Source organism: Gymnoscopelus microlampas (genome assembly GCF_963454915.1).
Source record: "Gymnoscopelus microlampas genome assembly, chromosome: 7".
Classification (NCBI taxonomy): Eukaryota; Metazoa; Chordata; class Actinopteri; order Myctophiformes; family Myctophidae; genus Gymnoscopelus; species Gymnoscopelus microlampas.
In genome coordinates, this window is record NC_139944.1 from 45,283,670 (window position 1) to 45,354,772 (window position 71,103).

Below are 71,103 nucleotides of genomic sequence, written 5' to 3' on the forward strand. Positions count from 1 at the left end.
TAGCCAAAACCATGCTGCCAACAGAGAAGCCCACGGTGAGACCCAAGCTGTGGTTTCTTGCCTGGGAAGGCCCACACTGCCTGGGCCCGATTAGGTTTGGTGAGAGCTGGCCCTATAGCCCACAGTGCCAACAAAAACATGGGCCCTGCAGGGCCGTGTTAACAAGGACCCCCTGATAGTTTACCTTTAATGGAGTATTATGTGCTTCTGGAACTGGTAGTGATTCGCACCGAGCTGAGATCGAACCCCAGTCTCCCACTCGGCAAACGGACGCACAACCTACCGGGCCAATAGAGCTGAGCCCGATTTGCAGACTTGTTGCGGCCGGGTCTTGTCTGGGCACTAAATATAGGCCTAGTGGCTCAATACCTTGCTCCAGGGCATACAATGTATCTTGACTCATTATATCAGCTGTTAGCTCAAGTCATCGACACAGTTGATTCATTTGAACACAATTGAATTTAGATAACATCATGACAAGCTAACAAAAGCACAATTGAGATATTGTTCACTGATAATTTAACAGTGGAAATCAACAAGCTGGGTACTGTAGGTACAGGTGTACCCCATTGTTGTGTCGGTTCTTTTTTTCTGTCACTAGATCTCTTCACTCCTTTCACCTCAAGGATAAAGAGCTTCACAAAAACTATTAGTCTGATAGTCCAGGCGTTTCGGGCCAGAATCGTGCACTTTACGATACAAGCATGAAATTTGGCACACAGTTAGAGCATGCCATAAGGAACATTTTTGGCTATAGGGCCATCGCAGATTTGTCCTGTGGTAACCATGGCAGCCATTTTCCCAAATGGCCTCCATCTGCTGTTATTTTACCAATAACTCAGGTGCTAGACCACCTAGGATCTTGATTCTGGTGACTAATCCTACATTTTCAAGGAATACAGCGGTACTATTTACAACATTCTACTACCTAACTGCATATATCTGGCATTCAGTTAATTAAATAATAATAAACCCATCAAAATATGTAATGATGTAGTACAGTAGATGTTTTCAAACTGACACGTGAGAGTCAAGAATGCAGTACTTCACTGTTTCTTTTATTAGTAGTAGTATTGCATAATTATTTTCAATGGACTATAAGACACAACAAAGGCAGAGTACTCATGAGTCATAGCCTAATGGCATATAGACCAATTATTTGTTTACCAACATTGAGACTGGACGCACAGGTGATTGTTTCACGCAATCAATTCTCAACCTGTTGTTTTGGGGTGCGCTGATTTCAGCACACCCCAACCCCCTCTTGTGTGTTGGCTAGTGAGGCGCGTCCTAGCGAGACCTGATAGAATGGGTTTCATTGCGCGCATACTGGTTCCGCGCAGACTGGTTCTTATCAGTGTGACGTCGTCTGTTAAGGGGTCTATTCAATAAAGCCAGATAATCTACACAATGTTAGTTGCACAGTCCACCACAGTAGCAAAGGGCAGTACACTGAAGTGCTGCCTTAACACATCTGCATTGTCCACTGCATCCCTTTTTGCAACCACAGCGGAGGAGTTCCCGAAAGGCCAGGCTCGCTTCTGTGTGGTCCAGTGCACTTCCCATCCTCCTGTCAAAATTAGAATCAGCTTTATTGTCAGATCACAGGTTTACAAGTGTAAAGAAGTGGATTAAATTATTTGTATTCACCTGTCTCCTTCCTCTTCCACCCCCATTCACCTGGGGATGGGAGTTCAGGGGCTGCAACCATTGCCTGTCCCCAACAATGGCCAGCTTGGTAGGCTGCCCTCTTTGTATGTTGAATCAGTGCAGCTCGTGTTGGGGGGAGTCCATTGTTCTGCCCTTCTGGGTGAATAGCTGCTTCCGTGCCTGAATCACTGATGCCTGGCCGCTAGTGCGGTCATAGAGCAATACCACAAAACGCTCCAGAGGCTCCATCCAGTCATCTATTTTGTCTGGGATGGCAGCTAAGGAACTGAAGGCACGTGTGACGTCACCATAGGTTTTCCAGGTCTCCCATGCCGTCTTCTTGCCTCTGCCTCCAAAAGATGACACTGTGTCACATCCAGTAAAGGCATCGAACATGGGTAAGGCTAAGCATCGATCTGGCCCTTGCCATCTCATGAGCTGCTAAGTTACGGAAACTTTTCCCAGTTCCAAAAGCAACCCACAGCTCAGTCAAGTGGAGGCGTTGGGCTGACGTTACTGCCAGGACTAGCACATCCGTGTCTACTGTGCGTATTGTCACCTTGCTATACCCTTTCTTCACAGCATCTTCTAGGTGTAATATGACACGAGTATCAGCCTCCTCATGTACTGTAGTTAGTTAGGTAGTTACTAGCATGTTGTGAATAGTACCACTGTATTCCTCATCCTTGAAAATGTAGGATTAGTCACCAGAATCAAGATCCTAGGTGGTCTAGCACCTGAGTCATTGGTAAAATGACAGCAGGTGGTGGCCATTTTGAAAGATGGCTGCCATGGTTACCACAAGACAATTCTAAATAGTACCACTGTATTCCTCATCCTTGAAAATGTAGGATTAGTCACCAGAATCAAGATCCTAGGTGGTCTAGCACCTGAGTTATTGGTAAAATAACAGCAGATGGAGGCCATTTTGGAAAATGGCTGCCATGGTTACCACAGGACAAATCTGCGATGGCCCTATAGCCAAAAATGTTCCTTATGGCATGCTCTAACTGTGTGCCAAATTTCATGCTTGTATCGTAAAGTGCACGATTCCATCAAAATATGGCCCGAAACGCTTGGACTATGAGCAGGGTCAAACAGCACAAGCACATAATCCTCAATTGTATTTTAAACTGTGTGGGTTCCAGATTCCAGATGGATGTGGTTTCTCTGAACAAAGCACATATCTAATCTACTTTTAGATAACATAACTCACTGAGTTGCTCAAGTTGTGACATGCCCCACTATCTGGTAAACCAAGCTGAATATGAATACTATTTGCTCAAGCCTGGCCTCCATTTACAAACCTCAGAAAATAATAATTATATAATTGTCATACGATTTACCTGAATAATTGTCAAGGAAAGTACTCAATTTTGCTGAACTGCTCTTCAGGGAACATACTATACAGCAGGGGTCTGGGACCCCTAGGGTGTCATCAGTTACTACAGGGGGGTGCCAAATCTTTCTGTGATGCAATTTATTTATTTTTTACCACTGAACCCTAGAATCCCTATTCTGAGGGGAACGTACCACTGTACTATTTGCAAAAACTGTTAATAAAGTATTCAATCATAAAATATAGTGAGAAAGCGAGAGCAACATTTTTCATATTGGATGGCAATATTTTAATCTCATCTAAACTCATCGAATCGAATGTTTGTTTTATTTTGTGCATAATATGTGTGTTTTTGTGCTCATTTTGACACTTGCATTGTACATGTATATGCCTTTGCTCTGATTGTTTTGCAGTGGTGGGAGGTAACTAGGTACAATTACTCAAGTACTGTACTTAAGTAAAATAAGTACTTTTACTATACTGGAGTATTTCCAATTTTCAATATTTTTTTACCATACTCCACTACATCTCAGAGGCAAATATTGTACTTGTACTCCACTACAATTATTTTGAGTTACTAGTTACAATTAAAAAACCCATTTCAAAAGATTTTGAAATGGGTTGTTCTGCATAATTAGTACTTTCTACTTTTGGTACTCTAAGTACATTTTGATGCCAATACATTTGTACTTTTACGCAAATATATTTTAAATTCTGGACTTTTACTTCTACATTGCAGTATTGATACTTTTACTTAAGAAAGAAATGTGAGTACTTTTTACACCACTGTTGTTTTTGATTTGATTTGACAACGTTATACTGTATTGGTCCAGTAGGTGGCAGTAAAGGTTAGAGCGTGAGTGAGACGTAGCGTGTGGTTCCGGTGTGTTGTTGGTTGTTCCGCTCATGCTTCCGCCCCGCACCTCCTGTGTTGCTAATGCTAAATAACAAAACGCGCTGTTTTATCCTTTTATCTACCTGTTTATGAGACTATTATTATAGTCTAGTGATGTCAGGAATACCCCAAGATTCGTGGCAACCGCCCACAGTTACTTTGGAGACAACGTAAGTATTAAATGCAGCTATCCTACTTATTTCTGTTCAAATGAATGAACGCAAAGTAGCTAGTTAGCTTGGCTTGGAACCATAACTTATGTAAAAGAAAAAAACACATGGACCAACAAACAGCCAAGTATTGGTGATGATGTGTGTCTGTCTAGGGCAGTGATTCTCAAACTTTTAAATGATAGGCAGTATACAAATGGAACCAAATGAACCCCCATTTGTATACTGTCAAGAGTCACACTTGTATGGGTCTATTTAGAAGAATACCACCCAACTCACCCCCAATCCAACTCACCCCAAATCAAGCCCAACTCACCCCAGACATCTCACCCCACAGCAGAGCCCATCTCACCCCACAGCAGAACCCATCTCACCCCACAGCAGAGCCCATCTCACCCCACAGCAGAGCCCATCTCACCCCACAGCATTAAGTACAATATTGATGAATTTGTTACTTGAGGAATTTAACCCCCTTAACCCAGAGAGTCCCCTGGACCCCACTATGATAAGTGGTCTAGGGAATGGACTAACATTTAAAAATGTTCAGGTTCACCTATCCGGATCTTTTATTTAGCATTTTAACATGTATCATAGATAGATAGATACAGGAAGAGTGGGCAGACTGGGCACTTAAACATTGTGGGCACATCTATGGCTATTGTTTCCTAAATGTAAAAAGATTTTGGGAAATTAATGGTCAGAAATAATTTAAAGTGAGTATACTTGATAAAAAAAAAACTTAACATTGAGGTGTCTACAATGTTAAGATGCTCTTATACCTTGGGCAGCATCACTAATTTAAGTTAATGCTATGGATGGAGGAGGATACCGTTACACGTAACCATAAAGTGTGAAACAAAATGTTCATCATGTTTTACAGTATGGGGTCGGTTGTGCTGGAACTTTACTGGAGACATGCCCCTAAGACCTGCAAAAACTTTGCTGAGTTGGCAAGAAGGGGATACTACAACAACACCAAGTTCCATCGAATAATCAAAGACTTCATGGTACAAGGTGGAGACCCTACAGGAACAGGTGGGTTGATCACACACGCCCAGACAGTGCCTTATTATGCTGTGTTGAAGCTACTGTACTGAAGTTTGCTTCAAAATTAGCTTTACTGTCAGTGTCAAGCAATAATTCCTAGCCTGGCCTATCCTATTGCTGGAACAAGATACCAGCAAAATGCACAGCAAGTAGGATATTAATTTGTTAGGAAAGCATAGGGCTGGATATATCCATAGATATTATTATATTGATGTTGTGATATGTGACTGGATATCTTGATCATAATGCGGCATGTTGTGAGCTTGTAGATGTTTTTGAACATTTTTGAAAGATTTGTAAGAAAATGTATGTCACAAACGATATCGTCAAAATTATTTGTCAAAAACATTGTGCAATTTGATTTTGTCCATATCGGCCAGCCATATAGGTCCACAAAATAAAGGCTTCTTCGACGTGTAATATTAAAACTCTGTTTATGTTGTCTCATTCTGCAGGTCGAGGTGGAGCGTCCATATTTGGTAAACAGTTTGAAGACGAGTTGCATCATGAACTAAAATTCACAGGTAACTAAAAATAAATAAGACACGTGACCTGCCATGGATTAAAGTTCTCAGTCACCACGACTGATTTCAGTCATTTGGATTCCACAGAAGCCAGACGCGTTGAGAGCTTGTAGATGGGCTATCTTCGGTTATTATTCAAAGATTGGAGCATTTGAAGTGGTCACTAGCAATTATGTTCAGATGCATCTTCCATTAAACCCTAATGGTCTCATATATTTCATATAAAAGCAAAGGTTAAAGCCTCACTCTGTGATTTATTCACCTGGTTGGCAGAACGTATTTAGAACAGCAGGAACAATATTACTAAAACATCATAATTCTACATATTGTGTTACCAGTGCTAGTGTAGGGCCTCCTTTCACACTGTTTCACAAATCACACATTAGGACTTGTTGGCCATACAAACATTTCATGTCGTGTGATTTTATTTTTGCTTTAATCCATGCACCTGGCGTGACGTTTTAAATTGTGGCCGCTGTCTTTACCATGGAATTGTGCTTTTTCTTTGCGCCTAAATGGTCTTTGTTTCATTTGTGTGCCTTAAGGTGCAGGTATTCTGGCGATGGCCAATTCAGGACCGGACACCAACGGAAGCCAGTTCTTCCTCACCCTAGGATCCACTCAGTGGTTGGATGGAAAGCACAGTATTTTTGGAAGAGTTGCCCAAGGAATGTCAGTGTTGAATCGCATTGGAATGGTGGAGACCAACACTCAAGATCGGCCAGCCGATGATATCAAAATTCTTAGGACAAATGTGGCCAGTTAAACAAATCTTGATGCTTTTTTTGTACTGACACGGCTGACATATGATTAAGCACTTGATGCTTTTTTTTCCTTTTTCATTTCTTTTTTAAAAATAAATAAAATGGCTTTTGTTTTAAGTCTGCTTAATGAGTTGAAGTAAATCTTCTTTCATTATGTTAAATATGGCCAGGAAGAATGAATATCAAACCTCTTTGCTGAAAATAGCTGGTCGACAAGCTCACAACGCCTCGCAGCGTGAGGCGTTGTGAGCTTGTGAGCTTGTAGATCTGCTATTTTAAAATGATTATACAATGATGCTAAAAGGATAACACAAAGTATCAGGCAGTATATGAAAATATAGATATTATTATTATAGTTATTATAACTAGAGGTGAAAGTTGCTCTGTCAAATATCTACTTCAAAGTGCTGGAGTAGGCTACCAGTAGGCCTACTTGCTTTTCGAAATACTTTATATTCAAAAGTACATGCTTTTAAAAAAGATACTTAAAGGAGGAGTTCACCCAAAAAATGACTTATTTTCTATCAATTGCACACCCCATGAAGCCTTCAATTCAGGGATTTATTTTTGTTTTTGTCGCATTCCTAAGCTAATAATTTGATTCCCGTCTCCTACCGGCTAATGTATCCGGTAGGAGACACAAAGTAGATTATTTGTGTCTCCTACCGGAAATACACACAAATTATTGGCTTAGGAATGCGACAAAAATAAATCCCTGAATTGAAGGCTTCATGGGGTGTGCAATTGATAGAAAATAAGTCATTTTTTGGGTGAACCCCTCATTAAGTATTCAAAAGTAGGCTACATATTACAAGGGTGAGAGAAGGGTAAGAAAATAATGTTCTCATGCATCTGCATGCAGACCTGTTTCTGAAACAAAGAGAAAGCAGACAGAAGAGAAATAGAGAGAGAGACAGAGATCAAGGAAGCGGCTCTCATACTGGTGTCTTTGTTCATTTTTCCTCACACAAGTCTCAAGTGTCAGCAGAATGATATGCTCCACAGACTGAATACAAATCTGATTCCTGAGAATTCCAGATTCTCATGTTGTAGAAAGTTGTTCCTTCTGCAAATGTTCTTTGCAGAATGACCAGAATACATGAGCAACTGAGAAGCTATAAAGCAGGGGTCTTCAACAGGGGGTCCGGGAACGCTATGGGGTCCTCAGAGTTACTACAGGGGGGCCAGCAAATTTACACCATTTACACGAATCCAACATGATAGTGCTGCCAAACAAGTCTATGAAGCTATCTATGAAATCTATGAACAAAATCTGCAAAACAATTTTATACACGTAGTGGGGGTCCCTACCCGCTTCACCTTTCTCTCAGCTAGGGGGGTCCTTGGCCTGAAAAAAACCCTGATGTACAGTACATTATCTTTATCAACGTCTCACTGTTTACTTTCGTCTGCTTCCATATGTCTGCTGACATTTCTGAACAAAAGTTGCTTTCATGGATGTCATCTATAATTTGTGCTTCACACTGATTCATCTGATTGTATAATGTGCCCTCAGGGAACATAAGTTCACACGACAGTGTTAGGACACCTACAGTGCATAATGTACTGTACAACCCAGCATGGACAGGTAAGATGTCCTCAGAGAGCCCTCTGGACTCTGCCCTCAATGCCCTCATACCTGACTAACTACCTCACCAAAGTGAGCGACACCAACCCACAGCCACAATACTATAGATAGAGGGAGCGACAACAACGATCTGGTAACCCCCCACCTATAGAACAAACATGGGTAAATTCTCTTTCTACTGCACTGCCACCAAAGTGTGGAATACCCTGACACCATCCCTTAAAAAATGTTGAACTGGCTACCTTCAAAACAGGCCTGAAAATCCATCTTTCAGGAGACCAAAAAAGTAGTATAGCCTACCATGCCTTTGTGCAAGTGACCAACCTCCAGTGTCTGCTGAGCACCATCTGTTGTTGAACAAGGGGTATTTCTTCGTTACCAGTTTGATGTTAAAATGTTTTTTGCATTTGTTTAAATAATATATATTATCATTGACACACTGCCTTAATACAATGCAAGACACTTAGTTAATTATGAAAAGTCAAAAGGGTAGGCTACTGAATGAGTGAAAGTCTTGACTGAACTGAACACTGAGAGGTGTTTGGGGTTTATTGGGAAATCAAACATCAACTTATTATTTAGCCAGTAAAGACCAAATGAACAATGTAAATATGTGAGTAAGACATTAAAAGGATTGTATTGTAAGGCATACAGTAACACCCTGATTGCTTTTCACAGAAATAACTTTTGAATCTCATGCAGGCTAAATCTCACTATTCTTGCATACCCTTATGACAGAAGCACAAACTAAATTGTGATATTAAGTTATTTTCTGATGTTATTATAATGCATTTCAGATATAGTAACATGTTTTCTGCCCAATGTGTGAGTATTCTCATAAAGGCCATGAATTATATATTTTTCTACTTTTAATTACACATAGTTTTCTTCCGTAAATACGACAACATTATTTTCTGTACAGAAGAGATAAAAATAAGCTACATAATAAAAAGTATACATAAATCTATAGAATTTGTCTGCTATATCAGGACACATACACGCTAGCACGCAGTGTGTGCACATTGTTCTGTAGAGCAGGGGTGAACACTTTGATGATGGAGAGGGCCACATTGCGTACCTGCACTCTCACCAGTACATATACTCACTGTAAGTAGTAAGTAGGTCAGAGAGGCTTATTGTCTGTATACTGTAAACCACTCAAATAGCCCATAATAGACAAATTTAATAATAAAGGTGGGATATTAACAATTAATATAATAATAATAATAATAATATAATATAATACTTAATTAGTAACTAGTAACTTTATTAACTTAAATACTCTATCAGAATACAGAGCTACTTAACACTTATTTTAACCAAAGACAATCACTTAACCCTACCTCTAATGGATTTCTTTCCCCCATTTGTTTTATTTGGTTCCTGAAGCACCCGTGGAACCCCCTCAAGGACCCCTGGCTGGATCCCAGTGAGAACCAGTGCTCAAGAGATGAAGAGTTTTTGGCAGCTAATCTCGTGATCTGTTCCACTCCTGTCGCGAGAAAAAGACAAGAGAAATCCTTCTTCTCTGCGCCCACAGGCCACACCCAACCATTGCAACACGCCATTATAATCTATATCCCATAACCCGGAGGGTTGGTCGCGCAGACTTGCGCTGTAATTGGCTATTTGGTTGTCAGGCAACCGCTGCGGTGTGTAAAATGAGACTTTCATCAAACTACAGTTAATTTTCTAGTCAAATAATTACCACTTAAATGATCTCACAGAGAAGAAAACATAGTATATTGTCTCAAACAGGTTACCTATCATGTGTCAGTGTAGAACATTTGAACTATGTTATATCCTATCCCAACCGGTAACAGGATAGGTGGGCAGTCTGGGCACCAAGGAGGAGTGGGCACCTCGGTGTTATTGGCTATTTTTTCCAAAATAATATTAAAATAAATATATTTGGATGCTTTTTTTAAATAAAGTTAAGTAAAGTATATATGATTAGAACATGCTTAAACATTCGACAATTAAGGTCTAATATTTCTACAATTGCTACAAATTGCTACAAAACCTGTTTATCCAGTTATTTTGGGGCATAAACAAGAAGTTGAAGGATAAAATTAAGTCTGATAATCATGTACCGTGCATGTCCACATCATGTATACTTTAAATTACTAAGACCATTGTTCAAATATTTTAGTTTTTTAACATTTTGGACAAAATAGGCAAATTTACAACGAGGTGCCCAGATGTCCCTATAAGTGCCCACCTAACCTGTATCCATGGCAACCAATGAGCCAATCACAGCGCGACCATCCCTTCCAGTAATGCTCTTGACAGCGTTGAGGAGGTTGACAGTGGGTCGGTGCTTCAGAAGAACATCTCCGCAGTTCCTGTCACTTTGTAAACCGCACAGCAGCAGCTCATCTGGTAAGTGGTTCTTTAAACGATGTCAAGTACCGATTCTTCTGCGTGTTTGCTTTGCTATTTGGTTTAGGGTCGGATGTGTGGATAACTTTTTAACTTCTAAATTTCATTCATGTTACAAACGAACCGGATGCTAGCTAATAATGTAAAGTGCTCACCTGACTGTGGGGTGACTGAATAAAGGTCAGAGAAGTTCATGTTCAAGTTCATTTTTTTTAACCAATTGTACAAATTATAAAACACATGACAGTCACTCACAGTAGCCTACAATTGTCAAATAATGCTAACATCCCAGTCATTTATATTTTCAAAATGATTGAAGTTAACCACTTAAACCCCATGATGTGGGGGACCTAGTCCATCAGGGCTCAATACTAGTGTATTTCCTGTTTCGGGTTATTGTGGGCAAAGCTTTCGCTGACAACGCGTGGCATTGTGAGCTTGTCAGTCTGCTATTTTCAGTGAAAGCTTTCCCCACAATATGGATGCTGGGGTTTAAGTGGTTAGGAGTATCAATAGTTAGTATTAACTTTATTCATTGTTATCCAGGTAACACGTAGGCCTATGTTATGTGTGTTTAAATTAAAATATAAGGGGGGATCGGTGGACACTTTTGAAGTGTTGTAGGGCAAATATACAGTAGGCTATGACGTTCATAGTGTAGCGAATAAATATATTATTCAAATAATAGTTAACAGTGAAGGATGCATGTGTGGGTAGCATCCTCTTTTCTTGACAATTCCTGGAGTCATTGAGTTATACGTGACTCAGCAAAATGGCAATGACACCGCACACATCTCAGATTTCATCTCAGACAATGGTGCTACAGAGTAAAAGAGGAATGCAGATACAGTCTGTTATGACATCATTTATTTCTCTAGTTAAATACAGCCTAATCATAATCTCAGGTATTATAGTTAAACTAAACCCTGAACATTTAAACTGTTGGTGGGCCTTTTTCGTGGATGACAAAATGTGGATGAACGGCTCAAAGCATTAATTCATTAAAACATGAATTCAGTTCTGCCTGTACTTGTCAGGAGATGTCAGTGCTGGTATGCAGACAACACAGCACCTAAATGGAACAAACGCACTCGTTACAGTACCCATCCTAGATCCATTGAGTGAACTTTAATCTTTACATTGAACATGTATTTGATTGATTTCTTTTCCCCTGAATTTCTTTAATTTACCTCTGACCACATAGGTTAGCTTCTCCAAGGCGAGGCACCACATCATTCAAAATGGATGTTATTTTTTAATTTGAGAGGTTTGGAATGATATCTAAAAATGTGCTTTTTCACCAAAACGGGGATCAGAGAAAAAAATAAAATAAACCTAAAAAGATATGATGATATGAAGGTGAACGTTCTTTTCTTCTTCTTTTTTTTTGTACCACTTTAACCCTGGTGTCCTTATTTTGAGCATGTCAAGAGCACAATTCTTCCAATTTCTAGGGCTTATTAAAGTGGTAAAACAATGCTTTAGCTGTGCTTGTTGTTTCTTTCGAGACATACTTTTGACCTTCGTATGTCATACAGAAAGTGCTTGGAAATGTTTTAGGGAAGAAAATTAAGTTAAATTGCCCTTCAAAATCTTGGGTTGGATCCTCGCTGTGAAGGTCCATGACCACACATGTCCCTTCCCTTGCTGGGCCAATTACATTTTTTTTTCTCATGAAAATAGCAAATCTAAGTATTAAGAATGCCGGAGTGACGTAGTCTAGCCCCGTTGCGCAGTGCGTTAGACCACTGGGAGATGTATTGCTGAGGTGGAGCGCAACACCTACCAGCGCCATATACTTACCGCACGACTTGCCACACCCAAGCCGTGATACTCATTCGCTGAGTCGGTGGTGCCCGGGATCGAACCCATGACCTTGTGGTCAAGAGGCGGTAGAGTGCTCTACCGACTGAGCTACCCGGTATAGCCGATCTACAAGCTCATAACACTTCACAATGTGACACGTTGTGAGCTTGTAGATCTGCCAATTAAACCTGGCCTATAATGACATGCCTCTGAAATAGGGACACCAAGGTTGATATGGTCAAGGCCAAGAGTATTTACAAACGTGGAAATATCAAGTGGATCATGTGAGAGCAGTGTATTGGCAGACATTATACAGTATATGGCTGCATGGTACAGACCGAGGCTTCAGATTTGAATATTGAGTAGCATAGACGGATGCATCCTGCAATGGGAAATGTAATCCGTTTTGACAGTTAGTAGGTGTTGCAACTCAATTGTCATGTGATTAATCAGATGAGGACGTTCTAATCCAATTAGGCTGCTGCTAGCTAACATGTTAGCAGTTCTGCTAAGCTTACATATACTAGGTCAGAGTCAGACTCAGGACATTCAAGTGAGTAAGCCATAAGGAGAAAGCAGTGTAAACAAGGTAGGCCTACCATTATTTACGCCAAAGCCAATGGTATGGGGGTTTTGATCACTTTACATGATCTGATTCAGAGTGGATATAGATTATACCTCTTGGTTTCTGGTTTAAGGGGGGTTTCCAGGTAATGGTAAAATAATCAAATGTCTTTTCTCTCCTCAGGATTCTGCACCATGTCTATCATCAAGATCCATGCCAGGGAGATCTTCGATTCCCGTGGAAACCCCACGGTAGAAGTTGATCTTTACACCGAAAAAGGTTAATTTGGGTTTCCTACAACATAATAGAATGTGTACTACAGAGGTTGGCATCGAATCAGATTCTTTGCACAATACTGACTAAAGCGCCCCATGTATTGCAATTTCCTTTTTTTCCCCCGCCCATGTTGCAATTCCAAACATGTATTATTTGACAGGCTATATTAATAAAAACAGAAGATCCGGGCACTCCGAAAGTTAAAAGAGGAGAACAGGCTTTATTAATTAATAAAGCCTTTTAACTTTCCGACTGCCCGGATCTTCATTAATTAATAAAGCCCGTTCTCCTCTTTTAACTTTCGGAGTGCCTGGATCTTCTCCAGGAATGCCACCGACACTTTTATATAACTTGTTTTCTCCGTGAGCACCTGGTCATTCTGCTTTTATCGTATATTAATGTATTAATTGACACTCGAATAGTGTACTGTGCTCCAGTGTTGCACGATCATTGTAATTGTTGCAAAAATATTAAATATTTTAATAATGTTTCTTAATCTCTACACTGCGGCCGACATCTTGCAGGTCTGTTCAGGGCAGCTGTACCAAGCGGTGCATCCACCGGAATCTATGAGGCCCTGGAGCTTAGGGATAATGACAAGTCTCGCTACCTCGGGAAAGGTTTGTATAATATGTGGGCTCTTGGGTGAATGTGGATGAAGGATTTAAATGTACTGTGTGAAATCGGTTGTCCTTCATTAATTATAATTGATTGTCCATGATTATTTGCCTCCTTAATTTCAACTTTTTGTTTTTAGGCAAGGTGCTTTATACTATTATTCCCTGCTGTCCTAATGCCTAATTTATACTCAGTCGTATGATGGTGTCTACTGAAAATAGCAGATCTACAAGCTCACAATGCGTCACGGTGTGACGCATTGTGAGCTTGTAGATCTGCTATTTTCAGCACAGGAGACTGTCATACGACAAAGTATTAATCAGGGATTAACCCTTCCACCATCTCTTTTTCCAGATGTGAAAAGGTTTAAGTAAGTTAGTGAGTTTTCATCACTCTGCTTGAGATTAACCAGCACTCAGTCTAGCAGTCTATAGTGATCGTAACATTAAAGTTTGTTCGTGACTGCTGTCTGACAAATCTGATATGATTCATAAATTCTGCCATTTCAGCATGTGGGTTGCACAATTTAGTCTGTGTGATTGATTTAATATGATATGTGAATGTTGATTGTTGTATGATATGTGAATGTCGATCGTTGTTATTTCATATTTGTATGCTGCTAAAATGGGAAAAAAAAGATTTGATGGGCTGTTTTAGCTGCCTCAATAATCTGCATGTCTTGTTTTCAAACATTTGTAACAAATGTTGCATGGTTCCTATGCAACGTATGTAGGTCATGTGTGAGGTTTGCACTTCTACTCTTTACTGTATACAGTACTTTCTTTGAAACGACAGTAACATGTTAATTCTCCTCGCCACAGGGGTCTCGAAGGCTGTGGAAAACATTAATTCAACGCTTGCACCTGCTCTTGTTGGCCAGGTAAGACTGTGCAATTCTTTGTGTTGGGCAGATATCAATATTGCATAATATAAACTTTTATTAGTTTCATTTAAATAAAGCTAAACTAACCTTTCCATGCTTTTTTCCTCCAATCAGGATGTATCTGTAATTGAGCAAGAGAAAATTGACCAGATAATGCTGGACTTGGATGGCACAGAGAACAAGTGTAAGTTATGATAAGCATACTTTGCTAACTGGCCTAACTAGAAGCATGAGCCTCATTTATACTCGCTTGTCTCTTGTTGAAAATAAATGCTTTTTTTCAGCAGCTGATGAGCAACAGCATTGTGCAACAGAGTATAAATTAGGCTTAACCGCGTAAACCCCACCATCCATATTCTGGGGTAACATTAGCCAAAAATTAGCAGATCTACAAGCTCACAATGCATTGTAGATTGGCTATTTTTAGCAAAGAGATTTCTTGTAGAGGGGAAAAAAGCGGTCCATGTACAGAGCCAACTCGGGTTCAAGATCATAATGTTCAATTTACTAAGACTATAGGGTTTAAGTGGTTAACTCCAAATAATATAATGCCAAATAAAGCATGCGGTTTTGCTAGTATGGATATGTTCCCAACCAGCTTCTTTTTTTATTTCTTTCATGACACAGCCAAATTTGGAGCAAATGCTATTTTGGGCGTATCACTGGCTGTTTGCAAAGCCGGTGCTGCAGAGAAAGGAGTCCCCCTTTATCGTCATATTGCTGACCTTGCAGGCAACCCAGAGGTCATCTTGCCTGTGCCGGTGAGTGTTCTCTTTTAACACATTAACCACTTAAGCCCTATATGTCATTGTATGACAAATGGCAAAAATAACCTAGCTTGTAGATTGGTTATTTTTGCCATTTGTCATGTTTTGAAAACTTGCCCAAAATAGGGTTAATGTGGTTAAAACCAGCATTAGGAAAGCTTCCTCATATTTTACATTGTTACATTTGATAAACTCCTGTAAATTCAATACGGTTCACCATTCTTGTTCTCCTTACAGGCCTTCAATGTTATCAACGGTGGATCTCATGCAGGGAACAAACTTGCCATGCAGGAATTCATGATCCTGCCTGTTGGCGCTAGTTCCTTTAAGGAAGCTATGCGCATGGGAGCTGAGGTCTACCACAATCTCAAGAACGTCATTAAGAAGAAGTATGGCCAGGATGCCACCAACGTGGGTGATGAAGGTGGCTTTGCCCCAAACATCCTCGAGAACCAGGAAGGTACAGTAAGAAGGAATCACAGCTTGATTACCAGTGTTCAATCCCACCTGTCAAGTGTAGTCTAAAATGCTTACAATCAGTGCCTTTACGATAAACGGGCATTCAGGCCAAATGTATCACTACAAACAAAAACAACACCCAACAAACTGCTCAGAGTTTTGTCTTTTCTGAAGCTTGAAAAAATTAAATTCACAATTCGAGGATCCTCTGACAAATTCTATACCCATTGGCAACCATTAATATCATATGTAAGCGGATTACAATCACTATCACCTGACTGACAACACATGGTACTGGGGTGCTTTGGTGGTGCGGATCTCTATTCGGTGCAAGATGCATGACTTAAGGTAATAAGGAGGTGATTTCATGTGAAGGTCATGGAATGAGCTAATTCGGCTCATTACTTATATACTTGAGACTACAGTTTTATTTTTATTAATCATTATTATTATTTTTGTATTTATATATTTCACTTGTTTTATTTTTTCATATACATCACTGCTATTATCATTGTTAATGTTTTGTGTTTTGTGTTTTTTTTTTTTTGTCCTGTCTCTTAACTTTGTATCCTACTGTATTTATTTCAGATCTTGTACATGTACATGTATTATTGTTTGTATGTCCGGCCTTATGGGGAAAAATGTTGGGTGGTTGGGGAGGACTGGGGTGGGGTGGATGGGAGTTGTTGGGAGAAAATATAAAACCGAAGAGTTGTTTCAATTTTTGCAAATGTGAATACAATGTCATGTCTACTGCTCAGAACTAGGATATGTAGAGCAAACACTACAGCATTTACTTTCACATTGAACATGGACATGTATACTTCATGCCTCTTCTTTCTGGATGTTTCCCTGTAGCCCTGGAGCTGATAAAGGAGGCCGTTTCCAAAGCAGGATACACAGATGAGATTGTGATAGGAATGGACGTGGCAGCGTCTGAATTTTACAGGGATGGGAAATATGATCTGGACTTCAAGTCGCCTGATGACCCAAGCCGCTACATCTCACCTGATGAGCTGTCTGACCTCTACAAGAGCTTTGTTAAGGATTATCCAGGTAACCTAATAGTAATCGATGCTGAAAGAGCTGTGTTTATATGCAATCCATTTTCTTTTTTTCTGAAGTCAAAGCTAAATAAAATGCCAAATTGTAGTTTGCAGCAGGGCAAGGATCTGGAATATTTCCTTATGAAGTGTTGAACAAATGCTTAACATTTACAAATTTGATTGAATACTTTATTAGTCAGAAATGTAAATGTAAAAGACATTAAAGCTAAAAGGATAACACAACAAGTCCTGGGGACTTGTTTTAACTGTGGTCTTATGTGAGGTCTTACGTAAATGCACAAAAAAACTGAACCTGTAATCTGTTTGTCATTCAAAGAGAAGTTTCTGTATTTTAGAACCATACTTTCTCGTCCACAGTGGTGTCCATCGAGGACCCCTTTGACCAGGATGACTGGGCAGCCTGGAGCAACCTCACAGGAAGTACAGACATCCAGATTGTTGGAGATGACCTTACAGTGACCAATCCCACACGCATCACTAAGGCTGTGGATGAGAAGGCCTGCAACTGCCTCCTTCTGAAAGTCAATCAGATTGGCTCCGTTACCGAGTCCTTGAAAGCGTAAGTCATCACTTCATTGAAACCTATTATATGTAGATTGTTAAAATATTACAGGTTTTATACTATATAAAAACCCTGCGCTACTTAAGAGTTTGACAAACCTATTTTAGTAAATGTCATCCTCCATCATCTTGTAATGCAGGTGTAAGATGGCTCAGTCCAGTGGCTGGGGGGTGATGGTCAGCCATCGGTCTGGAGAAACCGAGGATACCTTCATTGCTGATTTGGTGGTCGGCTTATGCACTGGACAGGTGAGTCTCCTATAACAAATTTTGATTGTTATGAGTGTGTGTTTTCAGAATAGAAAAGGGATCATGAGGGCTCTCGCACACTAAAGGATGGAAAAACACTATTTCTTCTTTAAATATTTAATACTGTTGCATGGAGGCACATAAAAAAATACCTTTCGGTCTCAAGCCAACAATGTTAATCATGTCAGGTGATAAAATATTTGGAAAGAGGTATCCAGTTTCATATAGGGAAATTATGTGCTTTTATAAAATGTCAGGTCTACAAAGATGCCGTGCCATAATTTGAAATGCATAATTTAGGAGGCATATTTTAAAAATTGTACTAATAAAACTGCTATGGAAATGTGATGTCAAGATCAAGACAGTTTGATATCTGAAAGAGGAGGTACATATCAATAATATATCACAAAATTATAATGTCTCCATTAAAGTGAATCTGCATGATCGCTATCCAATATATTTATCGTCAGATAAATTGTTGATTGTATCTTTAAATAATCACCAACCTTTGATACCAGTAGTGAGTGCATTGGAGCCTATACATGGTATATTTAAAAAAAAGTAGGCTGCAAACCATTTATGGAGTCCTGCTGCACCCACTGTATAGGCTAGCGTTTCCCGAGATTATAATTGTTCCACTTTTTGATTACATTCATGTGCCATATTGCAGTGGTTCTCAACCTTTTCAGGCTGCGACCCCCCCCAAAATAATCATATCTGAACTGGGGACCCCCCCACCCCCCCACCCTGACAAGCACCTAGAAATGTAGGAGTTGAGGTATTACATTTTGTTTAATTCTGTTCTGTGTTTTCAGAATAGAAAAGAGATCATGAGGGCTCTCGCACAGTGCACAGCACATTAAAGGATGGAAAAACACTATTGCTTCTTTAAATATTTAATATTGTTGTATGGAGGCACATAAAAAAAGTACCTTTCGGTGTCAAGCCAACATTAATAATCATGTCAGGTGATAAAATATTTGGAAAGAGGTATCCATTTTCATATAGGGAAATGATGTGCTTTTATACATTTTCAGGTCTACAAAGATGCCGTGCCATAATTTGAAATGCCTTATAATGCCATAATTTGCACAAAGACTGAAAACATGGAATTAGCCTTTTGCTTTAATTAATGTATACCTTTTTGTTTTGAAGAGATGTTAACATGACATTGATTAGAGATATTAACATTTGACCCCTACAGATCAAGACCGGTGCACCCTGTCGTTCTGAGCGTTTGGCCAAGTACAACCAGATTCTCAGGTACATTTCATAATCTATTTATTTCTGATTCAACATATTGTCAATGTTAAGGAATCATTGTTCCATCTTTTTTCCCCCTAATCATGTACAAGTCTTAGTTCTGGCTCTGTCTTTTGGCATTATCGATATTCTATTCTGATATACTGTACATGCTATCTTGTGAACTCGTATTACAATTAACATGTCTTAATATGAAGTATGAGTACTTTTACATTATGAAGTGCATTAAAATTAAGCTAGGGCAAACTTAGCAAAGACATTTATTGTACTATTTTGCACTTTTTAGAATTGAAGAGGAGCTTGGAGACGCGGCTCGTTTTGCTGGGAAGAGTTTCAGAAACCCATTGATATAGTGAATTATTAACTGTGTGTATACCAGCAGGTAGATTCACAATGCAAATCCATGCTATTGCACAGTAAAAATACATGCTATTGCACAGTACAAATGTTAACAGCTATTCCTAAACTACACATTAACAAATGTAAAAAAAGAGTGTTGCTACTGAAATGTTGACAGTTAGTTTGCTGTTAAGTTCCTCTTAATTGTGTTTCAATGTGGATACATTTCTAGGTATAATATGTACGAAGTGTGATCACAGAGGCTGGGCTTAGGACCACAGTAAATAAACTATTTTGCTTAGCAACAAAATGCAGTGTAATTATTTTGTATTAACTCCTGTGTGGGTGTGTGTATATATATAGTGTGTGTGTGAGTGTACACGGGACAAATACTTAAATCATAATTACAGGTCCATTTGGTTCCATTTGTACACTCAGAGTTACAGGCCTGTAACTGTAACTCAGTCCCTTTGAACCCCTTCAAGGAACCCTGAGGGTCCCTGGGCCCCACTTTGAGAACCACTGGGCTAGAGCTCAGAAATCATTCATATATGTATAATACTTAATTTGATCCCAAGTTAAGGGCTCTGTCTTGGACAACCAGGATGTCATATTTGTTCCCTTTTGATTTTAATGAATCTTACCGTCCATGGCAGCCTGCCCAGTGCAATAAATATTGCTAGCATAATGTGTTGCCCAAATGTGCAGTATCAAAATGTCATACTGCATACAGGGATGATTAATGAGTCTAGATATTAACAGAGTGAAGGGAACTTTTAGTTATTGAATAGGTTGTTGATGTCTGTTAACATAATTTAGGAGGCAAATTTTATAAATTGTACTAATACAACTGCTATGGAAATGTGATGTCAAGATCAAGACCGTTTGATATCTGAAAGAGGAGGTATCAATAATATATCACAAAATTATAATGTCTCCATTAAAGTGAATCTGCATGATCGCTATCCGATATATTTATCGTCAGATAAATTGGTGATTGTATCTTTAAATAATTAACAACCTAACACCAGTACTGAGTGCATTGGAGCCTATACATTGTATATTTTAAAAAGTATGCTGCAAACCATTTATGGAGTCCTGCTGCACCCACTGTGCTAGTGTTTCCCGAGGTTATAATTGTTCCACTTTTTGATTACATTCATGTGCCATATTGCAGTGGTTCTCTCAACCTTTTCAGGCCGCGACCCCCCCCAAAATAATCATATCTGAACTGGGGACCCCCCACCCTGACAAACACTTAGAATGTAGGAGTTGAGGCATTACATTTTGTTTGACTCATGTTCTGTTCCACAGATAAATAGGCCTATTGTGAAAATAGCAGATCGGCTATTTTCACAATTTTTACCTCTTTTATATTATTTTCACATTTTGGCCAATGTTTGACCAGTTTTTATATTATTTATTATGTTATATTATTTATAGTTTGTTGGTTACTTTTGATGCAGTAATGGTCTTCTTTCTTTCTTTCTTTCTTTTGAGGCATTCAAAAAAATCATGTGGGGGGTCCCGACCCATAGGTTGAGAACCACTGCCATATTGTATCGCAATAATAGCTTTCAGGTCGTTGAGCCATGATGATGTCGTCACGCAATGTTAAACACATTATCTATGTCTATCCTCGTGCACTAGCCTACTGTAAATAGGCTATTAAGCTTGTCAGCATTTGGTTTGGAATCGGGGCTGCTGGGGGGGTTGGACTGTATGCAAATGTCCCTCCCAGCCAACACCTTGCTGTCACTCACATGTAATAACCCACTAATAACACTGTTTCCCTGCCTGTCTGATTCCTAAAGGTATTGTCAGTCATACCTAGACATGCATGAATAACGAACATTTCTGCCAAAAACGTCCAATTTATGGGTCACGTTTATGCGTAAGCTAGGCTACTAATACTGTGGTGGTTGGATTGTAATATGGATAATAATGTTTAGTAGCTACAAATCAAAGCATGTTTTATTATTATGAATAATAATTAAAATATATATTACATATATTAAATATTAATCATTACCATTAAAAACAACGTATACAAATATTTTGAAAATAGATCTACAAGCTCACAGCTTCGCACCTGTGAGCTTGTAGATCTGCTGTTTTCAAATGGCCGAAATGTGTATAGGAATGAAGTGGGTAATGTATGTTTTGTAATAATAATCAAAATCTACAAAGTAATAGTAACTCAAGTTTTCAAATAATTGTAGAAGAGTAAAAAGTACAATATTTGCATTAAAGATGTAGTGGAGTTAGCCTTAGATCAAGACTCGTAGATGTATTTTATCGATGTTGACATAAATGTCAAAATCGATAAATATACGAGAGTCTTGATCTAAGGCTATAGTGGAGTAAAAGTATTGGAATTTGGAAATACTCCAGTATAGTAAACAATATCTAAAAATGGAAATGTACTTAGTTACTTTACAGTTTACACCACTCTGTGTGTGTGTGTGGGGGGGGGGGCGCGCGTATGTGGGCGCGCGCGTGCGTGCGTGTGTATGTGTGTGTGTGAGAGAGAGAGAGAGAGCGAGAGAGCGAGCGAGAGACAAACTTCTAGGACTGAGGTCATTGCACACAGCAGATAGAGAGAGTACTAGAGCAGCCAGTGGCGGCGTAGAGAGAGAGAGAGGCCGCTGCCTCCATTTTGAATGTCTATGTAATAGAGGCTTGAATCGCATAGTTTGTATCGACCGACCAGTGGCTGAGTGCGTAGACAGAACAGTGTCAACAAGACACATCCAAACATCATGGACGACCTGTTCAGTCCCAGAAGGTAGGTGTACAACTACTGTTAGTCTCTATAAAACTGCACAAGTTTAGCAGTGTGTTTTAAACAGGATCATGTGTGTCAACACATCACGCCTGCAGAGAGCTTTTAGAGAGACTTACAGCAGAGCGTTTGTATGGAATTAAATACCTCGAGATGTCAAATGGTTCACGAAGTTGTGTCTGAGGCTAACAAGCTAGCCAAATAATAGCATAGTCTCGTTAGCTGTAATGCTAGCCCCCAGCAGCTATACTAGCGACAAAATTCCCTAGATTATTAAGATGGCTAGCACTTGTTTATTTTTTGCAGTGTTCGTTTGTTGACAGATTGTCATCGTGTAACGACCATATATTATTATGCAGTGTCAGGGTCTCAAATGTGATTTTAAGTACATAATCAGGTGTTTTGACTAGATTTGACGTGTTGGGATTCGCTTTGCATTTGGTCGCGGTCGCTGCTATCTAGGTTATGTCAACAACCATCTTGTGATGATGATGATGATGATGGCTAACGTTGACATTATTGGTGGCACTTGAGCTGAAGCTTGTGAGGGACTAGTGCATGGGGAGCCAGCTGGCCCACTGTCAAACTATTACTAGATGTCAGTGACTCAGTGGCACACACATAGTAACGTGATTTGTAAAGTTCATGTACAGTAGTATGTATGATTGACTGACACTCTTTGCAGGAGCATCGGGTTTCGTTTATGTAACTAATAAGTAAGTAAGTCTTAACTGGAGATTGGCTCCTGGTGATGAAGGGGCGGGATGTGGTGGGCTATTGGGGAGAGATTGTCTATGTTAAGCAAGCAGTTCAATCTTCTGCTGGATTGAGCTCATTGAGAGAGATTGTCTGATTGACGGAAGGACATGTATTGATTTAATTTAAGTCTATTATTAATATGTTAAGCAAGCAGTTGATGCTCAATCTTGTGCTGGATTGAGCTCATTGAGAGAGATTGTCTAATAATTGATGGAAGGAAATACTCATGTATTGGTTTCATTTAAGCCTATTAATATGACATGTTAAGCAGTTGATGCTCAATCTTGTGCTGGATTGAGCTCATTAAGTGTACTGAAATATTAATATTTATTTGATTGTTAAACATTTGATGTTGTGTTTTTGTAGGAGCCTGAACAGCACACAGGGAGAGATCCGTGTGGGACCAAGTCATCAGGTAGGCACAGGGAATCATTTTAGACAAACTGTTTCTTCTGCCATGTAAGACAACAGAATTAACTGAAATAAATATATACTACAACACACCTACTTTTGATGTGTTATGCTTTTGCATGGTGTGTAACTGAATCTTCCAAAACCTATTCAGATGGGTGTTTGACCATTTTATATATTCAAAATTAAGTTGTAATTAATTGCATCAGGCTACATCTATTCACAACCTTTTCAAGTGCTATTTTTGACATGGCTAGCCTATTCTTTTTGTGCTCCTACAGCCTGATTTGTACTTAGTTGCATGCTGGTGTTGCATGCAATAAATAGCAGACATACAAGCTTGTAGTGTACTGTTTACTTAGCATGACACTGGCATGCAGCTAAGTATAACTGAGGCTTACTAGGTTCAAGGTACTATGGTATTTATCTGTCTCCCTCTTGTTTTTCATGAAGGCCAAGCTTCCAGAGCTGCAGGCACGACCAGCCCCCAGTTTACTACACACTCCTCCACCAGAGAGCGAGGAGTTGGTATGGACACCTGGGGTCAATGACTGTGACCTCCTCATGTACCTCAGAGCAGCCAGGTCAGTGATTGAGCTTAATTGTACATTACCCCCAGTCATTCTGTTTATATTATATTATATTATATTATATTTGTAATTGTATTATGTTTTATTTATTTAATTTTTCCATTATGTCTATTGTCTTAAAGGAGCATGGCAGCATTTGCAGGGATGTGTGATGGTGGATCCACGGAGGATGGGTGTTTAGCAGCCTCTCGTGATGACACCACACTCAATGCACTTAACATGGTGAGGAGCTGAGCTTATGTAAACATTGCAATACAACTAGACATGTACAGATACCGATTCCCGCAACTTGGGTATCGGTTGATACCAAGTACCGATCCGATACCAGTGTGTAATTCAAAAAATCACACCCTGTGTGAGGGTAGCGGCGCCTTTGATACATTTTGTCATCGATATGTGTTTATAATGTGTTTATAGCCATGTGTCACGTGAAGCTTGACCAATCACTTTGTTGACGCACCTGACCAATCAGAACGTTGACGTACGCACCCGGACAAAGTCAGGTATAGAGCAGGATCCGCTCTATACCTAAAGGTATAGAGCGGCTAGCGCCGCTAAAAATATATATTGGACAGTGGTTCTCAAAGGGGGGTCCAGGGACCCTCAGGGCTCCTTAAGGGGGTTCCAAATGGACCCTTACAAGTCTGTAACTCTTAAGGTCCTTACACACCCGGGCGCTTTTTTCATGCGAATAATACGTTTTTTTTAAAAACCTTATAAAGTCAATGCAAGCTTACATGGAGCGAAAAAGCGAAGCGAAAAAGCGTCTTTTAATTATTCGTAACGAGTCCGAATTTTGCGTATATTCGCATATTCGCCGGTGTGTAACCGCCTTTAGAGTTATGGGGGTCCTTGAAATTAAAAGGTCTGAGAACCACTGATCTAGGAATAAATAGAAATTCCATTAATAATTGTTAATGTGCAAGTTAGTACAATTATAATTGTAAATAGTAAAGTAAGAGTATAAAACAGTCGTGCAACATCAACTGAAGCAATCGAAATATGACTGTAAATTAAATCATCATGCATAATGACGTGGTATCGGACTGGCATACTGGCCGATACCAGCATTTTAGGCAATATCGGCAGCTTTTCCGATACTGCTATCGATATTGGAAAAACTCTTATCGGTTTGCTGATTCATGAGAACCATCTGTGTTTTTTCTCATTTCAGTTACATGCAAGCCATTATGATGCTGCAAAAGCACTCCAGCGCCTGGTTAAAAAGCCAGTACCAAAGCTCATTGAAAAATGCTGGTCAGAGGATGATGTGGTAATACTACTGTGTTTCAGTTCTAATTATGTCTGTTAGCTGATGGAGGTTAATTTAATAGAAATTGCATTCATTTTGATTGTGTTAAGTACTTTAGTTATATTTTGAAAGTGATTTATTTTAGCTATCATTGTCTGTTATACTTACTTTAGTCATAATAATAATAATACATTTTATTTGTATTGCACTTTTCATTCACAGGGAATCTCAGAGTGCTGCGTAGTTAAAACATATAATCAATCATAGGTTAAGGTTAAAAGCAGGGTTTAAAAATGTCAAGCTTCTCTGTCCCTTTCCATTTGCTTCCAATTGCTGAATACCCCTGTAATATCAAGTACCTAACAAGTAGTGTTATCACATGAAATTATGGAACAATTGATCTGTTGTCTTGTAAACTTGAAATGTTTTATTTCTGTTCTTCCTACAACAGAAGCGATTCATCAAAGGCCTGAGACAATATGGCAAGAATTTCTTCCGTATTCGGAAAGAATTGCTGCCCAGCAAAAAAACAGTAATTGAAAAAAGAATTGTTATTTATAATCCAATGTTTTTTTCCTCAAATGTTTTTCTTCCATTATACAGTATTTCTTTTATTTATTTAGAAACTGATCCTAGTAAATAATGGTGTCTTAAATTGTTGTTTTTCCTATCAGGGTGAACTGATCACATTCTATTACCATTGGAAAAAAACACCAGAGGCGGCTGGAACCAGGGCCTATCGTCAGCATCGGCGACAGCCATCTTCACGCAAAGCCAAGACCCGCTCGGTTACAGCCACTGTGAATACGTCCCGATCGCACTCAAGTAAGTGAGCAGTGAGCAGTGAGCACTCCTCTGAATTCATTTAAAACACTGACATTACAGGGTACAGTTGGCTTTCTTTAATCCCATTATCATCCCATTATTTTGTTGCTGTTTGTAGGGTAATGTATTGTGTGTGACAGCAGTCATATAACCTTATCTAGTACGAGGTCCTCCATCTAAGCTTGTCTTTTCCTTTGCAGTGGACATGAGCTCAGCCAGCGAGGATGATCTTGACAGTGAGGACAGTGAACAGGAAATGAAGAGCTATACATGCGGTCATTGTTCCACAACAAGTAAGTGCTGTTCTTAATGATTTGGGCAGAGTTCAGTAGCAATTGGTCACACAAGATTTGTGTGAGGGTTTGAAACCCTTGAAAGTGCTTGTATTTGCGTTACGTTGCTTTCTTCTGGTGCGAAACAATGTTGTTAATGAGGCAAAAGTGACTTTAGACTTATTTGAGGATCGTTTAACAACTTCTGTAACGTGTTTTTTTCCGCTTTGTTATATGCTAAATGTTTATCATATGGTTAATTTGGACAAACCAATTATTGTTTTCTGTAGTTCTATCTATATCGATATCCTACAAAATATTAACATCCCTATTAAAAACACTTGTAAGATTTTCTTTCCTGAAAATCTGTACAAAACATTCTCACATAACCTTTTTAACAGCTTCTAAGGATTGGCTGCCAGGGGGCAGGGACAACGTCTTGCTTTGCACAACATGCCGCACGTACTACAACAAGCATGGCCGTCTGCCGCCAGCTCAGAAACCTGCAGACCCTCCGTTTATGTTCAAACCTGTTAAAGAAGAAGAAGAGGGGCACAATGGCAAGCATGGCATGAGGACGAGACGGAGCAGAGCACCCGTAAGCCTGAAACTACATCACTTCGTCACATGCGGTGCACCCCATTGTCATGTTTCATATCGGCACATATTTGTGCTCTTCAACCACTTAAACTCTATGTGCTTTGTTGCATAGGGTCCCCCTCCTTTTTTCCCCTCTACAATAAATCTCTCCTGAAAATTGGCAATCCACAAGTTCACAATGCGGCACGTTGCGATGCATTTTGAGCTTGTTGATTGGCTATTTTGGATGAATATTAGCCTATTTTCATCAGTTATGATAGACATGCCCAGAATAAGAATGCTAGGGTTCATGTTATTAACAAGGGCATCTATATCTGTGAGGGTCGTCACATCTCTCAAAATTGAATTATTCTTAGATTATCATTATTAAGATATCAGCCTAAATTGCCCAATAGCTTTTAAAAAGTCCCCTGAAGAAGAAATTATAAATTCTAATAAGCAGTGTTGCTTGATTGTACAGAACAGGCAGTTTCCCCAATATTGATATCCATATTTAAAATCGAAACGGGCAAGTAAATCATTTCTTAGATGAATTCAGTTATATGAATGGTTTCATACTAAAATGCGGTTTTCAATAGACCAAACATGAAATGAGTGAAAGTGTGTCTCTCCATGCAGCAATCTTAATTAATCACATCTCCCACAGTGCGCAAGCTAGTAAGATCAGAAATGATGCATTGAATTCTTAAACACAACTGTGTGCTATAAAACAATCTTTTCTAATTAACACCAGACATCTACTGTAATTAACAACAGAGCCTGCCTACACTGAGTCTATTCTTTCATTAAATGTTGCTTTACCAGTATGCCTTTACCGCGGCCAAATACATATCATTTTGGGGGTCCTTGACATGAAAAAGTTTGAGCACCGCTGATACAGCAGCAATAGTTTTTCAGAAAACTGTTAGGATTTAGAAGACATTTGTATAATCGGCCTAAGGTCTAAATGGGTTAATGAATAACAATGTGTTTTTCTAATCCAGCTGTCGTCTTTGAGAAGTGGCCACAAGAGGCTCACAGGCTCTCCCACCAGTGAGGACCAGCAGTCCAGCAGCCAGACCTCCCCGAGTGGAGCAAGTTCTGTGTCCAATGCTTCTAGAACTTCTTCGGAAAGTAAGAATGACTCCACAAAGAAGCCAAACAAGGTACTTATACTTGCTTTCTCCACATAATGTAGCTGTGTAATATATAAATATCACAGTGAAAGCAGGGGTGTAGAAGTTGTTTAGCCAACTTGATATGTCATATAATTATTTTTTAATAGAATTAAAATGGATGTAGAATCAAAACAAACTGCTCGATAATTCTTTGCGTGGGTATAATCCATAGGTTGTTGCTAAGTCAGAAGTCTACATCCATATACTTTAAAGGGATAGTCCACCCCCAAAATGACTTTTTTTTCCCGCAGTCCTAAGCGGCTCCGGTAGGAGATACAAAGGACACTCTTTGTGTCTCCTACCGGAACCGCTGCCGGTCATCAAATTATTGGCTTAGGAATGCGACAAAAACAAAAAAATTGCCATGAATTCAAGTCTCCATGGGGTGACTAATCGAAAAAAAAGTCATTTTGGGGGTGAACTATCCCTTTAACTACGAGTCATGAGGGATATTATTGAACTATTATTATTACATTCCAACTACAAGTTTTTATGATAGTACGTCATGGTTGTTGCCATATCTCGTGGTTGGCGGTGGCTCAGGAGGTAGTGCAGCCACCTGGGAACTGGAAGGTTTCCAGTTGGATCACTGGCTCCTCCTGGCTTCATGTCGTAGTGTTCTTGAGCAAGACACTGAAATCCCTAACTGCTTCCGATGAGCAGGTTGGTAACTTGCAGTGTTGATTTTGACAGCACATTTCCATTTAGTTTTAGTCATATTTTAGTCATCTGAAATGTTTTAGTTTTAGTCTAGTTTTAGTCGACTCAATATCATAAGATTTTAGTCGACTAAATCTACAGTTGATTTCGTCGACTAAAATGTATTTTGGCGGACCTTGATGGCGTTGTAATGCCTGATTTTACACTTGGTTGCGTGCTGAAAATAGCGAGCTTGTAGATCTGCTATTTTCAGAGTGCAACACCCGAGCGCAACCAAACATAAAATGACTTGTCTTTTAGTCCTACTGGATCTCTTCTCCACTAGTCCCTCCCTTTAACATTTTAGTCTAGTTTGTATTTGTTGACGAAATTGAAATACATTTAGACATATATTTTAGATATTTTAGTCATCATAGCTTATTTTTTTCCCCGTTTTCGTCAGTGAAAAAAGGTAGTCGACAAACATTTTTCGTCATAGTTTTAGTCGACAAAATCAACACCGGTACCTTGCATGGTTGCCTCCACCATCGGTGTGTGTGTGAATGCGAGAATGTAATGTACATTGTACATGCTTTTGGTTGCTTTTTTGCTTTTTTTTTTTGCTTTTTTGGGTAAAGGTGCTATAGAAATGCAGCACATTTAGTGCACTTGGGTGGTCGCAGTTGTAAAGTAGCTGCCCACCACCACGGAGTATGTGGGTTTGATTCCACCGGGGTGGAATCACGGCTTTGTCAAGCGTCTCTATACGAACACAATTGGCCCGTGTTCGGGGGAGGGAAGCCAGGCGGGGAGAGTGATGTTTATTTGTTACTGCATGTAATCCTACGGGCTGGGGCGGACACCTGTCAGCAGGGAGTGTTGGGTGGGAGGAGTGGGACAGAGGCTCCACATCCTCCCTGTGGGGGCTCCTCACTGGCAAGTTTGAAACTGTCCAGCATGCTGCAGTTGGATCTCAGGATGGGATTGTTTAGTATAGAGTATAGTTAGTGGCATATGGCATGTAACGATTCACAAAAATGATCATACTTTTCAGTGACGCTTTTCAGCATTACTTATCCTGTCTTGTGTTAACAACTATTAATGACATGTTCTATCAACAGAAGATAAAGGAGGAAGCACCATTACCAAAGACAACAAAACGTACGAGGGAGAGTGCCGCTCAGGAACCTGACGAGCCAGATAAAGTTACACCTAAAAGACCCAAGACACAGGTGGGAAAACATCAGCTGGAGTGTTTTGACTTTATAGTAGAAAATGAAAACGAGCACACTCGGTCTGTATATAATGTTTAGCCGGGTGCACAGCTCACGAAGATTTCCAATAAGAAAATAATAGCCAGCACTCCGAAGTCCTTCTGGTACCTTTAATTCATGGACGCACGGATGGCATACACAGACGTGTTTCGGAAACGTGTCCTAAAGAAGCCGTAGTCTCATCATTTCTTTGAGTTTGGAACTAAACTCTTTCTTTGGTTACACATGTTCCAGTTAGTAAGTAAGTTAAACACTCCCTGGAATATCGTCTCAGAGTGTATCTGAAGCCTTCAAAAATGTTAGTTGAGTGCCCCCCCACATGTTGCTACAATTAATAGGAATTGGGGCTTGTTTAAAAAACTGAATGAACTATGACCTTCCTTGGCAGTTGACAGGCTTATTGAGACATGACATGGTGGGTGTGACATGGCCATCATCAGTGGTCCAAAGAGCATATAAACAGGGGTGCACATAACTGGTGCGCAGGTGCGCATGCGCACCCAAAATAAAAAATGCGCACCACATCAGACGACGCGAGGCGCTTTTGCGCACCAACAGCTGGGACAGGAATTTCCAAGCTTTTATTTTTTAGCAAAACAAAAAAATAAAAGCCTGGAGATCGAGGCTAGGAATTTACTTCCTGAAGCTACACTCACACAATCTCGCTAAAGCACCCGTCGGCCCCATGTACAGCCATTAGGCACAGGGGTAGAGGACGCATGCTGCACGTGATTGTATGAGTGTTGCCTCGCGTCGCCTCGCATCGCATCGCATTGCCTCGCTGCGTGCACGCAGCCAGCAGCGGCTGTTAGAGGCACTCGTCACCGATGATGAACGCACCGTAATGGTGCAAAATATGCCGTGAACGTCCAAATATGGCGGATAAAATCAGCGCAGCAGCACAGGGCACCAACCTTGGGGGCTTTACCTAACAGCGTGAGAAAAAAAAACGGCGAAAATCGGTGGAATTTAGAAGCAGAGCGTCCTTTTTTCTCGCGCAGCACCCCCCCCGTCGATAAAACTGTCCGGTGGGCACCGTGCTGAATCCCCCCCCCCCCCCCCCCCCGGTTGACAAAACGGGACGGGACCATGTGCACCAAGTCACATCTCCAGGTGCTCTTCTGAGCACCACACCTAAAAAGTTATGTGCACCCCTGCATATAAAAACAATTTTCCAACATTTAAGAAAAGATGTGGGTTTCTGTACTTTGACCGGCAAATTGACCACATTCACCCATAGTTCCCACCCCTGAGCATGATGCAAGAGAAACATGTCCGCTGTGTGATCATGGTCAATTCCTTGCTCCTGAAATCTAAATCATCCCCCACACACACACAGCCACACTAACTGCATGTGGTGTTGTTTGGTCCTGCAGGAACCACAGGGATTACGGTCAGAGGGCGAAGCAGAGACGGAGGAGAGCTCTGATAGCCGCAGTGCCAATGGTGATGTCAGCAGTGACACCAAAGACATCGACCAGGACAACCGCAGCTCCTCCCCCAGCATCCCCAGCCCTCACCAGGGCAACGAGAGCGACTCTGACTCCTCCGCCCAGCAGCATGGCCTCCCATCGGAGCCCGCTGCCCTGTCCGACATGCAATCCCCACAGGCCCCAGCATCTCAGGGCATCCCCCCGGCAAACCCCCCTCCGCCGCCGCCTCAGACTGCACCTTCCTCCGATCCCGCCCAGAGTCCCCCTCCTCCTCCTTCTCCTTCTCCAGAACCTCCTCAGCCGGCCTCCTCCTCTCAACCGGCCAGTTCCACGGCCGTGCATGGCCGTCCGCAGCAGCCCACCTCCTCCCACCCTCCCCCGGGGGGCCAGCCGCCTCTCCCTCTACCCGCAGCACAGGGTTTCCCGCTTTCAGCAGCGTTTCAGGTTCCCCCTCAGTCCGTTCCTTCTCTCCCCCCCGCCCAACCTCTGCCGCCGCACGGCGGCCCCCCGTCTCAGGTCGGGCAACAACGCCCCCCTCATTTCTCCAGGGAGTCCCAGCTCCCCCAGAGTATTATTTCTTCTTCCGGGCCCCACCAAATCAAACCGCCCCCCACCACCCCTATTCCACCTTCTTCACACAACAAGCAGATGCCGCACCTGCCCGCCGCGCCCTTCCCCCAGATGCCTTCCAATCTCCCGCCGCCCCCTGCGTTGAAGCCTCTCAACTCTCTGCCCAACCAGCATGCCCCCGGTGCCCCTCCGCCGCCTCTCCAGCTCATGCCTCAGTCCTTGCCCGTGCAGCCGCTCCCTGCCCAACCTCCGGTTCTCTCTCAGCTGCAGAGCCATCCCGGCAGAAGCGGCCATTCCTCTCACCCATCATCCAGTGCGTCCTTAGGACACCCCGTCCCCTCCTGTCCTGCACCGTCGTCGTCTACTATGGGTCTTGTCCCTAGTCTCCAGCCCTCCTCCTCCTTCCCCTCCCTCCCCCTGAGGCCGTCGCCCAGCGCCCCGGTGGGGTGTCCTCCTCCCACACACATTCAGATCAAAGAAGAGCCGCTGGATGACTCCGAGGAGGCGGAGAGCCCGCCACCTCCACCTAGAAGCCCCTCTCCGGAGCCCTCCGTTGTGAACATTGCCAGCCATGCAAGCCAGTCCGCACGGTATGTTGGAAGACATTTAAGCAGTCGGTTCTGCCAACACAGTTTTGGTTCAGATTTATTAGGCTCCGACACGTAGCATAAATGGTAATGCATAACAGACACACACACACACACACACATTCACATGAGAGACTAGTGTTGACAGAAGAATGCCCAAGTGTCTGCAGGCCAGGGAAAGATGGACAGATTGCTGATAATTAAAGGCTCAAATAGCTAACTGATGGAAATAAGAGATTACTAGTGAATTGTCTCATTAATTACTGTCACTCACAGCTAATTTTTGACTCTGGGTTCTCACCGCATGGGTGGTTCTTTAACACACGTGTGTGTGGGTGGTTAAAAAAAAGAAATGCATATAAAATGATATGATTATGCAGCCAAGATGATGATCTTGGGAAAAACTAAAACGAAGCAGAAAAACTACAATCTACAATCACTCAGCTTTATTGATAACAAGTTGTTGAGCACAAAGCCACCAACCTCACTTTTCAGTTATTGATACATTTAAAATGACAACAATGCAAAATAATGTTTCTTCTCATAGGACAAGCCCTTTGAGAACTAGAATATACAATATTGGTAACCATACAGTAATAATACTCAGTATATGCAAAAGCTTTACACAAATGCATAGTTGAACTAGAGTCAAAATGTGTAACATAGTACAGTGATGAGTCACAGGCCACCACAAATGGTTGTGTTTCTACAACTGTATCATACAATGGTGACGTGTTAATCACTGAGAGTACTTGTGCCCTCTGGTGGCCAAACAGGGAATTCACGTGAGACTAGTTAGCCAAGTACCATTTCTGAACACAGTCAGCAAAGTGACTCAGCTCCACCAGGGGCCCGTGGTGTAAAGTAACATTTACTACTAAAGTACATTTACTCAAGTACTCTTCTTAAGTACAATTTTGAGGTATTTTTACTTTACTGGAGTATTTCCAATTTTCAGTACTTTTACTTTTACTCCACTGCATGTCAGAGGCAAATATTATACTTTTACTCCACTACAATTATTTGAAAACTTTAGTTACTAGTAACATTGTAGATTTTGATTATTATTACAAAACATACCTTACCCACTTCAGCCCTATATACATTTCGGCCATTTGAAAATAGCCAATCTACAAGCTCACGATGCGACGCATTGTGAGCTTGTAGATCTGCTATTTTCAAAAGATTTGTATACATTTTATACATTTTATTTGAAAACGTATGAAATGGGACATTCTGCATAATGAGTACTTCCTACTTTTGTAGAAAGGACTCTTGTGCTTTTACTCAAGTAAATGTATGATTCCGGACTTTAACTAGTAACAGAGTATTTCTACATTGCAGTATACTTTTACTTAAGCAAAAAAATCTTAGTACTTTTTCCACCACTGCTCATATCCACCAGAGGCCCACATAACACTGAGTGTACATCATTTACATTGCATAATATAGGACAAAGCAGAAGAACAACATTAACCTGGCAGTCCTGTTCTATGCAACTCATCATTTTAGGAAACCTTTTTTGTCCTGGCAGTAACGATGCAATTTCCTTTTTGTTTAACCCATTAAGACCTGGAACTGTGTCATTTTTAGATTTGAGCTAAAAAGCATTATTTTACACTTTGGGCTATTCAAAAATAGCAGATATACAAGCTCATAGCGCGGCACCGAGTGCCGCGCTACGAGCTTGTAGATCTGCTATTTTTGAGAAATCGAGAAAATGTGTGCACATTAATATATTTATATTCTTTTAAAGCGAACACTTTTAACTCAAATCTTTGCTTCCTGGGGTCCCTGGAACATAATATTTTGACATGGGGGTCGGCGGCTAAATACATATCATTTTGGGGGTCCTTGACATGAAAAAGTTTGAGAACCACTGGTATAGAAACATAGGTTTTTCAGAAAACTGTTGAAATTTGGAAGACATTAGCTAAGAATCGCCCTCAGGTCTTAATGGGTTAAGAAATGTATTCTTTTTTTGCATGATTTTCGTACATTCACACATTTTGTAAACCCCATAGGTTTATCAAACACTTGGACCGAGGCTACAACTCCTGCGCCAGAACAGACCTGTTCTTCACTCCACTTGCATCATCCAAGCTGGCCAGGAAAAGAGAAGACGCAGTGGAAAAATCCAGGAGGGAGGCTGAGCTTAATGCGCGGCAGGAACGCGAGAGAGAGCGGGAGAAGGAGAGAGAGAGGGAGCGAGAGAGGGAGGCAGACAAGCATGCTGTGAGTATAAACGCTCCTTATGTGTCTTTATTCTTCCGCTACCTTTAAATGCTTCTCATGTTTACTATAACGTGTGTTATTGCGTCTACCTACTCCTGCTTGGCTTTACAGAGAGCCGCCTCCAGCTCTTCCCACGACAGTCGCATGAGCGAGCCTCAGATGTCGGGCCAAGGCCACATGCGGTCGTCTTTCGAGCAGCCCCCCGCCTCGGTGGCCGCCGTGCCCCCCTACATCGGACCCGACACGCCCGCCCTGCGCACCCTGAGCGAGTACGCCCGACCTCACGTCATGTCCCCCACCAACCGCAACCACCCGTTCTTCGTGCAGCTGTCCCCCGGGGACCCCCTGCTGGCCTACCACATGCCAGGTACATCTTTTTTTTCTCTTTTCTTTTTTTCCTAAAATGTTTTTTATGATGTTCTGCATAGTAGTGTATATCTGTCTGTCATTTAACCCTTTAAAAAGCCTGAGGTTCCGATTCTACAAAATGTCTTCTAAATCCTAAACTGTTTTTTGAAAAAACTTGTGTTACTATGTCAGTAGTTCTCAAACTTTTTCATGTCAAGGACCCCAAAATGTATATGTATTTGGCCACGGACCCCGATCTCAAAATATTTTGTTCCAGGGACCCACCAGAAGCAAAGATTTGAGTTACAAATGTTTGCTTTTGCTTGTTCGTTAAAAATATATATATATACTGTATATATTCAAAGATTTGCACACATTTTAACGATTTCTCAAAAATAGCAGATCTACAAGCTCATAGCGCGGCACTCGGTGCCGCGCTATAAGCTTGTATATCTGCTATTTTTGAATAGCAAAAGTGTAAAATAATGCTTTTTTTAGCTCAAATCTAAAAATGACACAGATGCTTCTTCAGGTCTTAATGGGTTGTTAATGTCAATATGAATTGAGTACAAAGGCCCCAAAGGAATGGAAACAAGCCAATGGCTTGACCTTTATATTGAACTGTACTTTCATGTGCTTTTTTTTCTGCAAACTTCTAATAAAGTATTCAATCAATCAATCAATCAATCAGGTCTCTACAGCGCCGAACCCAGCATGCGAGAGCGGGAGCTCAGGAACCTCCGAGAGAGGGAACTCCGCGAGAGGATGAAGCCCGGCTTCGAGCACAAGCCTCCGGAGATGGAGACCATGCACCCTTCGGCCAACCCCATGGAGCACTTTGCCCGACACGGCGCGCTGGCTCTGCCGCACATGGCCGGCCCGCCCCACCACGGCCACCACTTTGCGGCGTTCCACCAGGGGCTCAACCAGCACCTGGAGCGAGAGCGGATGCAGGCGATCGCGGCGGCGGGACAACAGATGCGCCCGGAGCAGCTGAGCTACGCCGAGCGGCTGACCGCCGAGAGGCTTCACGCCGAGAGGATGGCGTCGGTCGCCAGCGACCCGGCCGCCAGGCTGCAGATGCTCAACGTGACGCCGCATCATCACCAGCACTCGCACATCCACTCTCATCTGCACCTGCATCAGCAGGATCCGCTCAACCAAGGTGAGGAAGCACGCTTGTTTTGGTAGTTTTTGTTGTTGACCTTTTAAAATGGACCTTAAAATGTTTGCTGCTTGTAGTCATAAACGTCAGCTAGGTGTCATGCAGGTGTTAACACATTCTCTGCCTGGTATTAATTAAAGGTAGGGTAAGTGATATTTTTTGGTTAAAACAAAACGTTTTTTGTTAAAAGGTTAACTCATTCCCTGCCTAGAACGACTAAAACGACTTTTTTTTAAATTAAAAAAAAATGTTTTACTTTTTTTTTTTTTTTTGACCCAAAGACCAAGGAGATAGGATTTTTCGAAGATCTAGACTCCCATCAACTTCCTTGTTAACTTAAAATCTTGGCAGTGGGCAAACACGGCCAGAAATAATTCTGGCAGTGAATGAGTTAACATAAAAGGTTCTCCTAACATGGGAGTGGATGGAGTGACTTATCATTCTCTTGCAGTCAAGGGATCATTCATAGGTTGGCGAAGAGCGGCCTCTAGCATAATTTCATTTTTTTTATTGGCGGAGATTTCCGTCAACGGCAGTCAAGTGTTTGATTTGAAATGACGGAGATCTCTGTCAATGGCAGGGAATGTGTTAAATGTAAATGCATAATCCAGTAAAGCCATATTGCTTCACACTAATAATGTTGCATCACCACCACCAGGTAACAGCCCTCATCCTCTGGACCCGCTGGGACAAGGGCCACGTTTGGCCAGGTTCCCCTTCCACCCCAACCATCTACTCAATGACCTGCCTCATGACCACGATATGCTTCGCCATCCCTTGTTCGGTTAGTGACCTTAATCATTTAAATCGCTCTATGCCCCAACCTGTGGACCGCGAAGGGTATTGCAAGCCCCAAATATAAAGTCATATTGTTTTTCCTTTAAAACCTTGAAAATGTGTTTTCATTGTGATACCGATAAATAGGAATTTAAAGTATACTATGTTGGTTCCATTGATCGAAGCCAGAACACAAACGATTGATTGATCATTGAAATAAACACGTGAATGCTTTCAAAATGTTCACGTGGGCCCTGATCCAGAAAAGGTTGGAAACTTCCCCCCACCTTTTTTTTAAATTGCCAAAGTATAAAACAATGGTTAAAGTGGTTAAAATCTAAAATGACAGATGCTTTCCCGTTCTTAACCCATTAAGACCTGTGACGCATCTGTGTCACTTTTTGATTTGAGCTAAAAAAGCATTATTTTACACTTTGGCTATTCAAAAATAGCAGATATACAAGCTCGGTGCCGCGCTATGAGCTCGTAGATCTGCTATTTTTGACAAATCGTGAACATTTGTGCAAATATTTGAATATATATTGTCTTAAAGCAAACATTTGTAACTCAAATCTTTGCTTCTGGGGGGTGCCTGGAACAAAATATTTTGAGATGAGGGTCCACTGCCAAATACATAAACATTTTGGGGTCCTTGACATGAAAAAGATTGAGAACCACTGACATAGAAACATAGTTTTTTTTTTTTTTTTTTTTTAAACAGGATTTAGAAGAGATTTTGTAGAATCGGCCTCAGGTCTTAAAGGACGACTTCACCGCTTTTCAACCTATCTTCATATAATTGGTCCTCACTAATACTCATGATAAAATGGTATAATTTTTTCCTACTTGGTCTGTGTCTCATAGGAGGGCTGTGGACAGTCCAGAAACCTGTCTACCAGTGACATCATCGTTAGGCATGATTTTTTTTCCCAACAAGATTTCACATTTTTTATTTAGATTTTTATTAACACAAGAACAATGGCTTCTTTTATTGCATTGCAACTTTCCAGGAATAGAAAGCCTGCAGTTTCTATTAGCTTGGATTCCCCATTGATGATGTCACTGGTAGACGGGACTCTGAACTGTCCACAGCCCTCCTCTGAGACACAGATCGAGTAGAAAAAAATTGTACCATTTTATCATGAGTATTAGTGAGGACCAATTATATGAAGATAGGTTGAAAAGCGGTGAAGTCGTCCTTTAATGGGTTAATACTCACCCAAGTCCACTTATTTAATTTCGAGCTTGTTGCCTTTGCATGTTTTACAGGAGCTGCGTATCAACGAGAGCTGCAGGGCCAGCTGCAAGGCCACATGCCACAGATGTCTGCCGCGCACCAGCTCCAAGCCATGCATGCGCAGTCTGCGGAGTTGCAGAGGATGGCTATGGAACAGCAATGGCTTCATGGACATCATCACCTACATGGAGGCCCTCTACCCGGGCAAGAGGATTATTACAGGTAATGTGTAAGAAACGTCATTCATGTCGCTTTTTTCTTTTTTTTTATGTATAATGTGTAATCTTGAACCAAATCGATAAATAATTAAAACGAGGAACTTTATGGGAAGTCATCGATATTTGCTCAGTGATCGTCGTACTTCACTATGAAGCCAAATTTACTACAAATATGATTATTTATTAATCAACATTGGTATCTTTTCACTTAAAACAACCATTAACGCAGTCCACTGATGTGTGTGTGTGTGTGTGTGTGTGTGTGTGTGTGTGTGTGTGTCTGTGTGTTTTCTATAGCCGTTTGAAGAAAGAAGGTGACAAGCCATCATGAGCCCCAGATGGTGCATGCCATAAAAACCTATACTATACCTAATAAATAGAATACTGTGTACTTTGAAAACTGTATAAGAGAATATGTGTGTCCTTTGTTTTGTTTTAATATATTTAAAAAAAGAAAAAAAGATCTTTGTGAAACTGTATGCTCATTCCTTGTTCAGCACTTAAAGAGATTGTCCAAGTTTGTCTGCAATTTTCATATTGATAGTCTAGTTTTAAAAATTTATACTGTCTTTATCATCAAAATGATTCCAATCGCACGTGTTAATGAGGGATATATATATGCAGGTAGGGAGTTTTCTTAAACCCATTGAAGCCGTTTCATATGCAGTAAGGTATGCCAAGATATGTCTCTCTTAAAGGATATGAAATCATCTAATAGACTTTGATTTTCAGTTTAACTGTTGCTTTGATTTCTACCTGAACCCCTTGTACAGAATTGCATTTTAATCCGTGTTTGAATGACTGACTTTTAACAACCTAGCATGATTTTCGTTTTCACCAAACTTGAGTAGCAAGTTGCGTTGGTGTGTGCATAGAATTGGAAAGCATAGTAGAGATCAATTTTATTCGAAATCTGCTAAATATTTGTCTAAATCCTAAAATTTTATATTTCAAGATATCTTTTCACAGTGTAACCTAAGCTTTTACTCATTTTTGAGATTGTAAATGTAAATACATGTTCAACCTTCTATATTATTGATATTACAGTAGATGTGACCTTGACTTTCAGCCTGGCACAGTAAAAGTAACCCATTTAGATAAATACAGTATATAGTGTTACTAAGTGAAAGAATTGTAAATTGGACTATCACCTGTGTCACCCCTAACAGAAAGTTGTATTACAACAATGTATCCACAGTGTTTTAATGATCAGGACAAATAATTAGTATGAAACTAACACCTGTTATCCTAACCCAATTAAAACTAAATTTAATATTTATGTGAAATAATATGGTAAAAAGTGTATACATTGCATATTTATTTCAATAAATACTTCTGCAATAACACAAACATGAACCTGAATATAATTATTTAAAGGATGCACGCACGAACCACAACGACGTCCGTTGCATCACGTTTTTCCAATTATCAACATTGTCTTTCATCTTAAAGGGATAGTTCACCCTCAAAATGAATATCGATTAGTCACCCCATGGAGACTTGAATTCATTTTTTTGTTTTTGTCTTATTCCTAAGCCAATAATTTGATAACAGGCAGCAGTTCCGGTAGGAGACACAAAGAGTCCTTTGTGTCTCCTACCAGAACCGCTGTCTACCGGTCCGCCGGTCATCAAATTATTAGACTGAAAGAACGAGCCCGATCGATGGTCTTGAAGGGCGGATCCAAACCCAGCCGCCCGGATTCGTGCGGGGCTTCCTATTGCTTCACCAATCTATGTCCCCTCCCCCCCTCCCCTCCCCCCCACGGCCTGTGCACGGAGCACGCTGACGTCACCAAATTTAGAGCGACGCCCCTCTGCACTCTGATTGGTTAGGAGATAACAAGGTCCTAAGACCATTGTTCCTGCATCGTTCGCCCAGGCTTTTTTTCTTTTGTAACAAAACAAAAAGCATGGGTTTCCGAGGCTATCAAATTATTGGCTTAGGAATGTGACAAAAACTAAAAAATATCCACAAATTCAAGTCTCCATGGGGTGACTAATCCATAGAAAAAAAGTATTTTTTTGGGTGAACTATCCCTTTAAGCTTGCTTGAAGGTTTCAGTTGCTCCATCATGCCTCATTCGAGTTTTATCATAGTGCCATGTCAACATGAAGTTTCCCAAGGACATTTCTGTGAAATGCTACCGGCTAGCGTCATTCCTGCTTCCCATAATCTGCTGTCACGAATCGATAGACCACGTTCAGATCCCCATAGACATGCCAAAAATGCTAATAAGCAGCTTACATATGGGAAAATGGGGAATCAGCTGTGCCAGTCTGGGAGTATGCCAATGCTCGATGCACATGTGCAATTTTAGATCGATTGGACGAACCCTTTGATGGATACAGACCGTCAGACGAAGAGTTTCTCAATGTATAGTAGGACTGTACAGTAGGAGGACCTGACTGAGCTAGAGACAGGCAGTGTTTGGTAAATACTGTACTGTGGTGCTGACATTTCTCTTTTTTTTTGTTAGGCATGTAACAATTTATTGAAAATCGATTGAAACTGGTGACAATTTAAATCGATTTAATAAAACAATTATCACGATGCAAAAAATAGCCAAAAAGAGAAGAAAATACTGGATTTGTGTAAGAGAATAAAAAAAAAGATTTTTCGGTCATTAATAATTTTGTTTAAAAGATCTTGAAAAATTGTATTGTGAACCTAACATCGTGATTCATATCGTGAGTTCAGTGAATCGTTACATGCCTACTGTTTGTTAACACATACAGCCAACTTGACAGAAGAGGCAAGTAATAATATATTCACTCATTACTTTATTGCACAAAGTCATACATGTACTGTAGGCCTACACTAGCTACTTTGTCCGCATGTTGCAGCAATCATTTGGCATAGCAGTTGCATCTATACATAACAATCAGCTTTAAAGGCGTAGTTCACCCCAAAAATGACTTATTTTCTATCATCTACACACCCCGTGAAGCCTTGAAATCATGGATATATTTTTGTTTTTGGCGCATTCCTGAGCCAATAATTTGATGACGGGTCATCGGTCACTAGGAGACTCAGTAGGAGACTTTTACCGGAGACTGCCAGTCATCAAATTATTGTTTTAGGAATGCGACAAAAACAAAAACATCCCCATGAATTCAAGGCTTCATGAGGTGTGTAATTGATAGGAAATACGTTTTTTTTGGGGGTGAACTACTCATTTCATAGTAACACTTAGCATAATCACCCTAGATATTAAGATGATTATTATAGGGGCACACGTAGCATCTTTAATGCTAGGTGTTTATATTCATCATAGGGAAATCTTCATAGGGGCCTTTCTATCTACAATCTTTAATGTTCAACACAGATCAGCTTTGTTAAAACATATTTTGAACTCACAGTGGAAGCTACTGCTCTTTGAGCTCAACAACATTGCATTCCATCACGTTCTCTCCTATTGCACTACATCAGATCTGGCAGGAAGGCGTCTTCACTACATTTTGGACGTATATCACCATCAGCAGACCATAAACCTACTTTATCCTTTCTTCAAACATACCTGTAGCCTACTGTACACTTAAACCATCCCAAAATCTATAACTTGCATTTTTCACACTCTTAAAAGTTGATCACACATATGATGCCTCACACACATGTACACACACCCATACATGTACACACTATTGGAAGAAAGTCATCAGATCAATCATGAAACAAACTAGAATGTAGCCAGAATATCACAGAATACAACAGCTATTAAACACAGGTGTTACAGTATGTAATGGTCCACATCAACATTGTTTACCCAGAACCAAATGTATTTAACCCATTAAAACCGCATCTGTGTCATTTTAGCTATATATATATAGCAACATACGTTTTTCAGAAAATTCTTCAGATTTAAAACAGTGGTTCTCAAAAATAGCAAATATGCAAGCTCACAGCTCGAGCTTGTATCTGCTATTTTTGAACATTTAAAAAGAAATCTTCTCTTCTGGGGGTCCCTGGCACAAAACATTTTCAGATTGGGGCATCCGCGGCCAAATACATATCATTTTGGGGGTCCTTGGCACGAAAACTTTTGAGAACCACTGATTTAGAAGGCATTTGTAGAATTGGCCTCCTCCGGTCTTAATGGGTTAAAACAGTTGAACTATTTGCAAGAAATATTATGATTTGGAAGCTGCTATCTAATCATACATTAGCGACTGTAATCCATGGCATGAAAATACTTTTAGTGTGGACCCAAGTGAAAATGTTTGGAAATGTGTCTTCTTTGCCCCTTGTATATCAAGAGTCATCTTGCGGTGGATCCTTCTTCAGATAGTGCCGCAGGTACTGGATAGCTGATATTGCGCTCACATTTGCCAGCAGAGCTGTGTACAGCATGTCAGTGAATGTTATTATTAGCTTTAGAAGTCAACCCCCTGTTTATATAGTTGATACTGTAATAGATATCTAGAATTTTTCACATTTTAAACACCAAGGTTTTAATCACAAACAGAAGTCATCGGGTAAAGGGATCACAGTTTGCAAGCAGTGGAACAGTGGTGGAAAAAGTACAAAAATGTTTTACTTATCAGTATCAATACTGCAATATAGAAATACTCTGTTGCAAGTAAACGTCCGGAATTCAAAATGAACTTGAGTAAAAGAATAAAAGTATTGACATCAAAATGTACTTTAAAGTACCAAAAGTATAAGTGCTCATTATGCAGAATGTCCCATCTCAAGAGTTTTTTCAAATTAAAGGTAGGGTAAGTGATATTTTTTGGTTAAAACAAAAAGTATTTTGTTAAAAGGTTAAAGCACTATATTCTGATAGTAATCGTTGCTATAGAGTGTTTGTTCAGTAGCAGGAGTCTCCCCGTCTCTCCAGCTCTTTAATAGACAGAAAATACATTTTCCGGTAGGTGTCAAAATCTCAGCCAATCAGAAGAAAGTACCCATTTTTAAGCTTCATTTTTATAGTGTTCTAGTTCCAATTTTTCCTGCTCATTTCTTAGTGTCATCACTTCCAATTTCACTCGTTTAATCTATATCCTGATTGAGTTCTCTATCCTGATTGGATAAAATTGGAAATGAAACTGAAACTGAAACGAAAATGTATTTTGTGTTTGATAAAGAGCTGGAGAGACAAGGAGACTCCTTTTACTGAACAAACACTCTATAGCAATGAGTACTATCAGAATATAGAGTTATTTAACACTTATTTTAACCAAAGAAAATCACTTACCCTACCTTTAAGTAAATGTACTTAGTTACTTTCCACCACTGCAGTGGAATATTACATGCAAGACTTTACAGTACATACCTGTTTTCCAGGCATCTGCTGCCCGTGGATCAGAGGATGTCAGGACCCAGGAGGCCATGGCGATGCACACAAGACACATGTCGGACTGATCCAGTCTGGGGAAGAGACCGCCTCGCTCTACAAGAGACATGCAAGGGCAGTTGCATAATAATGAGTGAATTTCAATCTAATCATATACAGCAGTCTGAGCAGTGGCTCTCAAAAAAAAAAGTTCTCATGAAAAGGTTTGAGAACCACTGATATACTAATACAGTACTGTGTGTTACAACCTAGTGAGAGTACATAAACAAAGAGAGGACCTGCACTCACTTGAAAAAGAAATGGATGTGTGTATACTCTGCGCCTCTGGTGGTGGCACTCTGAAAAACTCGGCTGGAAATGAGGTGACCCCTTTTTCGCTGAATGTGGCGAGGGCTTGGTTGCTGCTGGGTGAATTGACGGGCATCGTGTGGGCCTCTGCCGGGCATACCCAGGCACCGGACCTTCGGCACCAGCTCCTACCTGGGACGTGCTTTCTTCTCATGGAGAACAAGCGTTTCCAAGTGCTGCTGCACCCTCTTTTTGGGGTGACAAGTAGCCCGTCCGTGCCTGCCACGGATGACGCAGCATCACTAGCCTGGATGTAGCGAGACACGACTCTGATGGGAGAGCTGTCCTCCTCTTCCTCAGACTCGACATACGTGGCCTGAGGAAATAGAAGGTAGTCTAATTCTGGGAATGTGAGATCTCTGGCAGAGGGGCGAGAGCAAGAGAAGATGGGGATGGGTTTTCTCTCCCCGCTTTGGGAATCCTGGGAGGGAGGGAGTGCCATTTCAGATCCATAGTCGGAGAGGAAGCAGTCGTACGCCTTATCCAACGACAGGCCTTTTGAATCATAGACAGCTACAGAGTTGTTCTGTGGCCTGTCATCGTCTGTAAAAAGGTATTCAAATACCTCTGGGAAAGTTATGCGGTAACTCTCGTCTAGTATGTCGCTGTTGGAGAGGAGAGGTGCGGGTGTTCTTGTACTTGCCATAGTACTGTCACTCACATCGAACAATGTGTTTTCCTCCAAGGCCAGGCAAGTGCTGAGAGATAAGCTCTTATCTGGATCGTGAAGTACAGAAGACTCATCTTTCTGCTGAATCTCTATGTCAAGGTGATTGTGTATACTATCTGGATCGTGAAGTACAGAAGATTCATCTTTCTGCTGAATCTCTGTGTCAAGGTGCTCGTGTATATTGTGCATACTTCTGCGTTTTGTTATCCCTCTTGTGCATGCAGGTTCAGGGGAGAGGAAGGGATTGGAGGTGTGATCTTGAGAGCCTTGCCCCGTGAGCTGCTCAACGGCGACAGACGTCTCCTTCCCAACAGGGACCATGTTGTCCTCCTCCTGTATGTTACTTGTGAATGATGAAGGCGAGTCTGTCGTCCTCTGGCTTTCTTGCTTTAGGTCCTCCTGAGGGTCAGGACTTGGGTTTCTACTGGCACCGATAAACTGCCAATATTCTTCCTCAAAATCCGACGAGACCGAAAACTCACAGCTCGAGCGATCCGGCTTGGAGTCGTCGAGGTGTGTGAAGTAGCCAGAGTCGGCATTATCCGATGAATCCATTAGAGACCCGTCAGGTAGCAGATATTGTGCATCACCAGCCATAATATGTGTTTGAGCATCTGTAGAATCTGTTTCTTGAATAGCCTGTGTTTCCCAGGGAGAAGGGCTCCCATTCCTAAGCTGTAAAATGTCTTTGATTGTCAACTTTTCCATTTCATCCCAAAAGGCGGACACGGCATACACAGGTCGAGTAGAGGTCAATGAATCGGCATACGTTTCAGGGCTTTCCTCCATCGAGCAAGGTGTCACCATTAGATCAGGGAGAGGAGGGAGTGGGCTTGGGCTACCTCCAAGCTGATCTCCGCTCAGGTCATCGGATGGTAAAGGCGTCACGTCTGTAAGGTCAGGTATTTCCAAAGTCTCGTGGGATGTTGAGCTGCGCCTGTCATTATCACATGTTGATTTGTCTTCTGGCATCGTGTCAGGGCTGTGATCAGTACATGGGATTATCGCTGGGGTCACAACGTGGGCCTGGCCAACTGTGTTTTCGTGACTTTGACTTTGCTGCGCCACCTGGCCTTGTGAGGGACATCCCTCCAGTGATGACTCAACACTAGCTGCCACACTGCTGGACAGCGTGCTGAAATATTTATTGTGCATGTCACATGAAAGCATTTCTGTGGCTTGTGCACGGCTAAAATTACCTGTGAACTCATGTACATCATTCTCTGTAGTGATAGATGGGGTATATTGCTGTGATAGCTGATATGGTATATTCACAGGCTCTTTTTCTGTGAAGAAGTCTAATAGATGTTGATTTTCCTCTGTCGATTCAGTGGCTGAGAGATAGCTGTCAGAATCATAACTGGTAGTAGAGAAGAATTCTACACTATCTTCAAAATCCTCCTCAAAAGACTCAGTGGTAATGTCATCTCGGCGTGTAAACATGTCATGTAATGTGGGCCTTGGGAGGTTTCCTGGGTTTTCTAAACTTACTTGTGAGAAGAATGTTTCACATTTGTTATTGTCCATGGTCAACTCTGTGGTAATTGCCTCCTCAAAATGAGACATTTCCTGTTTATCCGAGACATCCTTTTCTTCACCCAAACTCGAAGAGGTAGTATACACGTGGGGTGATTCTGAACTGGGTCCACTGTGAATGTTCACGGGTAACTCTAAGCTTTGATATGATTGTGTGAAGCCTCCCATGGCTGTCCCTCCTTCAGATTCATTAGGTTGCGTCGTCTCTAACTCTCGGTGACATTCAAACGCAAGCCCCTGTCCATCGTGGCAAGTGGGATTAGTTTTAATAGGACGTTTTTTTTTTCTGCATTTCTTTTTTACCAATGGGGTAGCAAATCTTTGTTGTTGCATGGGAGGGACATTCACAGTCACAAACCAACGCTCTTTCTCTTCTCCAAAGCCAGCACTCCTGTCTGCCTCACACTCAAGTCCCTCTGTGCTGTCCTGCTTCTTTTTGCTGAACTCTGCTTGTTGGAGAATGATCTGGTCAGATTCCTGAATGGATGTTGCTCGGCCAAATGTCCTAATGTCATTCGGCACTTCGTCATCTGCCTTCTTCACATCCGTTGATGCTGACACTGAAACATTGTGGCATCTATCAGCGACTGGCCACAGAACACTTGTAGATTCACTTTGGTCTGCAAGAAAAAGATCACTCATTATGCTGTAGCTTTGCACTTCTGTGATCTGGTCTGCAGCCTTGCTAGGATTTTTGTCTGTGGTGAGGGTGTTTTCTCCAGGACGGTGGACACATATGGGTGAGTCCTCATGTAACTCAATTTCCACCTCGCTATTCCTTGTGGGAACATTGTCCCGTTCTTTGTCGACTGTAAGGTCACCTCGCTGTATTCTTCCTGTGCAACTCTGATTAACCTCTACTGATTGCTTTGTGTTGTCGGTGCAGTGCTCTTCTGCTGCTGTGGGTCGCACAGCGCTGGGTTGAAATGCAGCGGTTGTTGCGACGGTGCTCTGCCGTTCATCATCATGCTGATCCGTTTCTAAGGCCGAATCCTCTGAATCACTTAGGCTTGAGTTTTCAAGGTCTGCAAGGGTCGGCTGCAGCAGACTGCAGTCCTCACTCTCCTCACAGAAGTGTATCCAGTCATATTCTGCAATGTGTATGCTGTGATCTAAGTCGTCCATTGTGACACCTCGTATGCTCTTTTATCTGAAAACAGGTAAACATCAAGAAGATCACTATTTATTTATTTTAGCGGGAAAATCTTTAGAGACTTCATACAGCCTGATGTATCTTAAGTTACAAAGCATTTCAAGGCACTGTGTCAGCAACTACAGAAATGTATTTCATTTGGTTTGCTGTAAATGTACCTTAATGAACAGAAAGAACTTTTAAACTCAACAAAGCCTTAAAAAGGTGACCTGTTGACAAACCAGGGCAAAACAAGTTCAGAGGGAAGCAGCGGCAATTTCCTAAGACCCTAAAATACACCTTCAACTCACAAACAGTTCATATGAGCCAAGATACAAAATGTTCAGCGGTCTAGTGTCACTGCACAGCGTATCAGTTTAACAAACAATGCCACTCTATAATTTGTCATCACATTATTCATGTTATAATACGGTAAATAAATGTTAATATTATTACAAATGATATGAACAAGTAATTATTACATTTTATAATTTATCATTATATTATCATTATTATTGTGTTATATTTTCAGAGAGAGAGAGATGTAGTCGTAGTTAGGGTTATTCTTTAACCTTGAAGGTAGTGGAAGCTGTTGTTAAAATGCTATATACACTATATATCTACCATAAATCCATTACTAGACATCATTATGGGCAAGAGGATTGTGTTGCTCTTTCGTTTAGGTCCTATTTGTAAGAACGAGGGACCTACCTGTTGCACAAGGACAAAGCCTCCTGATTAAACCTTTCAGTGCATTCTTCCTGCAGGGAGGCACACTGCTGCGATGTCCCTGCTGTCCTTGCATGTGTCAGACTGGGACCTCGAGCCATTCAACAGTTATAAATAGAGTAGCATGTCTAGTCACATGTAGTTGCTGCATGCTGGCCCAAATGTCCTTGCCTCCCATCCAGAGGTGTAATGTTTCCTTCTCCCCAAAATAGAAGCCCTATCACGTTTGTTATACTGTAGGTATGAAGGTTAGTGTATTATACTTCATCAAAACAAAGCAGGGACATTATGTAATCTTTAGATATGTTTTATAAAGCCCAAGTAAAAGTACAAAAAGTATTGGTATAAGAATGTACTTAAAGTACAAAAAGTAGAAAGTACTCACTTTTTAATGTTTTCTTTTGTTTTCTTTTCTCCTAATAAAATTGTTTTTAAGCTGTTTTGTAAAGCGACTTTGGGTACTAGAAAAGCGCTATATAAGTCTGATGTATTATTATTATTATTATTATTATGCACTGTCCCATTTCACAAGTTTTCAAATGTATAAAATGCAGACATGCCAACCCTTCTGTTCTCACCAGGAGAATCCTGTTATTTGACCCCATCTCCTGGACGTCTCCTGTTCTTCCATTTCACCTGTTCTTATCCTGTTTTGGGGGATTCCACCCTTTTTGTGTGGCCCCTCACTGATATGCAGCCACGGCCATTCGTGTTAATTTGATATGCAAATCACAATGGCAGTATTTGATTGTTCTTTTTGTTCTCTCTCTCTCTCTCTCTCTCTCTCTCTCTCTCTCTCTCTCTCTCTCTCTCTCTCTCTCTCTCTTATTCTGGCACACACACCCCAAAAAAACTCTCTTTCTGAGAGAATGGGAATGTTACTCTTTTACTGTCGCTTTATGTAAACTCCAGTCCAATGCAATTTTAAAGAGATAGTCATTTTTAAGTAAGGCTAGTGGTTATTATTAAATATGGCTCTTTTATTGCTACTTGCCAAAGTTTGTACTTTTCCCCCAGTTTAAATGTCCATTGCCATTGCATTGGGCGCTTAAAGTTAAATATTTCAAAAACTACAAATCATTTCAAAGTAAAATCAATCTCAAGGATGCATGTCCACAGTAAGATGAACATTTTAAAGTATGAATGGGGTTACTAGCAGTAAGTATGTAGGATTAGTAGCCTGTACTCGTTTCCCTTTGCCGCATCCACAATGCATGGGGCGCTTAAAGTTAAATATCTCCCAAACTACAAATGATTTCAAAGAAAAAATCTCAAGCATGCATGTCCACAGTAAGGTGGATTTTTTGAACTGTGAATGGAATTTCTAGGTGAAAGTGTTTTTTTTGTGTTTTTTTGAGGTCCCAAATTCTTCCATCGACCTCCATTATAAATCTCTGAACTTTTAAAGGAGTACAATTCTAAAACTATTAAACATTTCAAAGATTCCTTTTCAGGCAAACATGTCCACAGTAAGATGAACATTTTAAAGTATGAATGGGGTTACTAGCAGTAAGTATGTAGGATTAGTAGCCTGTACTCGTTTCCCTTTGCCACATCCACAATGCATGGGGCGCTTAAAGTTAAATATCTCCCAAACTACAAATGATTTCAAAGAAAAAATCTCAAGCATGCATGTCCGCAGTAAGGTGGATTTTTTGAACTGTGAATGGAGTTTCTAGGTGAAAGTGTTTTTTTGAGGTCCCAAATTCTTCCATCGACCTCCATTATAAATCTCTGAACTTTTAAAGGAGTACAATTCTAAAACTATTAAACATTTCAAAGATTCCTTTTCAGGCAAACATGTCCATAGTAAGATGAACATTTTAAAGTATGAATGGGGTTACTAGCAGTAAGTATGTAGGATTAGTAGCCTGTACTCGTTTCCCTTTGCCGCATCCACAATGCATGGGGCGCTTAAAGTTAAATATCTCCCAAACTACAAATGATTTCAAAGAAAAAATCTCAAGCATGCATGTCCACAGTAAGGTGGATTTTTTGAACTGTGAATGGAGTTTCTAGGTGAAAGTGTTTTTTTGTGTTTTTTTTAGGTCCCAAATTCTTCCATCGACCTCCATTATAAATCTCTGAACTTTTAAAGGAGTACAATTCTAAAACTATTACACATTTCAAAGATTCCTTTTCAGGCAAACATGTCCACAGTAAGATGAACATTTTAAAGTATGAATGGGGTTACTAGCAGTAAGTATGTAGGATTAGTAGCCTGTACTCGTTTCCCTTTGCCGCATCCACAATGCATGGGGCGCTTAAAGTTAAATATCTCCCAAACTACAAATGATTTCAAAGAAAAAATCTCAAGCATGCATGTCCACAGTAAGGTGGGATTTTTGAACTGTGAATGGAGTTTCTAGGTGAAAGTGTTTTTTTGAGGTCCCAAATTCTTCCATCGACCTCCATTATAAATCTCTGAACTTTTAAAGGAGTACAATTCTAAAACTATTAAACATTTCAAAGATTCCTTTTCAGGCAAACATGTCCATAGTAAGATGAACATTTTAAAGTATGAATGGGGTTACTAGCAGTAAGTATGTAGGATTAGTAGCCTGTACTCGTTTCCCTTTGCCGCATCCACAATGCATGGGGCGCTTAAAGTTAAATATCTCCCAAACTACAAATGATTTCAAAGAAAAAATCTCAAGCATGCATGTCCACAGTAAGGTGGATTTTTTGAACTGTGAATGGAGTTTCTAGGTGAAAGTGTTTTTTTGTGTTTTTTTTAGGTCCCAAATTCTTCCATCGACCTCCATTATAAATCTCTGAACTTTTAAAGGAGTACAATTCTAAAACTATTACACATTTCAAAGATTCCTTTTCAGGCAAACATGTCCACAGTAAGATGAACATTTTAAAGTATGAATGGGGTTACTAGCAGTAAGTATGTAGGATTAGTAGCCTGTACTCGTTTCCCTTTGCCGCATCCACAATGCATGGGGCGCTTAAAGTTAAATATCTCCCAAACTACAAATGATTTCAAAGAAAAAATCTCAAGCATGCATGTCCACAGTAAGGTGGGATTTTTGAACTGTGAATGGAGTTTCTAGGTGAAAGTGTTTTTTTGTGTTTTTTTTAGGTCCCAAATTCTTCCATCGACCTCCATTATAATAAATCTCTGAACTTTTAAAGGAGTACAATTCTAAAACTATTAAACATTTCAAAGATTCCTTTTCAGGCAAACATGTCCACAGTAAGATGAACATTTTAAAGTATGAGGTTACTATGAGGTTACTAGGCATAAGTATGTAGTTGTAAGCCTGCATTTAAATGTCCATTGCCTCATTGACAATGCATGGGGCGCTTAAAGTTAAATATCTCCAAAACTCCAAAACATTTCAAAGTAAAAAGTTCAAGCATTTGTGTCCACAGTAAGATGAATTATAAAAAGTGTGAATGGAGTTTCTAGGTGAAAGCGTTGTTTGAGGTGTCAAAACTTTTAGAGGAGTACTGTACATTTCTAAACCTATGAAACATTTCAAAGATTTGTTTTCAGGCAAACATTGTTCACAGTAAGATGAACATTTTAAAGTTTGAATGGGGTTTCTAGGTGTAAGTATGTAGGACTAATAGCCTGCCAAAGTTTGTACTTTTCCCCCTAAAATCTATAAAAGCAGTGAAGGTCAATGGCAAAATGGACAAGAGTTTCTAGGTGAAAGTTTTTTTTTTAGGTCCATTTTGCCATTGACAATCACTGCTTTTATAGATTTTAAGGGAAAAAGTACAAACCTTGGCAGGCTATTAGAGTCCTACATACTTACACCTAAAAACCCCATTCAGACTTTAAATCCGAAAAAATCACTAAGTGTGGAGGCCAAAATCGTCCCCCCAAAAACCTGTTAGGAGTACGTTTCAGGCAATTTAGAGTTGATTGGTAATTTTCGTTTCGGTAAAATTTATTTTACCGAAACGAAAGTTAAATCCGAAAAAATCACTAAGTGTGGAGGCCAAAATCGTCCCCCCAAAAACCTGTTAGGAGTACGTTTCAGGCAATTGAGTTGATTGGTAATTTTCGTTTCGGTAAAATTTATTTTACCGAAACGAAAGTTAAATCCGAAAAAATCACTAAGTGTGGAGGCCAAAATCGTCCCCCCAAAAACCTGTTAGGAGTACGTTTCAGGCAATTTAGAGTTGATTGGTAATTTTCGTTTCGGTAAAATTTATTTTACCGAAACCAAAGTTAAAGGGGCTACACCTGTAGTGACTTTTTTTTTTGTCCCTAAAATTCATCGAGCTCTGGACTTTCGTTTCGGTAGTTTGATTACAAAATGTAAGTTGTGTAAAAAATAATCTGACTATACTAAGTTGTTATTTGTTTGTTTAAGTCAGGCTATACTCTACTCAGAGTCATAAGTTTACAAAATGTACTAAAGTACAGTGAACGTCTGTGCGGTTTGTCTTCATCACTGAAAATAACGTACATGTAAACTGATATAAAACTGCTGTCATGTAAACTGATATAAAACTGCTGTCATGTGCAGTTGGGGTGAAGAAACACAACCATTTCACTCCTAATAATACCTATTTGATTTGATATCCTGACTTGCTGCTGTAGCTGAGGCTTGAACCTGTTACCTACGGCTCACTAGTCAGTGACTCTATCCATTCACCTACAGCTGTTTCCTTGGCATCTGTGGTTCTGAAACGCTTTGTTGTCAACCCCCCAAATTGACATGTATTTGGGCAGTGGACCCCAATGTGAAAAGATGTAGTGTCAGGGCCCCCCATGAAAAAGATTTATATTTATGCTGTAACACATTTTATTAAAGTTATTTGTCTTGTTTGTTGTTCAAGTCAAAGCACCAGGAAGGCTGTACTTGTCAGCCATCTGTTAGCTCAATGGGTTGAGACGCAGTATTCATGATCCAAAGGCCATGAGTTCAAATCCCATTGATGTCTTTCCTATGATTCTTTCCTTTGCAGACTGGCTTCCAGAAGATCAACTGAAAACTACCAGGAAGGCTATATTTGTCATCCAACTGTTAGCTCAATGGGTTGAGACGCAGTATACATGATCCAGAGGCCATGAGTTCAGCATAGCTCAACTGGTAGAGCGTCTGTCCAATAACATGACTTGACTTGAGTGGGTTCGATTCCCACTCGAGTCAAGTGTCCCCGGTATCTTGGGGCAACGGATAAATTAACTGATATCCGTAGAATAACTTGTAGGAGTGTGCTGGTTCAAATCCAGTACAACCCAGGACCGAGCGGTCCTGGGTTCGATTCCCACTAACGTCAAGTCCCCGGTAAATTGGGGCAGCGGATAAATTGACTGATATCCGTAGAATAACTTGTAGGAGTGTCCTGGTTCAAATCCAGTCACCACCTTAGTAACTGAAACCGAATCTGGCCAATTCGGTCCAAGTTACCTGGGACACTTGACTCGAGTGGGAATCGAACCCACTCAAGTCAAGTCATGTTATTGGACAGACGCTCTACCAGTCGAGCTATGCTGTTGGCTGTGAGTTACAGGTTTCCTGGTGGTTTTAACATGTTTTCTAGAAGTTAGTCTGCAAAGGGAAGCATCACTAAGGATATCAGTCAATTTATCCGTTGCCCCAAGATACCGGGGACACTTGACTCAAGTGGGAATCGAACCCACTCAAGTCAAGTCAAGTCATGTTATTGGCCAGACGCTCTACCAGTTGAGCTATGCTGTAGGCTGAGAGTTACAGGTTTCCTGGTGGTTTTAACTTGTTTTTCTAGAAGTTAGTCTGCAAAGGGAAGCATCACTAAGGATATCAGTCAATTTATCCGTTGCCCCAAGTTACCGGGAACACTTGACTCGAGTGGGAATCGAACCCACTCAAGTCAAGTCAAGTCATGTTATTGGACAGACGCTCTACCAGTTGAGCTATGCTGTTGGCTGAGAGTTACAGGTTTTCTGGTGGTTTTAACTTGTTTTTCTAGAAGTTAGTCTGCAAAGGGAAGCATCACAGTAAAGACACCAGTGGGATTTGAACTCATGGCCTCTGGATCATGTATACTGCGTCTCAACCCATTGAGTTAACAGATGGCTGACAAGTACAGCCTTCCTGGTAGTTTTCAGTTGATCTTCTGGAAGCCAGTCTGCAAAGGAAAGAATCATAGGAAAGACATCAATGGGATTTGAACTCATGGCCTCTGGATCATGAATACTGCGTCTCAACCCATTGAGCTAACAGATGGCTGACAAATATAGCCTTCCTGGTAGTTTTCAGTTGATCTTCTGGAAGCCAGTCTGCAAAGGAAAGAATCATAGGAAAGACATCAATGGGATTTGAACTCATGGCCTCTGGATCATGAATACTGCGTCTCAACCCATTGAGCTAACAGATGGCTGACAAGTACAGCCTTCCTGGTAGTTTTCAGTTGATCTTCTGGAAGCCAGTCTGCAAAGGAAAGAATCATAGGAAAGACATCAATGGGATTTGAACTCATGGCCTCTGGATCATGTATACTGCGTCTCAACCCATTGAGCTAACAGATGGCTGACAAGTACAGCCTTCCTGGTAGTTTTCACTTGATCTTCTGGAAGCCAGTCTGCAAAGGAAAGAATCATAGGAAAGACATCAATGGGATTTGAACTCATGGCCTCTGGATCATGAATACTGCGTCTCAACCCATTGAGCTAACAGATGGCTGACAAGTACAGCCTTCCTGGTAGTTTTCAGTTGATCTTCTGGAAGCCAGTCTGCAAAGGAAAGAATCATAGGAAAGACATCAATGGGATTTGAACTCATGGCCTCTGGATCATGTATACTGCGTCTCAACCCATTGAGCTAACAGATGGCTGACAAGTACAGCCTTCCTGGTAGTTTTCAGTTGATCTTCTGGAAGCCAGTCTGCAAAGGAAAGAATCATAGGAAAGACATCAATGGGATTTGAACTCATGGCCTCTGGATCATGAATACTGCGTCTCAACCCATTGAGCTAACAGATGGCTGACAAGTACAGCCTTCCTGGTAGTTTTCAGTTGATCTTCTGGAAGCCAGTCTGCAAAGGAAAGAATCATAGGAAAGACATCAATGGGATTTGAACTCATGGCCTCTGGATCATGTATACTGCGTCTCAACCCATTGAGCTAACAGTTGGATGACAAATATAGCCTTCCTGGTAGTTTTCAGTTGATCTTCTGGAAGCCAGTCTGCAAAGGAAAGAATCATAGGAAAGACATCAATGGGATTTGAACTCATGGCCTCTGGATCATGAATACTGCGTCTCAACCCATTGAGCTAACAGATGGCTGACAAGTACAGCCTTCCTGGTGCTTTGACTTGAACAACAAACAAGACAAATAATTTAAAAAAAAATGTGTTACAGCATAAATATAAATCTTTTTCATGGGGGGCCCTGACACTACATCTTTTCACATTGGGGTCCACTGCCCAAATACATGTCAATTTGGGGGGTTGACAACAAAAGGTTTCAGAACCACAGATGCCAAGGAAACAGCTGTAGGTGAATGGATAGAGTCACTGACTAGTGAGCCGCAGGTAACAGGTTCAAGCCTCAGCTACAGCAGCAAGTCAGAATGTCAAATCAAATAGGTATTATTAGGAGTGAAATGGCTGTGTTTCTTCAACCCAACTGCACATGACAGCAGTTTTATATCAGTTTACATGTACGTTATTTTCAGTGATGCCAAAAATAGACAATCTATTTTTGGCAATCAGCTTTAAATTGCCTGAAACGTGCTCCTAACAGGTTTTTGGGGGATTTTTTTTTTTTCTGTTTTCGTCACTCGTCACTTTTCGTCACTACCGAAACGGGAAAAAAAATCACAAAAAAGTCACTACCGATCAGCTTTAAATTGCCTGAAACGTGCTCCTAACAGGTTTTTGGGGGAACAATTTTTTTTCTGTTTTCGTCACTCGTCACTTTTCGTCAGTACCGAAACGGAAAAAAAAATCACAAAAAAGTCACTACCAATCAGCTTTAAATTGCCTGAAAAGTGCTCCTAACAGGTTTTTGGGGGAACATTTTTTTTTTCTGTTTTCGTCACTCGTCACTATTCGTCACTACCGAAACGGGAAAAAAAAATCACAAAAAAATCACTACCAATCAGCTTTAAATTGACTGAAACGTGCTCCTAACAGGTTTTTGGGGGAACAATTTTGTTTTCGTTTCGGTAGCGTCACTATCGAAACGGAAAAAAAAAATCACAAAAAAGTCACTACCAATCAGCTTTAAATTGCCTGAAACGTGCTCCTAACAGGTTTTTGGGGGAACAATTTTTTTTCTGTTTTCGTCACTCGTCACTTTTCGTCAATACCGAAACGGAAAAAAAAAATCACTACCAATCAGCTTTAAATTGCCTGAAACGTGCCCCTAACAGGTTTTTGGGGGAACAATTTTTTTTCTGTTTTCGTCACTCGTCACTATTCGTCACTACCGAAACGGGAAAAAAAAATCACAAAAAAATCACTACCAATCAGCTTTAAATTGACTGAAACGTGCTCCTAACAGGTTTTTGGGGGAACAATTTTGTTTTCGTTTCGGTAGCGTCACTATCGAAACGGAAAAAAAAAATCACAAAAAAGTCACTACCAATCAGCTTTAAATTGCCTGAAACGTGCTCCTAACAGGTTTTTGGGGGAACAATTTTTTTTCTGTTTTCGTCACTCGTCACTTTTCGTCAATACCGAAACGGAAAAAAAAAATCACTACCAATCAGCTTTAAATTGCCTGAAACGTGCCCCTAACAGGTTTTTGGGGGAACAATTTTTTTTCTGTTTTCGTCACTCGTCACTTTTCGTCACTACCGAAACGGAAAAAAAAAATCACAAAAAAGTCACTACCGATCAGCTTTAAATTGCCTGAAACGTGCTCCTAACAGGTTTTTGGGGGAACATTTTTTTTTCTGTTTTCGTCACTCGTCACTTTTCGTCACTACCGAAACGGGAAAAAAAATCACAAAAAAGTCACTACCAATCAGCTTTAAATTGCCTGAAGAGTGCTCCTAACAGGTTTTTGGGGGAACATTTTTTTTCTGTTTTCGTCACTCGTCACTATTCGTCACTACCGAAACGGAAAAAAAAATCACAAAAAAATCACTACCAATCAGCTTTAAATTGCCTGAAACGTGCTCCTAACAGGTTTTTGGGGGAACATTTTTTTTTTCGTTTCGGTAGCGTCATTACCGAAACGGAAAAAAAAAATCACAAAAAAGTCACCACCAATCAGCTTTAAATAGCCTGAAACGTGCTCCTAACAGGTTTTTGGGGGAACATTTTTTTTTTCGTTTCGGTAGCGTCATTACCGAAACGGAAAAAAAAAATCACAAAAAAGTCACCACCAATCAGCTTTAAATAGCCTGAAACGTGCTCCTAACAGGTTTTTGGGGGAACAATTTTTTTTCTGTTTTCGTCACTCGTCACTTTTCGTCAATACCGAAACGGGGAAAAAAAATCACAAAAAAGCAGCTTTAAATTGCCTGAAACGTGCCCCTAACAGGTTTTTGGGGGAACAATTTTTTTTCTGTTTTCGTCACTCGTCACTTTTCGTCACTACCGAAACGGGAAAAAAAAATCACAAAAAAGTCACTACCGATCAGCTTTAAATTGCCTGAAACGTGCTCCTAACAGGTTTTTGGGGGAACATTTTTTTTTCTGTTTTCGTCACTCGTCACTTTTCGTCACTACCGAAACGGAAAAAAAAATCACAAAAAAGTCACTACCAATCAGCTTTAAATTGCCTGAAGAGTGCTCCTAACAGGTTTTTGGGGGAACATTTTTTTTTCTGTTTTCGTCACTCGTCACTATTCGTCACTACCGAAACGGAAAAAAAAATCACAAAAAAATCACTACCAATCAGCTTTAAATTGCCTGAAACGTGCTCCTAACAGGTTTTTGGGGGAACATTTTTTTTTTCGTTTCGGTAGCGTCATTACCGAAACGGAAAAAAAAAATCACAAAAAAGTCACCACCAATCAGCTTTAAATAGCCTGAAACGTGCTCCTAACAGGTTTTTGGGGGAACATTTTTTTTTTCGTTTCGGTAGCGTCATTACCGAAACGGAAAAAAAAAATCACAAAAAAGTCACCACCAATCAGCTTTAAATAGCCTGAAACGTGCTCCTAACAGGTTTTTGGGGGAACAATTTTTTTTCTGTTTTCGTCACTCGTCACTTTTCGTCAATACCGAAACGGGGAAAAAAAATCACAAAAAAGCAGCTTTAAATTGCCTGAAACGTGCCCCTAACAGGTTTTTGGGGGAACAATTTTTTTTCTGTTTTCGTCACTCGTCACTTTTCGTCACTACCGAAACGGGAAAAAAAAATCACAAAAAAGTCACTACCGATCAGCTTTAAATTGCCTGAAACGTGCTCCTAACAGGTTTTTGGGGGAACAATTTTTTTTCTGTTTTCGTCACTCGTCACTTTTCGTCACTACCGAAACGGAAAAAAAATTCACAAAAAAGTCACTACCAATCAGCTTTAAATTGCCTGAAAAGTGCTCCTAACAGGTTTTTGGGGGAACATTTTTTTTTCTGTTTTCGTCACTCGTCACTATTCGTCACTACCGAAACGGAAAAAAAAAATCACAAAAAAATCACTACCAATCAGCTTTAAATTGCCTGAAACGTGCTCCTAACAGGTTTTTGGGGGAACATTTTTTTTTTCGTTTCGGTAGCGTCATTACCGAAACGGAAAAAAAAAATCACAAAAAAGTCACTACCAATCAGCTTTAAATTGCCTGAAACGTGCTCCTAACAGGTTTTTGGAGGAACATTTTTTTTTCTGTTTTCGTCACTCGTCACTTTTCGTCACTACCGAAACGGAAAAAAAAAATCACAAAAAAATCACTACCAATCAGCTTTAAATTGCCTGAAACGTGCTCCTAACAGGTTTTTGGGGGAACAATTTTTTTTTTCGTTTCGGTAGCGTCACTACCGAAACGAAAAAAAAAAATCACAAAAAAGTCACCACCAATCAGCTTTAAATAGCCTGAAACGTGCTCCTAACAGGTTTTTGGGGGAACAATTTTTTTTCTGTTTTCGTCACTCGTCACTTTTCGTCACTACCGAAACGGAAAAAAAAAACACAAAAAAGTCACTACCAATCAGCTTTAAATTGCCTGAAACGTGCTCCTAACAAGTTTTTGGGGGAACAATTTTTTTTTCGTTTCGGTAGCGTCACTATCAAAACGGGGGGGAAAAATCACAAAAAAATCACTACCAATCAGCTTTAAATTGCCTGAAACGTGCCCCTAACAGGTTTTTGGGGGAACAATTTTTTTTCTGTTTTCGTCACTCGTCACTTTTCGTCACTACCGAAACGGAAAAAAAAAATCACAAAAAAGTCACTACCGATCAGCTTTAAATTGCCTGAAACGTGCTCCTAACAGGTTTTTGGGGGAACAATTTTTTTTCTGTTTTCGTCACTCGTCACTTTTCGTCACTACCGAAACGGAAAATAAATTCACAAAAAAGTCACTACCAATCAGCTTTAAATTGCCTGAAAAGTGCTCCTAACAGGTTTTTGGGGGAACATTTTTTTTTCTGTTTTCGTCACTCGTCACTATTCGTCACTACCGAAACGGAAAAAAAAATCACAAAAAAATCACTACCAATCAGCTTTAAATTGCCTGAAACGTGCTCCTAACAGGTTTTTGGGGGAACAATTTTGTTTTCGTTTCGGTAGCGTCACTATCGAAACGGAAAAAAAAAATCACAAAAAAGTCACTACCAATCAGCTTTAAATTGCCTGAAACGTGCTCCTAACAGGTTTTTGGGGGAACAATTTTTTTTCTGTTTTCGTCACTCGTCACTTTTCGTCAATACCGAAACGGAAAAAAAAAATCACTACCAATCAGCTTTAAATTGCCTGAAACGTGCCCCTAACAGGTTTTTGGGGGAACAATTTTTTTTCTGTTTTCGTCACTCGTCACTTTTCGTCACTACCGAAACGGAAAAAAAAAATCACAAAAAAGTCACTACCGATCAGCTTTAAATTGCCTGAAACGTGCTCCTAACAGGTTTTTGGGGGAACATTTTTTTTTCTGTTTTCGTCACTCGTCACTTTTCGTCACTACCGAAACGGAAAAAAAAATCACAAAAAAGTCACTACCAATCAGCTTTAAATTGCCTGAAGAGTGCTCCTAACAGGTTTTTGGGGGAACATTTTTTTTCTGTTTTCGTCACTCGTCACTATTCGTCACTACCGAAACGGAAAAAAAAATCACAAAAAAATCACTACCAATCAGCTTAAAATTGCCTGAAACGTGCCCCTAACAGGTTTTTGGGGGAACAATTTTTTTTCTGTTTTCGTCACTCGTCACTTTTCGTCACTACCGAAACGGAAAAAAAAAATCACAAAAAAGTCACTACCGATCAGCTTTAAATTGCCTGAAACGTGCTCCTAACAGGTTTTTGGGGGAACAATTTTTTTTCTGTTTTCGTCACTCGTCACTTTTCGTCACTACCGAAACGGAAAATAAATTCACAAAAAAGTCACTACCAATCAGCTTTAAATTGCCTGAAAAGTGCTCCTAACAGGTTTTTGGGGGAACATTTTTTTTTCTGTTTTCGTCACTCGTCACTATTCGTCACTACCGAAACGGAAAAAAAAATCACAAAAAAATCACTACCAATCAGCTTTAAATTGCCTGAAACGTGCTCCTAACAGGTTTTTGGGGGAACAATTTTGTTTTCGTTTCGGTAGCGTCACTATCGAAACGGAAAAAAAAAATCACAAAAAAGTCACTACCAATCAGCTTTAAATTGCCTGAAACGTGCTCCTAACAGGTTTTTGGGGGAACAATTTTTTTTCTGTTTTCGTCACTCGTCACTTTTCGTCAATACCGAAACGGAAAAAAAAAATCACTACCAATCAGCTTTAAATTGCCTGAAACGTGCCCCTAACAGGTTTTTGGGGGAACATTTTTTTTTCTGTTTTCGTCACTCGTCACTTTTCGTCACTACCGAAACGGAAAAAAAAAATCACAAAAAAGTCACTACCGATCAGCTTTAAATTGCCTGAAACGTGCTCCTAACAGGTTTTTGGGGGAACATTTTTTTTTCTGTTTTCGTCACTCGTCACTTTTCGTCACTACCGAAACGGAAAAAAAAATCACAAAAAAGTCACTACCAATCAGCTTTAAATTGCCTGAAGAGTGCTCCTAACAGGTTTTTGGGGGAACATTTTTTTTCTGTTTTCGTCACTCGTCACTATTCGTCACTACCGAAACGGAAAAAAAAATCACAAAAAAATCACTACCAATCAGCTTTAAATTGCCTGAAACGTGCTCCTAACAGGTTTTTGGGGGAACAATTTTGTTTTCGTTTCGGTAGCGTCACTATCGAAACGGAAAAAAAAAATCACAAAAAAGTCACTACCAATCAGCTTTAAATTGCCTGAAACGTGCTCCTAACAGGTTTTTGGGGGAACAATTTTTTTTCTGTTTTCGTCACTCGTCACTTTTCGTCAATACCGAAACGGAAAAAAAAAATCACTACCAATCAGCTTTAAATTGCCTGAAACGTGCCCCTAACAGGTTTTTGGGGGAACAATTTTTTTTCTGTTTTCGTCACTCGTCACTTTTCGTCACTACCGAAACGGAAAAAAAAAATCACAAAAAAGTCACTACCGATCAGCTTTAAATTGCCTGAAACGTGCTCCTAACAGGTTTTTGGGGGAACATTTTTTTTTCTGTTTTCGTCACTCGTCACTTTTCGTCACTACCGAAACGGAAAAAAAAATCACAAAAAAGTCACTACCAATCAGCTTTAAATTGCCTGAAGAGTGCTCCTAACAGGTTTTTGGGGGAACATTTTTTTTCTGTTTTCGTCACTCGTCACTATTCGTCACTACCGAAACGGAAAAAAAAATCACAAAAAAATCACTACCAATCAGCTTTAAATTGCCTGAAACGTGCCCCTAACAGGTTTTTGGGGGAACAATTTTTTTTCTGTTTTCGTCACTCGTCACTTTTCGTCACTACCGAAACGGAAAAAAAAAATCACAAAAAAGTCACTACCGATCAGCTTTAAATTGCCTGAAACGTGCTCCTAACAGGTTTTTGGGGGAACAATTTTTTTTCTGTTTTCGTCACTCGTCACTTTTCGTCACTACCGAAACGGAAAATAAATTCACAAAAAAGTCACTACCAATCAGCTTTAAATTGCCTGAAAAGTGCTCCTAACAGGTTTTTGGGGGAACATTTTTTTTTCTGTTTTCGTCACTCGTCACTATTCGTCACTACCGAAACGGAAAAAAAAATCACAAAAAAATCACTACCAATCAGCTTTAAATTGCCTGAAACGTGCTCCTAACAGGTTTTTGGGGGAACAATTTTGTTTTCGTTTCGGTAGCGTCACTATCGAAACGGAAAAAAAAAATCACAAAAAAGTCACTACCAATCAGCTTTAAATTGCCTGAAACGTGCTCCTAACAGGTTTTTGGGGGAACAATTTTTTTTCTGTTTTCGTCACTCGTCACTTTTCGTCAATACCGAAACGGAAAAAAAAAATCACTACCAATCAGCTTTAAATTGCCTGAAACGTGCCCCTAACAGGTTTTTGGGGGAACATTTTTTTTTCTGTTTTCGTCACTCGTCACTTTTCGTCACTACCGAAACGGAAAAAAAAAATCACAAAAAAGTCACTACCGATCAGCTTTAAATTGCCTGAAACGTGCTCCTAACAGGTTTTTGGGGGAACATTTTTTTTTCTGTTTTCGTCACTCGTCACTTTTCGTCACTACCGAAACGGAAAAAAAAATCACAAAAAAGTCACTACCAATCAGCTTTAAATTGCCTGAAGAGTGCTCCTAACAGGTTTTTGGGGGAACATTTTTTTTCTGTTTTCGTCACTCGTCACTATTCGTCACTACCGAAACGGAAAAAAAAATCACAAAAAAATCACTACCAATCAGCTTTAAATTGCCTGAAACGTGCTCCTAACAGGTTTTTGGGGGAACAATTTTTTTTCTGTTTTCGTCACTCGTCACTTTTCGTCAATACCGAAACGGAAAAAAAATCCACAAAAAAATCACTACCAATCAGCTTTAAATTGCCTGAAACGTGCTCCTAACGGGTTTTTGGGGGAACAATTCTTTTTCTGTTTTCGTCACTACCGAAACGGGAAAAAAAATTCACAAAAAAGTCACTACCAATCATAGACTGTAAAAAAGAATGGACAAAGCCACTCCCCTGCTTTCTACAGAACGAAAATGAAGCCGATAGTTCAGGAACATGCATTCCTCCATCGTTAATATATACAATTGGCCACGTCCGGAACTCAAACGCTATTGGTTGAGACCAGACACGTGACCAGCGAACCGGAAAACACCCCCAAAAATGCTATTGGTTGGGTAGCTTGTCAATCAAGAGCGGGGGCGGGGAATGAATGCTATTGGTTGTGTAGGTTGTCAATCAAATTATCCCGCCCCTCCTGGAGCATAGCCTACTTTATCGTCAATTTTAGAATAAATGGGACCATAATTTAGCAAAACGCATATCATGATGATTGAAAGGAGACTTTAAACTAGCGACTGGAAGCATATATAATTTATGACAATTTTTATTACGGTAAGAAAATCTAGTCTAAAGTTTGTCAAAAACCCATTCACTTGCGCTAAAATAAATTCTTTCTGACACTTCAGGTCGGCGCAGGGTAAAACAGCGCCACTCTGGCCATTCATAAGCTTCCGTGTTGGCCTCATCGTAAATATCCAAGCCTTGCCCCTTGCTACCAATCAGCTTTAAATTGCCTGAAACGTGCTCCTAACAGGTTTTTGGGGGAACCATTTTTTTTTTGTTTCGGTAGCGTCACTACCGAAACGGGAAAAAAAAATTCACAAAAAAGTCACCACCAATCAGCTTTAAATAGCCTGAAACGTGCTCCTAACAGGTTTTTGGGGGAACATTTTTTTTTCTGTTTTCGTCACTCGTCACTTTTCGTCACTACCGAAACGGGAAAAAAAATTCACAAAAAAGTCACTACCAATCAGCTTTAAATTGCCTGAAACGTGCTCCTAACAGGTTTTTGGGGGAACATTTTTTTTTCTGTTTTCGTCACTCGTCACTTTTCGTCACTACCGAAACGGGAAAAAAAAATCACAAAAAAATCACTACCAATCAGCTTTAAATTGCCTGAAACGTGCTCCTAACAGGTTTTTGGGGGAACATTTTTTTTTCTGTTTTCGTCACTCGTCACTTTTCGTCACTACCGAAACGGGAAAAGAAATTCACAAAAAAATCACTACCAATCAGCTTTAAATTGCCTGAAACGTGCTCCTAACAGGTTTTTGGGGGAACAATTTTTTTTTCGTTTTGGTAGCGTCACTACCGAAACGGAAAAAAAAAATCACAAAAAAGTCACCACCAATCAGCTTTAAATAGCCTGAAACGTGCTCCTAACAGGTTTTTGGGGGAACAATTTTTTTTCTGTTTTCGTCACTCGTCACTTTTCGTCACTACCAAAACGGAAAAGAAAATTCACAAAAAAGTCACTACCAATCAGCTTTAAATTGCCTGAAACGTGCTCCTAACAGGTTTTTGGGGGAACAATTTTTTTTCGTTTCGGTAGCGTCACTACCGAAACGGAAAAAAAAAATCACAAAAAAGTCACCACCAATCAGCTTTAAATAGCCTGAAACGTGCTCCTAACAGGTTTTTGGGGGAACATTTTTTTTTCTGTTTTCGTCACTCGTCACTTTTCGTCACTACCGAAACGGGAAAAAAAATTCACAAAAAAATCACTACCAATCAGCTTTAAATTGCCTGAAACGTGCTCCTAATAGGTTTTTGGGGGAACAATTTTTTTTTCGTTTCGGTAGCGTCACTACCGAAACGGAAAAAAAAAATCACAAAAAAGTCACCACCAATCAGCTTTAAATAGCCTGAAACGTGCTCCTAACAGGTTTTTGGGGGAACAATTTTTTTTCTGTTTTCGTCACTCGTCACTTTTCGTCACTACCGAAACGGAAAAAAAAAATCACAAAAAAGTCACTACCAATCAGCTTTAAATTGCCTGAAACGTGCTCCTAACAGGTTTTTGGGGGAACATTTTTTTTTTCGTTTCGGTAGCGTCACTACCGAAACGAAAAAAAAATTCACAAAAAAGTCACCACCAATCAGCTTTAAATAGCCTGAAACGTGCTCCTAACAGGTTTTTGGGGGAACAATTTTTTTTCTGTTTTCGTCACTCGTCACTTTTCGTCACTACCGAAACGGGAAAAAAAAATCACAAAAAAGTCACTACCAATCAGCTTTAAATTGCCTGAAACGTACTCCTAACAGGTTTTTGGGGGAACAATTTTTTTTTCGTTTCGGTAGTGTCACTACCGAAACGGAAAAAAAATTACTAAGTCCAGAGCTCGATGAATGTTAGGGACAAAAAAAAAGTCACTACCAATCAACTTTAAATTGCCTGAAACGTACTCCTAACAGGTTTTTGGGGGAACATTTTTTTTTTTGTTTCGGTAGTGTCACTACCGAAACGGAAAAAAAATTACTAAGTCCAGAGCTCGATGAATGTTAGGGACCAAAAAAAAAGTCACTACCAATCAACTTTAAATTGCCTGAAACGTACTCCTAACAGGTTTTTGGGGGAACAATTTTTTTTTCGTTTCGGTAGTGTCACTACCGGTAGTGACACTACCGAAACGAAAAAAAAATTACTAAGTCCAGAGCTCGATGAATGTTAGGGACCAAAAAAAAAGTCACTACCACTCAACTTTAAATTGCCTGAAACGTACTCCTAACAAAGATTGTGCATTACATTCACCCATTCACACACACATTCATACGCCGATGGCAGAGGAAACCATGCAAGGCACCAACCGGCTCATAGGGAGCAATTAGGGGTTCAGCGTCTTGCTCAAGGACATATCCTCACTATATAAATAAAATCGAATGCTATGATTTATTGGGTATGATGGCGAGACAATGGTCACAGGATTCTGGCCTTTATTTACCAGAGGTTAGTTTGTTAACCCTTATTTTTAGTAAGTATGAAAGCAAAATGGTACAATACGGTACAGTATGTCTCTGTTTATCAGCCAAACACTACCCACTGCTTTCACTTGGATTTAACATTTACTTTTGTAATAAAGATTTGATTTTAGACTTTTAAGCAGAGCATGTATATCAATCTAGCTCTTTTCAAGAGTTAGCAGCTGATCAAAGCCAATCACTGTAGGGTATCTTCTTCCCTTTCTTAAAAACTCCAAATGATGGGAGTTTGTACAAAGGTTAGGACAGTTACCTAACCTAAATGAGCTGGCTTATCACTAGTAGCGGTATTAACAATAGCCTGCCTGGTGACAGAAGTGATTTTATTTCATAGGTGTTTAATATTCACACACTGCAATTACAAGTAATTCTATCTGGAACCACGTGCAGCTGACAAAAACCTAATACTTTAAAGAGTCTTTTTGGAACAGTAGTGTTATAACATATAGTATATAAAGTAGGGAATCAGGAACTATGGGAAAGGTGCTTTATTTCTGTAAACAATACATAACATCTTCAGAACAAAACTAGAATTAAAACATATATACAATAAATTATTTGTATAAAACTACAGTATATCTACACATGTTTAGTTTTATGGATGGCTGTACAACAGCTAATGTAACAAACAAAACAAAAAAACATGAATATTCTACTGCTTGGAATAACCGGATTCTCTCTTGTTGGGAACGGCTTAACATCAGATTCTGCTAATAAACTGAAGGTGGAAATCACCCTCTCCAAAGCTTAATATAGTGAACATATAAAACCCGGCAAGACAAGACAAACACCCAACAAGACAAATACAGGCAACCAACTTTGTTTTAAGAGTGTTGGTAAAGGCCCCATAAATTAACAAGTAATTAATCACAGTTAACAATGTCATTAAATGGTCACCATAGTAACAATTCCTAGCTGCATTTAAAGCCCAGTAATGACATAAAGAGCAGAAACATTAGAAATATTTGGCAAAGATACGAGTGGTACATTTTACACGGCTTTGACAGATACAGAACAAATAAAAAATCATTAAAAAAAAATATCAAAGAATGGTAACGTTATGTATTCAGTATTTCTAAAAGATTACGGTTCAATAGCTGACAAGTGCAGTCAAATAAAGTGCATTTTCATTTGGCAATTCCATGTTTCAGAACAATCAACTGGTTATCTAGATATTCTAAATTGACCCCAAAATGGGATTTTAACACGCCTGCCCTTTAAGGGGAAAAAGCAAACCCTTTCTTGTTGTTAATGATACTGTATTACAAGAACACGTTTAGGAATGCGATGGCATGAAATGATAGTGTGTTTAATGTTCAAAATTAAGTTAACTGGAAGATAATTTAAACAATATCATTGTAATGTATTGGTAATTAAAGAGGCAATTTCAAATAGTCTGGAAAGCAAACATCAACCTCAGTGATGTCCAATACAATTACTCTCACTATCATTTCCACCACAGTAAAACACACTATTGCTCTTGAAATAACATTTCTGTTGTTAAGATTCTTATAATTCAAACTCACAGATAAAAATGGAATTATGGAAATAAATACCACGTGCAAACAAATGAAATGCAGAGGATTACACCAATGATATGGAGCTGTCACTGTTTCCCCTGTTTACCCCCCAAAATAAGCTCAAATTGATGACACTGGCATTGTTCACCATAGCTCACATGAGGTTAACCCAGCATCTTGCAAATCCACTTTCATTAGCATTACATTACAAACAACAGTCAACATAAATACTGTACATTACACTAGTGCAGGTTCTTGACAAGCTTCTAATTTAACGTAAATGACAAAAGCAGTCCACTGAGCAATGCACTCCTAAAGGGCAAGACCACTTTGGTAGAGGTTTGGGTTGTGTTGTTACCTTGCCATGATGTAACTCCAAAGATGGACAAGAAATCAAAAATAATTGCTCCATTGATTAGAAATTGATAATTCAAAATATGCTCCTCATTGACTTATAGTGTCAAAGTCACTCTTTTAGCACATAAACAAACGCAAAAAAGTTGATTCAGACAATATAGAACATCGCCAAACCAGTACTGTTTTTTTTTTTTTATAAAAATGTAAACTTCCTGTTGATTTTACTATTTGAAGATCCAGATCCGGATCCAGTCCGGGTTTTCCTCCGAATAAGTAAATTAACATTTTGATCAAAAAACAAAAAAACAAACAGTACTGGGTTTGGTGATGCTCTATATATTGTCTGGATCAACTTTGTTTGCGTTCGTTTATGTGCTAAAAGAGTGTCTTTGAGAACGGTTTCAGCGTACGATGTAAGTCAATGAGGAGCATATTTTGAATTGTGAATTTCTAATCATTGGAGCAATTATTTTTCATTTCTTGTCCACCTTTGGAGTTACATCATGGCAAGGTAACAACACAACCCAAACATCTACCAAAGTGGTCTTGCCCTTTAAGCCTAATTGTTGCCTTGGTGAAAAAAGTGTCATGTCACATGTCGCTTGACAAAACATACTTTGATCATCACACATCTGTCATCTTACAGCAACAAACAGACTAACTGTTTATCATACAGGTGGCTCTAAGGCGGTCAGTGCAATAATGCATTCTATTCTTATGTGTTTCAGCAGGACATTGAAAATGACTGAATACAGAAAGAGTGACTGACAGCCACAATGGAGCAGATACTTAATGACAGTTACATTCCACCACCGTTTAAATAAAATGCCACGTCTTTGCGCCACTGGCAGTCCTTCACATGTTAAGATTAAGAAATATGTACATCTTTCCTGAGGCTTTCTTCCCTCATAGCAGCACCTACACGCTGAAACACCACTACACATCATTATAGACTTTGGTGGTTGTCGTGGTGGGTATTGTGACAGTACTCGCTGCAGAAGGCCGATCCCTTCTGACATATCTTGGCTTCCTCACTTAAGAATAATAGAATAAAATAAAACAGCATAACTGAGAGATAGGATCATGATGAAACCAGTTTGTACCCAGTGTTGACTTACTGTACACTAAACACACCAGGGATCACATTTCTCTTCTTTCATTTTACTGATATTTGTCTGCAGACAACTTAAAGATAATTACAGTACACTTCAAATTGAAGTACTATTAAGAAGCATGTATTTAGATATATTTGTGTGAGTGTATGTGTACATCTTAAAATCTTAAAATAAGTGTTAAATATCTCTATAGAGTGTTTGTTCATTAACAGCGGTCTCCCCATCTCTTCAGCTCTTTAGTAAACATTAAAGGACGAGTTCACCCATTTTCAGCTTATCGTCATATAATTGGTCCTCACTAATGCTCATTATATGGCACCATTCTTGTCTACTTGGTCTCGTGTCTCAGAGGAGGGCTGTGGACAGTTCAGAAACCCACCTACCAGTGACATCATCGATGGGGAATCCAAGCTAATAGAAACTGCAGGCTTTCTATTCTTGGAAAGTTATCCTGCTATAATGGAAGCCATTGTTCTTGCGTTCATTATCATTTAAATAAAAAGATCTTGTTTGAAAATAGAAACCTGCCTAACAAATGATGTCACTGGTAGGCCAGTTTCTGAAGTGTCCACAGCCCTCCTTTGAGACACAAAGACACACTTTTTTTTAACCATTTCATCATGAGCATTAGTGAGGACCAATTATATGAAGATAGGTTGAAAACTGGGCGACATCATTCTTTACATACATTTTCAGGCCAGGATACCAGTTTTATCCAATCAGGAGTGAGAACTCATACAGGATACAGGATAAACAAGTGAAATTGGAATTGACGTCACAAAGGAATGAGCAGACAAATTTGGAACTGGAACACTATAATATTGAAGCTGATAAATGGGTACTCTCTCAGGGTTGGATGAAATTGTTAACCCACCAGAAAATGCATTTTCTGTTTACTAAACAGCTGGAGAGATGGGGAGGCCTCTGTTATTGAACAAAACACAAAAGTGTAGTATTTTTACCTGAGGATGAGGGTATCATAACAGCCTATAAAAGAGAAAAAATGCAATTCTTGAGACGGGCAAAGAATCATCACTACCATCATTACACAGAACCGTGCCAAGTAAATGATAACGTGCGCACTCGAAGACAGTGAAGTACAGTAAATTAATAAATCAAACATGGACATACATACTCTTCAAATGTAAGTTATGGTTAGTTATAAAAACATGAAAGGTTACTTACCGTTTCACTTGGCTGGAATATGAAAGCTGTGAAAGTACATGAAAAAGGATGTTACATAAGAAAACACTTCGTTCCTAAGAGGCAGTCCATTACCTTCCAGTGTTACCACTTTAGTCCAGCTCTATATGTAATTTCGTTAAATTTTTTTGGGGATTAGGAAAACTATACATTTTTGGAAACTTCAGAGCATAACAAATCAGAAAATCCATATTTCCATTTGCGCTGAAGCCAATATGGTGGCCATCTTGGATTTTGAAAAATGGCGATCTTTGAATATTTGTTTTTCAATATCTCAACTTCTAGATTGTGTAGAATCTTGATTCTAGTGGCTAAATCTAAATTTTTAGGGTCAGGAAATCCAATGGTGTTAATTAGAAATATAAAAAAATCAATGGCACAGATTTGGGTCATAATCCTTGATTTTGGGGGAAAAGAATAAACAAATATTCGTTTTTCCACTATTTTGACTTCTAGATTACATAGGATCATGATTCAAGTGGTTAAATCTATATTTTTCAGGAAATCCAATGTTGCCAATTAAAATGCATGCAGGTATCTAATTAGAAATCAGTACAGCTGAATAGCACATATTTACGTAACAATCTAGAATTTTAAAATACTGTATGATTATCTGAAGACACAGACAGATATTTTCTCTCATTGACACAATATTGTGTAATTTATTTACATACAAACTGTAGACCAGTCTATATATCATCCTCACTATTATCATTGCTGTCACTAGCCAATGTCTTCATCGTTTTGGCAGTCAGCATTACACTGACATAGCTCCGTACAGGGTAGCTCCACTGATCTGCACGAACATCTATGTGAAGAACAGTCTGCTTTACAGTGATATCTGACCATCTCAATGATTGCCTCTGGTGCTGGGAGGGACTCAGTTGTATGGTTTCAGCTGTCACAG

At 40.0% G+C, this 71,103-nt stretch overlaps 5 protein-coding genes across 8 annotated transcripts in view; 3 read left to right on the forward strand and 2 right to left on the reverse strand.

Moving 5' to 3' along the window:
- The first annotated feature begins 3,896 nt into the window (after positions 1-3,896).
- ppil1 (peptidylprolyl isomerase (cyclophilin)-like 1) lies at positions 3,897-6,511 on the forward strand. The gene is made up of 4 exons (XM_084062640.1): positions 3,897-4,054; positions 4,935-5,089; positions 5,557-5,625; positions 6,171-6,511. The coding sequence occupies exons 1-4, from the start codon at positions 3,999-4,001 to the stop codon at positions 6,389-6,391; spliced, it is 501 nt and encodes a 166-aa protein (XP_083918766.1). The 5' UTR covers positions 3,897-3,998; the 3' UTR covers positions 6,392-6,511.
- Positions 6,512-10,257: 3,746 nt separating this feature from the next.
- Positions 10,258-19,522, forward strand: eno1b (enolase 1b, (alpha)). Its single transcript, XM_084062861.1, has 12 exons — positions 10,258-10,359; positions 12,914-13,009; positions 13,531-13,626; positions 14,446-14,504; positions 14,622-14,691; positions 15,135-15,268; positions 15,512-15,734; positions 16,592-16,789; positions 17,158-17,359; positions 17,502-17,610; positions 18,815-18,873; positions 19,160-19,522. Exons 2-12 carry the CDS (start codon positions 12,925-12,927, stop codon positions 19,224-19,226), a joined length of 1,302 nt encoding a protein of 433 aa, XP_083918987.1. The 5' UTR covers positions 10,258-10,359; positions 12,914-12,924; the 3' UTR covers positions 19,227-19,522.
- Positions 19,523-21,846: 2,324 nt separating this feature from the next.
- rereb (arginine-glutamic acid dipeptide (RE) repeats b) lies at positions 21,847-39,681 on the forward strand. The gene is made up of 18 exons (XM_084063533.1): positions 21,847-22,000; positions 23,123-23,171; positions 23,621-23,751; positions 23,880-23,979; positions 24,932-25,030; positions 25,461-25,541; positions 25,684-25,834; positions 26,035-26,127; positions 26,508-26,704; positions 27,690-27,851; positions 29,624-29,734; positions 31,153-32,369; positions 34,391-34,601; positions 34,713-34,968; positions 35,641-36,114; positions 36,773-36,898; positions 38,161-38,350; positions 38,644-39,681. The coding sequence occupies exons 1-18, from the start codon at positions 21,975-21,977 to the stop codon at positions 38,675-38,677; spliced, it is 3,708 nt and encodes a 1,235-aa protein (XP_083919659.1). The 5' UTR covers positions 21,847-21,974; the 3' UTR covers positions 38,678-39,681.
- A 1,483-nt stretch (positions 39,682-41,164) lies between these two features.
- On the reverse strand, positions 41,165-48,132 carry perm1b (PPARGC1 and ESRR induced regulator, muscle 1b). Its single transcript, XM_084062580.1, has 4 exons — positions 48,040-48,132; positions 43,931-47,346; positions 43,622-43,738; positions 41,165-42,683 (listed from the first exon to the last, which is right to left on the reverse strand). Exons 2-4 carry the CDS (start codon positions 47,319-47,321, stop codon positions 42,598-42,600), a joined length of 3,594 nt encoding a protein of 1,197 aa, XP_083918706.1. The 5' UTR covers positions 47,322-47,346; positions 48,040-48,132; the 3' UTR covers positions 41,165-42,597.
- An 18,349-nt stretch (positions 48,133-66,481) lies between these two features.
- cUnh1orf159 (chromosome Un C1orf159 homolog) overlaps positions 66,482-71,103 on the reverse strand; it is a 10,567-nt gene continuing 5,945 nt past the window's right edge. For all 4 annotated transcript variants that reach the window (XM_084062014.1, XM_084062011.1, XM_084062013.1 and 1 more), the window contains exons 7-9: positions 70,179-70,204; positions 69,956-69,980; positions 66,482-68,912 (exon numbers count right to left, since the gene is read on the reverse strand). In XM_084062014.1, the coding sequence (XP_083918140.1) occupies positions 68,815-68,912; positions 69,956-69,980; positions 70,179-70,204 (149 nt within the window). In that variant the 3' untranslated portion in view covers positions 66,482-68,814. The remainder of the gene's footprint in view (positions 68,913-69,955; positions 69,981-70,178; positions 70,205-71,103) is intronic.

Bases quoted from the DNA above. Each gene is read 5' to 3' on its own strand.
- rereb (XM_084063533.1), top strand. From the start codon at position 21,975: ATGGACGACCTGTTCAGTCCCAGAAG. The intron at 29,735-31,152 runs GTGGGAAAACAT...TTGGTCCTGCAG, and splicing joins CTAAAAGACCCAAGACACAG to GAACCACAGGGATTACGGTC. The intron at 36,115-36,772 runs GTGAGGAAGCAC...CACCACCACCAG, and splicing joins GCAGGATCCGCTCAACCAAG to GTAACAGCCCTCATCCTCTG.
- ppil1 (XM_084062640.1), top strand. From the start codon at position 3,999: ATGTCAGGAATACCCCAAGATTCGTGGCAACCGCCCACAGTTACTTTG. The intron at 4,055-4,934 runs GTAAGTATTAAA...CATGTTTTACAG, and splicing joins ACAGTTACTTTGGAGACAAC to TATGGGGTCGGTTGTGCTGG. The intron at 5,626-6,170 runs GTAACTAAAAAT...GTGTGCCTTAAG, and splicing joins TCATGAACTAAAATTCACAG to GTGCAGGTATTCTGGCGATG.
- eno1b (XM_084062861.1), top strand. From the start codon at position 12,925: ATGTCTATCATCAAGATCCATGCCAGGGAGATCTTCGATTCCCGTGGA. The intron at 13,010-13,530 runs GTTAATTTGGGT...GACATCTTGCAG, and splicing joins TGATCTTTACACCGAAAAAG to GTCTGTTCAGGGCAGCTGTA. The intron at 13,627-14,445 runs GTTTGTATAATA...TCCTCGCCACAG, and splicing joins GTCTCGCTACCTCGGGAAAG to GGGTCTCGAAGGCTGTGGAA.
- perm1b (XM_084062580.1), bottom strand. From the start codon at position 47,321: ATGGACGACTTAGATCACAGCATACACATTGCAGAATATGACTGGATA. The intron at 43,739-43,930 runs GTGAGTGCAGGT...TGTCTCTTGTAG, and splicing joins CACATCCATTTCTTTTTCAA to AGCGAGGCGGTCTCTTCCCC. The intron at 42,684-43,621 runs GTATGTACTGTA...TGCTGTACACAG, and splicing joins AGCAGATGCCTGGAAAACAG to CTCTGCTGGCAAATGTGAGC.